This window comes from Rana temporaria, chromosome 8 (genome assembly GCF_905171775.1).
Source record: "Rana temporaria chromosome 8, aRanTem1.1, whole genome shotgun sequence".
Lineage (NCBI taxonomy): Eukaryota > Metazoa > Chordata > Amphibia > Anura > Ranidae > Rana > Rana temporaria.
In genome coordinates this window covers 167,492,723-167,564,655 of record NC_053496.1, presented here as the reverse complement: position 1 = coordinate 167,564,655, position 71,933 = coordinate 167,492,723, and the positions used below count along the sequence as shown (strand labels likewise).

At 45.9% G+C, this 71,933-nt stretch overlaps 3 protein-coding genes across 5 annotated transcripts in view; 1 reads left to right on the top strand and 2 right to left on the bottom strand.

Annotated features, from left to right (window-relative positions):
• Positions 1-323, bottom strand: part of LOC120909866 (gastrula zinc finger protein XlCGF57.1-like) — a 14,031-nt gene extending 13,708 nt beyond the window's left edge. For both annotated transcript variants that reach the window (XM_040321627.1, XM_040321628.1), the window contains exon 1: positions 183-323. The gene's annotated coding sequence lies outside the window, so the exon portion shown is untranslated. The remainder of the gene's footprint in view (positions 1-182) is intronic.
• Positions 324-9,027: 8,704 nt separating this feature from the next.
• On the bottom strand, positions 9,028-31,651 carry LOC120909862 (gastrula zinc finger protein XlCGF26.1-like). Of its 2 annotated transcripts, XM_040321608.1 has the most exons (7): positions 31,479-31,651; positions 26,123-26,220; positions 16,376-16,473; positions 14,984-15,083; positions 14,427-14,522; positions 13,046-13,150; positions 9,028-10,804 (listed from the first exon to the last, which is right to left on the bottom strand). In XM_040321608.1, exons 2-7 carry the CDS (start codon positions 26,175-26,177, stop codon positions 9,300-9,302), a joined length of 1,959 nt encoding a protein of 652 aa, XP_040177542.1. In that variant the 5' UTR covers positions 26,178-26,220; positions 31,479-31,651; the 3' UTR covers positions 9,028-9,299. The 2 variants fall into 2 exon arrangements, with proteins under 2 accessions (XP_040177542.1, XP_040177543.1); XM_040321609.1 differs by lacking the exons at positions 14,984-15,083; positions 16,376-16,473 and having other exon boundaries at positions 31,479-31,650.
• Positions 31,652-40,200: 8,549 nt separating this feature from the next.
• On the top strand, positions 40,201-60,808 carry LOC120909861 (gastrula zinc finger protein XlCGF26.1-like). Its single transcript, XM_040321607.1, has 7 exons — positions 40,201-40,308; positions 40,390-40,492; positions 44,115-44,219; positions 44,304-44,386; positions 46,029-46,137; positions 57,300-57,386; positions 59,157-60,808. Exons 2-7 carry the CDS (start codon positions 40,432-40,434, stop codon positions 60,671-60,673), a joined length of 1,962 nt encoding a protein of 653 aa, XP_040177541.1. The 5' UTR covers positions 40,201-40,308; positions 40,390-40,431; the 3' UTR covers positions 60,674-60,808.
• Positions 60,809-71,933: the final 11,125 nt, after the last annotated feature.

The window sequence follows — 71,933 nt, the reverse complement described above, 5'->3', positions numbered from 1 at the left end:
GCCACCCCTTATATAGGGTATACCCCTAAATCATCCACATTCTGCCCCAGCAGAGTCCCCCATCTAATGGTCTACACACAGAGGACTTGCAGGAAGATGATGATTTGGTGACATGATCCCCCCCATCCAGTCCACACAGAGTGCTGGGACCCCCTTCTCTTATAATAATAAAACATTATTACCTCCTCCTCACTGGGTATACACTCTCCTTTCTCACATCCACCAGAAGCTGATACAAAACCGGAAGAGAACAAGTCTCCTCACTTCCCACTTGGGCTGCAACAAAATGGCCGCCGCCCGACCTCCCACAGACTCTTCCTTCGCTCTGCGCACCCGTCACCATAGTAACCAGACGCAGCTTAGGAGACAGGAGACGAGGGATCCCCCTATAAGGAAATCCCCGCCCACCGGTCTGTGTACTCAGAGCAACCGCTAGAGGACAAAACTCTGCCCAAATTATGTCCCCCTACATTTTGTCTGAAGAGAGGCTGTTTTCAGCTATAATGCTCATGAACAGGCTTGAGATCATTTTTATGAATTTTAACAAAATATATAATTTCACAATAATATTATTCATTGTGTTTTATCTAATTGTAGTTTTTCTTTTTTTTTGCTATTGACATTAAACAGAAAAAGCTGAGTGAAGATAGTGGCCATTTTCTTGTAGCTTTGAGTGTGAAGAGTTTAAATAGTTCAAGAAACTTCCTGTTATGCTTTGGAGGCTGAAGATTGTCAGAGGAGGAGGAGGTAATAATGTCTTCTTATTATGAGAGAGGGGGGTCCCAGCACTCTGTGTGGATTGGATGGGGGGATCATGTCACCTCCACACATCATCATCTACCTGCTGTCCTCTGATGTGTAGAACATTAGATGGGGGGCTCTGCTGGGCTGGGGATGTCTATACCCCATCATTGGTATCAGTGGGAGGAATAGTCACACCTCGCTTGCTGAGATGGGAATGAGGGACGCCTATCAGCAAAAGTATGTAGGCATGGGACACACCCCTTGCCACGCCCCCTTAATGGAGACTTGTACAAAAAAAAAAAGATTTGTTCAACCCAAAAGTGCTTTTTTTTTTACCTCTACTATTTTTTTATATTGGCTTTTGGAGATTACAAATGCAGCACTTTTTGATAGATAAAAAGTGCATTTTATATACAACTATATAGATCAGACCAAAACGAGGGACAAATGAGGAGGTATCAGGGACAGAGGGACTTTGCTCCAAATCAGGGGCAATCCCTTGACATCAGGGACAGTTGGGAGCTATGGGAATAGTGCCCCATCATTGGTGTCAGTGGGGGCAATTGTGCCCCATCATTGGTGTCAGTGGGGGCAATTGTGCCCCACCATTGGTGTCAGTGGGAGGAATAGTTCCCCATCATTTGTGTCATTGGGAGGAATAGTGTCCCATCATTTGGTGTCAGTGGGAGGAATAGTGTCCCATCATTTGTTGTCAGTGGGAGGAATAGTGTCCCATCATTTGTTGTCAGTGGGAGGAATAGTGTCCCATCATTTGGTGTCAGTGGGAGGAATAGTGTCCCATCATTTGTGTCAGTGGGAGGAATTGTGCCCCATCATTTGTGTCAGTGGGAGGAATAGTGTCCCATCATTTGTTGTCAGTGGGAGGAATTGTGCCCCATCATTTGTGTCAGTGGGAGGAATAGTGTCCCATCATTTGTTGTCAGTGGGAGGAATTGTGCCCCATCATTTGTGTCAGTGGGAGGAATAGTGTCCCATCATTTGTTGTCAGTGGGAGGAATTGTGCCCCATCATTTGTGTCAGTGGGAGGAATTGTGCCCCATCATTTGTTGTCAGTGGGAGGAATAGTGTCCCATCATTTGTTGTCAGTGGGAGGAATAGTGCCCCATCCTCTGATATAAAGACACAGAAACAATTACCTAGATTCATAGACGCCGCCGCAACTTTAAGGCGGCGTAGCGTATTTACGCTACGCTGCCTTAAGTCAGAGAGGCAAGTACTGTATTCACAAAGTACTTGCCACATGACTTACGGCGGCGTAGCGTAAATGCGGCCGGCGTTAGCGCGCCTAATTCAAATGAGGATGGGGGGCGTGTTTTATGTTAATTACTCGTGACCCAACGTGATTAAAGTTTTTTTACGAACGGCGCATGCGCCGTCCGTGTACATATCCCAGTGTGCATTGCGCCAAAGTACGCCGCAAGGACGTCATTGGTTTCGACGTGAACGTAAATTACGTCCCGCCCCATTCACGAACCACTTACGCAAACGACGTAAAATTTTCAAATTTCGACGCAGGAACGACGGCCATACTTAACATTGACTACACCTCCTGGGGGCAGCTTTATCTTTACGCGGCGTATCTCTTACGGAAACAACGTATATCTTTACTGCGACGGGCAAGTGTACGTTTGTGAATCGGCGTATCTAGTCATTTACATATTCTACGCCGAACTCAACGGAAGCGCCACCTAGCGGCCAGCCTAAAAATTACACTTTAAGATACGACGGCGTAGGAGACTTACGCCGCTCGTATCTTAGCCTAATTTAAGCGTATCTGGTTTCCAGAATACGCTTAAATTAACGCCGGCGTAGATTCAGAGTTACGGCGGCGTATCTACTGATACGCCGGCGTAACTCTCTATGCATCTGGCTAAATATATTCAGTCAGTGTGTGTTTCCCGCAGATGGATCCAGTAAGAGAAATCCCTACGCCGGGAAAAGCCTAACGTAAACGGCGTATCTGTATTGCGTCGGCCGGGCGTACGTTCGTGAATTTGCGTATCTAGCGGATTTACATATTTCTAGGCGTAAATCAGTGTACACGCCCCTATCGGCCAGCGCAAATATGCAGTTAAGATCCGACGGCGTAAGGGATTTACACCTGTCGGATCTAAAACAAATCTATGCGTAACTGATTCTAAGAATCAGGCGCATAGATACGACGGCTCAGACTCAGAGATACGACGGCGTATCTGGAGATACGCCGTCGTATCTCTTTTGAGAATCTGGGCCAATATTGCTTTTTCATGTACACCACTGCTGTAATCCTTCCTTACTCAAATCAGCTCCTAATAACTCCCCTCCCACCGAGAACACTGGAAGAGACAGAGGTGCCATATTGAACTTCCAGTGACCAGTATGAGAGAGTGAGAGCGAAAAGTCCAAATTTAACACACCTGAGACCTTGTAACACGAATGAGTCACATGACACCAGGGAGGGAAAATGGCTAATTGCGCCCAATTTGGTGATGTTCACTTTGGTGATGTTCACATTGAGCCTAAGCCATGTGTTCTTTAACCACTTAAGGACCGGACCAATATGCTGCTAAATGACCCAAGGGGGTTTTTACAATTCGGCACTGCGTCGCTTTAACAGACAATTGCGCAGTCGTGCGACGTGGCTCCCAAACAAAATTGGCGTCCTTTTTTCCCCACAAATAGAGCTTTCTTTTGGTGGTATTTGATCACCTCTGCTGTTTTTATTTTTTGCGCTATAAACAAAAATAGAGCGAAAATTTTGAAAAAAAAAACAATATTTTTTACTTTTTGCTATAATAAATATCCCCCTAAAATATATAAAAAAAACATTTTTTCCTCAGTTTAGGCCGATACGCATTCTTCTACCTATTTTTGGTAGAAAAAAATCGCAATAAGCGTTTATCGGTTGGTTTGCGCAAAATTTCTAGCGTTTACAAAATAGGGGATAGTTTTATTGCATTTTTATTAATTTTTTTTTTTACTACTAATGGCGGCAAACAGCGTTTTTTTTTGTTTTTTTTCGTGACTGCGACATTATGGCGGACACTTCGGACAGTTTTGACACATTTTTGGGACCATTGTCATTTTCACAGCATTTAAAATGCATTGTTTACTGTGAAAATGACAATTGCAGTTTGGGAGTTAACCACAAGGGGGCGCTGAAGGGGTTATGTGTGACCTAATATGTGTTTCTAACTGTAGGGGGGGGTGTGGCTGTAGGTGTGACGTCATCGATTGTGTATCCCTATAAAAGGGAACACACGATCGATGATGCCGCTACAGTGAAGAACGGGGAAGCTGAGTTTACACACAGCTCTCCCCGTTCTTCAGATCCGGGGACCGATCGCAGGACTCTAGCGGCGATCGGGTCCGCGGGTCCCGGAGCTTCGGACTGGGTCGCGGGTGCACGCCTACGACTGGGTACTAGCACAGCACGTACCTGTACGTGCATGTGCCCAGTCGTGCCATTCTGCCAACGTAAATGTGCAGGAGGCGGTCCTTAAGTGGTTAAGATTCGCCTTAGAATACATTTCAAGGTGAATTTATACAACAAAAATCGCAGAGCTTTTTAGCCTGTGAAACTACATGTACATTTGTTCTGTGCGAATGTGGGAAACGTTTTTTAATGTCAGGTATTTTTTCTCCAGGTCCGATGTTATTTTGTCATTAGGAATAGAGTGAATCGGGAAAATACCACATTATGGCCACTAGATAGAGCCAACAATCATAGTAATCAGGTATTTATTTACTATACACCAGCACAGCATCTAGAGGCCATATTGTGATAACCTCTGGAAGGTTTTACCCCCTTCATGACCAGCAGAAGCCTGAACATGAAGAAGAACTTCATCTTTCAGCATGACAACGACCCAAAGCATACATCCAAATCAACAAAGGAATGGCTTCCCCAGAAGAAGACTAAAGCCTCGTACACACAATCAGTCCATCCGATGAGAATGGTCTGAAGGACCGTTCTCATCGGTTAACCGATGAAGCTGACTGATGGTCCGTCGCGCCCACACACCATCGGTTAAATAACCGATCGTGTCAGAAGGCGGTGACGTAAAACACAACGACGTGCTGAAAAAAGTGGCAAGTGAATCATAATTCATGTATTACATGAGATGGGACATCACTGATAGTTCGTATTGCAGGATTTTGAGATACTGCAGGATGTTGGTTAATTATGACCCCAACCAGTCAATAGTGACTCATCTCTCTGTGAAGACTGTTAATATGTTAAATAAGGCTAGCTTTTGAAAGGCCTTTAATTGTGTGATAACACTGTCTACAGCCTATTGATGCTCAGAGGTGTGAATAGGTGTCAAGCTGCATGCGGAGACGAAACGTCTGCCTAGGGAACTCAGTGTGTGAAGGTGGTTTGTTTGTTATGCTGTTAATTAAGGAATGTGCAGACATGATAATTATAGGCCGGTGCCGACCTGTCTAGAATGTTTAAGTAATTAGCCTTAGTGTGTGATTAGGGGGGTGGAGATCTCATTGTCCCTTTGAATACTGTCACATAACCATGTATATAAGACTGAGAAGAAACCATTAAAATTGTCTTCATTTGAAACCAGAGAACACGGAGAAAGTCTCGTTATTCTGGGAAATGGGAGGCCTGCTGGTTTGTCTGTGTGTCAGATAAGCTGTCGTGACTGGGATGGAAGGTTGTAAACGGTGGTGACCGTTACACATGCGTTGACTTGATTCTGAGCATGCGTGGATTTTTAACCGATGGTCGTGCCTACTAACGATCGGTTTTGACCTATCGGTTAGGAATCCATCGGTTAAATTCACACTGGAGCAGTTGTTTGAGGGCGGATTAGGCACTATTTTTAATGCTATAGCGCCTGCAATACGCCCTCAGTGTGAAAGGGGTCTAAGGGAGAACTACAGGTTGTTTTTGACCTGTTTATGTAATATAGATGTCTGACACCTATGGATAGCAAGAACCAGTGAATATGACTTCCCAAAGCAAATGCTGTCTTTTCTTACGATCTCTTATCTCAATACCTTTCTTGCATCAACTCCCGATGAAGTGGACAGGGGCTCACATAACACGTACAGTCATAGGATGTCATGTATCTTTTATTGCAAACATCATTATGTATACAAATGCCAGGATCTTATGAACGGATATTGCTACCATGTGTATCAGCTCATTGTAATGTGTCTACATATTGTATCAGAAATCTGTCATGTACTTCTAGGACGATGGAATGTCCAATTACAAATACTTTTAATAAATCTGAAATCTTGTGTACCATATCCTCTTTTTGCATTTATATTTAGAGATGGAGGCATTTCTCTCTTGGTGCTTCAGACCACAACAATGTTTGTTTATATACACACTTGCATTACCATCTAAGCTTTTGCCCACAGCACTTGGGTGAGAATGATGCTGCCATTCAGATGCTGAGTGCCCAAAATCTCACAAGACTCTCCTGCACTGTCTTGGGCATCATTTCTTGAGATTTCGGGTACTCAGCATTCCCTGGGGGCATCATCCCAAGCAGTATAGTATAAGGCAGGGGTAAGGCAAGTATATTTAGTGATCACAATGACTTACCTGTTAAAGTGGAATTTCAAGCTAAAGTAATCTTAAAGCGGAACCTAACCCATTGATTTAACAGTTAAAAAAAAGTTACATTCCCACCACTTGACAGAAATGTAACAGTCACATCATTAACCACTTAAGCCCCGGACCTTTAGGCAGCTAAAAGGCCTAGGCCAGGTTTTGCGATTCGGCACTGCGTCGCTTTAACAGACAATTGCGCGGTCGTGCGACGTGGCTCCCAAACAAAATTGACGTCCTTTTTTTCCCACAAATAGAGCTTTCTTTTGGTGGTATTTGATCACCTCTGCGGTTTTTATTTGTTGCGCTATAAACAAAAATAGAGCGACAGTTTTGAAAACAATGCAATATTTTTTACTTTTTCCTATAATAAATATCCCCCAAAAATATATAAAAAAAAATTTTTTTCCTGAGTTTAGGCCGATACGTATTCTTCTACCTATTTTTGGTAAAAAAATATCGCAATAAGCGTTTATCGGTTGGTTTGCGCAAAATTTATAGCGTTTACAAAAAAGCAGTTACATTCCTGGCATGCTGGGAATGCTAACTGTCACATTGGTTGTGCTCTCAACCAAACTGTCAAACCATCCAATGGCTGGTGTCATAACTGATCACATGTGCAGCATCATGGCAGTTGAAGATTAAACAGAGGCCAAGACGCGCCTCCTTTCCCTGTCGAAGCCATTTTTGAGGTGAAACGCAGCGTTGGATTGAAGCAATTATCAGACACAGCCACTACGTAGCAGGTCGGTAATTACCGAATGCTACAAAGAGTTTCTGTCTCGGACAGATATTTTATATCCTCTTTTTAATTTGTTGTTTCTATGGAAATGTGGTTGCTGAACCCTTGATGTCCACCACAACATTTTTTAATAAAGAGGTTTCTATGAACTTGTCAAAACTTAATACGCTATGAAGCCTATTTCTTTCCTCTAATTACATTTGCTGACTATGCCATATCCGGGAGATTTGTAATTGAGTGGAGCTGAGCTGATCGTGAGTGTCCTCTGGAAACCTGTGAAGACGGATCCTCCTCTCCTGCACGCCTCCGGTCATAAGGAATCCTTACCATATGCTTTAATGATCTCTGGTTAGAGATCCAACTTTTGTGGTAAGGAGCCACCTTGCTCACTTTTCAATTATTATTTCCTGTATGCTGAAGTACTACTGTGTGGAAGATTCATCCATATTTTCTGCCAAATGATCCAGTGAATTTACTGTTTGAACCTATGGTCTATGAGAATCGCCAGCTCTGTGATTGAGTTTCAGCTGACACATTGTTTTTCCGCTTAGAAGATTCATTCACTTTGTTTGCCAGTCAACGATTCAGCACTCCTAATTAGACCAGCGGACTATCCTCCTTCCCTTTGAGAACTGTCAGCCTTGTGTTTATTTTACTTTCCAGTTGATACACTGTTTCCTTAAGTGGATAATTTAGTTACCATATCTGCTACACCAGTGACTCAGCGCTCTTATACAGATCAGGGGAATATGTGTTTCATTTCAATTGAGAACTGATAGCCCTGTGTTTTTCTTCTAGTTTGATACTTTGATCAGTTTGTGAAACATTGCTGAATCATTGACTCAGCGCTTTCAGTGGACCATATGATTATTTCATTCAAGAATTTTTCCACCTTATAACTGTCTCCCAGGTTGATACATTGATCTGTGTATGAAAGCTCTTCTAACACACTGTCTGCTGAACCAGTGACACAGCGCTTTCATTTAGATTTAACTGTTAACCCTATGATTGTCTCTCAGGTTGATACATTGGTCTGTGTGTAAAAAGGTTTACTTCACTGTTTGCCAAGCCAATGACATAGTGCCTTCATCCAGATCAGTGTACCACATGTTCATCACAGCTGAAAATTACATCTGAGAATTACTATCCTTCTGACTGATTGCTAGTGGATACAGTGTATCAGTTTGTCCGTTTTTTAAATTTTCAGTTGATATTTCACCTTATGCTCACAAAAATTATTAATTTAATTTTTTTTTGGGGGTTGCGCTATACACTATTTGTCACTTATTATCACTTGTTCTATTACTGTTTATTCCAGCAATACTTAGTCTGCAGCACCCACTCAGAGTTTTTCTCTGTCCCAATACCTACCAAGTTTTCTTTATACATACACACTTATGTTCTTATACATAAATTCACATCCTCTTCACTGAATAAGTTAAAGCCAATTAGCAGGTGTTGCCCTGCCCAACCTAATTATATTCCTTTATTATCACCTTTTCTTGTTCTTTGTTTTATCATAGCACATTTTTCTAGGGAAGCGCAAATTCACCATTGCTTTACAAGACGCGCCTTAGCAGCCGTCAATCAACTCCTCTTTGCTTAGAAACGCCCGTGCTTCACTGTGGCGGCGTCATCGAATGTGTCATCCCTTTTATAGGGAGACACAATCGATGACGTCAGACCTACAGCCACACCCCCCTACAGTTGTAAACACACACTAGGTGAAACATAACTCCTTCAGCGCCCCCTTGTGGTTAACTCCCACTGTTATTTTCACAATAAACAATGCAATTTAAATGCATTTTTTGCTGTGAAAATGACAATGGTCCAAAAAGTGTGTCAAAATTGTCCGAAGTGTCCGCCATAATGTCGCAGTCACGAAAAAAATCGCTGATCGCCGCCATTAGTAGTAAAAATTTTTTTTTTTATAAAAATGCAATAAAACTATCCCTTATTTCAAACTGTTAAATTGATGGGTTTACTTCCGCTTTAAGGATGCTGGAAAGTTCATTTTGAGGGTGAACCTCTGCTTTAACTCCTCCAGCGCCATTTAGATCTCTTGCATTGTTACGATTGGCCTAAGCCAAAGTTGCAAAACATCAAAGTCGCACTGAAGTCATGTTGAAGTTACAGGGCTTTGGGGTTGCAACAGTGTGAACCGAGCCTTAGTTCCAGTGAGGACTTGATAAAGTGCAGTCAAACTTGATCTCTTCGTAAAACCTTTCCCCCCGCTCAGATCACCAAGTCAGGAACACACCTGTGTGAACCATTTGAGATGCAGCAAGGTTTCAGATGAGCAACTTCCCCTCTGTGAATGTTTTGGGATTTTTTGAGTTCCCCCGTATGAACTTTTTTGTGTTTGTTAAGATCTGCTTTAAAGTGAAAACTTTTACCGCACTCCGAGCAGGAAAATGGCTTCACCCCCGAGTGAGCTTTTTCATGTTTAGTAAGATACGATCTGGTAGCAAAGCATTTTCGACATTCGGAACACGAATACGGCTTCTCGCCGCTGTGAGTTCTTTGATGTTCGATCAGACCGGTTTTCCGAGTGAAGCGTTTCCCGCAATCGGAGCACGAATACGGCTTCACGTCTGTGTGAGTTCGCTGATGAACAATAAGACTAGATCTTTCCGTAAAACATTTCCCGCATTCTGAACATGCGTGTGGCTTAACCCCCGAATGAATTCTTTCATGTCTAGTAAGAGATGAATTTAAAAAGAAACTTTCGCCACATACAGAACAGGAGAATGGCTTCACCCCTGTGTGAGTTGTCTCATGTACGGTGAGATAGGACCTTTTAGCAAAACATTTCCCACACTCCGAACATGAAAATGGCTTCACCCCAGTGTGAGTTCTCTGGTGACTAGCAAGATGGGACCTTTTAGCAAAACATTTTCCACATTCTGAGCACGAATAAGGCTTCTCCCCCGTATGAATCATTTGATGGTAGGTAAGATCTCCTTTTTGAGAAAAGGATTTTCCACACTCCGAACAGGAGAACGGCTTCTCTCCCGCATGAGCTCTCTGGTGAAGAAGAAGTAGATGCTTAAAAGAAAAACATTTTCCACATTCCACACATGAATACGGCTTCTCCCCCGTATGAGTGGCCTGGTGAGAGATCAGACGCGACCTGTGCGAAAAACATTTCCCGCATTCCAAACACGAAAAGGGTTTCTCGGCCGAGTGGGTTCTCCGGTGCGCAATAAGGTGTTGCTTCTGAGAAAAACATTTCCCACATTCAGAGCATGAATATGGCTTTTCACCGCTGTGAATTCTCTGATGTTCGATAAGACCAGATCTCCGAGTGAAACATTTCCCACATTCCGGACAGGAATAAGGTTTCACTCCTTTGTGAGTTCTCTGATGTACAAACAGGCTGGATCTGAAGGTAAAACATTTCCCACATTCCGTACAGGAAAATGGCTTCTCTCCGGTATGACTGATCTGATGGGAGATGAGATAACCTCTTTGGGAAAAACATTTCCCACATTGTGAACATGAATATGGTTTAACCACTTTTTGACCTGTCTGCTGTGAAATACGTTTTTCTTTCTGCGCAAAAGATTGTGGAATCTCATTGGGTAAGTCACCTGGCAAGTTCCTTTCAGATACTGAAAGTTGATTTGGGAAAATTAGGTTTTCTCCTGAAGAAACTGATGTAATGTCGTCATCTTGTAAATCACCATCTGGGAAGTTAACAAGATGTTCTTCCATGTTATATCTTCTGTATCTTCCATCTGGAAGGAATAAAAAAAAAAGGATTTTTGTACTCACCGTAAAATCCATTTCTCTGAGTTCATAGACGAACACAGCATCCTTTGACCTTAGGGTTATGCTTCTTCCTACCAGGAGTCTCCTAGTGAAAGCAGATATAACCCTAATGTCAAAGAATGCTGTGTCCGTCTATGAACGAAAGAGAAAATAGGATTTTTGTACTCACCGTAAAATCCATTTCTCTGAGTTCATAGACGGACACAGCATTCTTTGACATTAGGGTTATATCCGCTTTCACTAGGAGACTCCTGGTAGGAAGAAGCATAACCCTAAGGTCAAAGGATGCTGTGTCCGTCTATGAACAAAAGAGAAATTAAGGTAAATAAGAATGATAAAGCCTACTGGTGTTGGTGAAAGACCCACCACTCCCTTCCCAGTTCAAAAAATTATTAAGAGCAATGTGCTTCTATTAGGGTTGTACCGATACTAGTATCGGTATCCGGACCGATTCCGAGTATTTGAGGGAGTACTTGTACTCCCGCAAATGCCCCCGATGCCTCATCCGATACTCGCCCCCCCCGCTGCCGCCGCCACGCCGCATCCCCGCTGCCGCCGCCACTTGGTTAATACGGGCGGGGAACATTACAGCTTTCATTTAAATAGCTGTAGTGTTTCCTGCCGCGCCGCGTATAGACACTCCCCCTTGCTCGGGTGAACTGTCCAATCCCGAGCAAGGGGGAGTGTCTATACGCAGAGCGGCGCGAAACACTACAGCTATTCAAATGAAAGCTGTAATGTTCCCCGCCCGTATTAACCAAGCGGCGGCGCGGCAGCATGTAGGTAAGGGGGACATGGCTGCATATATGGGGGGGGACATGGCTGCATATATGGGGGGGGCATGGCTGCATATATGGGGGGGACATGGCTGCATATATGGGGGGGGGGACATGGCTGCATATATGGGGGGGGGACATGGCTGCATATATGGGGGGGGGACATGGCTGCATATATGGGGGGGACATGGCTGGATATGGGGGGGACATGGCTGCATATATGGGGGGGACATGGCTGCATATATGGGGGGGACATGGCTGCATTTGTGGGGGGACATGGCTGCATTTGAGGACACATTTAAAAAAAAAAGTATCGGTATTCGGTATCGGCGAGTACTTGAAAAAAAGTTTCGGTACTTGTACTCAGTCCTAAAAAAGTGGTATCGGGACAACCCTAGCTTCTATGCCAACAAAATCCATTCTTCTTGCATCGAAACTGCCCCCTCACTAACTGAATGGAGAACCCTGATTAAGGCAGGCAATTGATTATACGGTTTTCTTTCCTGACAAAAATTGATTGATTACTCTATCAACAGAGTCAATATCGATGTGGGAATCCCTCCCTTGGAGCTGTTGTGTTCTCCTGGTGGGAGGAGCGGTCCTTCCCGGGAGAACACAGCAATTATTGATAGTGGTTAGCGAAGGATCAACTTGTGTACAATCAGCTTGTCCATAGATGGGCAAATTGATATAGATGGAGGGCCATGTTAAGTCAGCCATAGATGGTTCGGATCGCAGCCAGATCAGCAGGGACCAGCCGAGATTCGAACCATCTATGCCTGGCTTAACTCAGCCCTCATCTTGCCTACCCCAACAGGGGCTCCCAACAGAAGTTTGATACAATTTGGGGCTCATGGGCTAACTCACCTTTATTACAATAGCGCTTATTATTACAATAGCACTGTATGATATGGATATTTCCCAAATTGTATTGTGCAGCAATCCTTGTTAAAAGATCTTGTATGTACCCAGCAAGAAATATGCAAGATCATGGAGTTGATTTACTAAAACTGGAAAGTGCAAAATTTGGTGCATCTATGCATTGTAGCCAATTGGCTTCCAACTTCAGCTTGTTCCATTAACAAACTTCCATACCGCCGAACGTCATATGACGGCCTCGGATTTTAGTGGCGATATCTGAATGATGCCTGAATTGACATCTAAGGAGATGCATGAAGAAGACTCAATTGATCTCTACAGAGATGCAGAGAAGATTGAATTGAGATCTACGGAGATGCGGAGGAGACTGAATTAACCTCTATGGCATTTAACAGCAAAGTTGAAAAATCCAAACTATGGGTCAGGTTCCTCTTTTTCCAGAGGATCCAGCTTTGCATCTCCTGTACCACAACTTTTCTCCTTTATCAATTCATAAGAGACTGCAGGAAGAATAAGTGACCCTATTCTGCATTTAGTGTTTATATTACTCACTTGTGCTGATCTCTATGTGAACTTCCTCCTCTTTAATCTCCAGATATCCTCTTTCCTCCTCCTCAGCTTTGATATCTCTCTGGGTTTCTCTGGTGTCTCCGGGGTCTGTGAATAAAGAAGAGAGTGAAGCCCCCTGTACTGAGATGTATGAGAGACCCCAGAGAGTGTGGGGGGAGGGGGGAGACTGGTCATGTCTATTGGCTGGTAACACAATATGATATGATCTTTCTAAAAATGTAATGGTTCCCCCTCCTTGATCCCCCAATCACGACATTACCATTGAAATCAACAGAAACTATAGTTCCCTCCCCACATCAACGCTGTATTCTGGCCTAGGCAACAAGGCCCAGGCCTATGGCAGCACGGAAAGAGTTCATGCCGGCTTGCGCTACACTGTTAGTGTAGCGCCTGTCTTTTGGGGCGGACTAGGCTGATTAGTCTAGCGCCCCCATAAAACGGCCGCACTGCTTCCAGTATGTGGGCGGCTGGCATTCCCCAACTGTGGGGGGGGGGGGGGGTGCTGCTTCTAATTTTGACTGTCCTATCAACCTGGACCACAAACCTTCCTCACTGTGCTATATGTTTTGTGCTGCACCATTGGCATGGTTATATCTTCTTAGTTCTCTCCATAAAATTATCAGAAATTTGTGCCTAAAGTAGGACTTTAGACATCAGAAGTAGTCTCCCCACGCAAATATTTCAGGGTGGGTCTTAAACAGAGAGGGGTGTGGCCTCCTTGACAGAAAGGGGTGGGTCATATTTAAATTAGGGGGTGCACAAGTTTAGACAGGCCTAGGGCAGCACAAAACCTAAATACACTACTGCCCCACATGCCAGGGTGCTAGGTGTCACCCTGGCTGATAAAAAGTTCCTTCCCTTTAATCCCTACACGTCTTTCTTCTGTTTTCTCAACTGTGATTTCTTTCTGAGTGGCTCTGGTGTTTTTGGTTCTATGAATAAATATAAAAGTAAAGCTCCCTGTACTGGCATGCATTCTGGACCTCTAAATACAGCGGGGGAAATTCAATAAAGCTGCTGCGACACATTTCTGGTGTTAATCCCTCTTGCTAGGGTATTGTGCCAAATTCATGAAGAATACGCAACACTTTGGTTATGACAGCGACCTGTGGACCAAATTTAGTTCTAAAATGCGCCACTTTTACATTGTGGTGCAATGAATGCATCAAATTAAAAATAAAATACCAACAGTTCATATCTTACCAAAGTGTAGCTAATTAAGACCAACCCTCTTTTGGCATACAGAGAGACTGATTTTGTGAAAGTGTCTCCACATGCAATCTAAAAAGTGTCTCAGCATGCACCAAATTCAAGTGGAATCTTTAAATGTTTTTTTTTTTTGCATGTGGTACTTTTTGCCCACCTGTGTTAATCTCAGTAGAAATGTTCTCCTCTTTAACCTTCACAGGTCCTTCTTCCTCCTCCTCAGCTTTAATGTCCCTCTGAATCTCTCCGGGGTCTGTGAACAGAGATGAGAGTGAAGCCCCCTGTACCGAGATGTATGAGAGACCCCAGAGAGTGTGTGTGGGGGGGGGGGGGGGGGACTGGTCACGTCTCTTGGCTGGTAACACACAATGACATGATGTGAGGAGGAGAGCCGGAGTCTAATAGAGGCTGATGGCTCCTGACTCCCCCACTGGGCACATACTGTCTCCCCATTACTGTCTACTGACAGAGGAGGGGGGAGAAGAAGAGATTGTTGTAGTTACTGAACAAGGAGGATCTGGGGCTCTTCTCTGGATTGAGATTGCATTCACACCTGAGGGACGCAACGCGTTTGGCAATAAAGTAGCTTTTTTTTGGCACCGAGTCAAGTGCGTTTTTGCAGGTTTGGGGTGCCTTTAAAAAATAAGAGATTGTTGTAGTGATTGAACAAGGAGGATCTGGGACTCTTCTCTGGATTTAGCGTTTATTACTCACCTGTATTGATCTCTGAAGGGGTTTCCTCCTCCTTACACCGCTCATCTCCCATCAAATATGGCTCTTCATTTTCCACTTTAATGACAATAAGCTCTTGATCCTAAAATAAAATAACATATTTCATTGGTGTCTGATCAACAAGAATGATCACCTTTAGGCCTGGTTCACACCTATGCAGGTTGGGGTTGATGCATATTCCAGGTGCATTTTTCATTTTTCAATACACGTTTTGATCCATTAACTGGTTGCCGACCAGCCGCCGTCGTTTTACGGCGGCAGGTCGGCTCCCCTGCGCGAGAGCATGTAGCTATACATCGGCTCGCGCGCAGACCACTAGGGGTGCGTGCGCGCCCCCCGCTCTCCCCCGACTCCTGTGTGCGTGCCCGGTGGGCGCGATCGCCGCCGGGCACACGCTATCGCTCGTTACAGAGCGGGGACCGGGAGCTGTGTGTGTATAAACACACAGCTCCCGGTCCTGTCAGGGGGAGAAATGCTGATCTTCTGTTCATGCAATGTATGAACAGAAGATCAGTCATTTCCCCATGTCAGTCCACCCCCCCTACAGTTAGAACACACCCAGGGAACATTATTTAACCCCTTCCCCGCCCCCTAGTGTTAACCCCTTCACTGCCAGTGGCATTTTTATAGTAATCCAATGCATTTTTATAGCACTGATTGCTGTAAAAATGCCAATGGTCCCAAAAATGTGCCAAAAGTGTCCGCCATAATGTCACAGTACCGGAAAAAAAAAATCGCTGATCATTACTAGTAAAAAAAAAATATTAATAAAAATGCCATAAAAATACCCCCTATTTTGTAAACGCTATAACTTTTGCGCAAACCAATTAGAAAACGCTTAATGCGATTTTTTTTTTTTTTTACGAAAAATAGGTAGAAGAATACGTATCGGCCTAAACTGAGGAAAAAACATGTTTTTTTTATATATTTATGGGGAATATTTATTATAGCAAAAATTAAAAAAATATTATATTTTTTCAAAATTGTCGCTCTATTTTTGTTTATAGCGCAAAAAATAAAAACCGCAGAGGTGATCAAATACCACCAAAAGAAAGCTCTATTTGAGGGGAAAAAAGGACGCCAATTTTGTTTGGGAGCCACGTCGCACATCAGTTAAAGCGACGCAGTGCTGAATCGCAAAAAGTGCTCTGGTCTTTGACCAGCAATATGGTCCGGGGGTTAAGTGGTTAAAGTCTTTGGAACCAAAAACACAACCTACTGGTCCCTGTCCTTTCCATAAAATGCACAGATGTGAACATGGCCCATAGGAAACCATGTTAAATGGACTGTAGCGTGTTTCTTCAAACCTTAAAACGCACTAAAACATGCATAGGTGTGAACCAGGCCTTAGTACAGATCCTTAATTCTAGATACCTGATCATCCTCTGGAATCTTGTTATTTTCCAGTTTCAAGTCCCGGGAATACAGAGGACGGGGACATCTCTTTGGTGGGTTCCCATCACTGGATCCATCTGTAGGAAACACACACACTGACTGAATACATTGTTTCTATGTGTTTATCAGATGATGGGGGATCTAGGTGGAGCCTCCGTACTGCTCTCTCCTTTACAATAATGTGCACCACCCTACAGTTTGGGCCCCACTGTTAGCCGGGAATACAGAGGACGGGGACATCTCTCTGGTGGGTTCCCATTACTGGATCCATCTGTAGGAAACACACACTGACTGAATACATTGTTTCTATGTCTTTATATCAGAGAATGTGTTTATTTTTCAGTGTTTTTAAACAGCCAGGCTGTGGTGTTGTGCTGGGCCACTGCCCTTATATTGCCAGTATGTGGCTTGACAGTAGAGCTGCAGGATTCTGGCTAAAATGAGAATCACAATTTTTTTGCTTAGAAAATAGATCATGATTCTCACGGCGTAACATCTTTCACATTAAAACAAAAAAATTGGGCTAACTTTACTGTTTCCTTTTTTTTTTTTTATTAATTGAAATGTATTTTTTCTCCAAAAAAATGCATATGAAAGACCGCTGGGCAAATACAGTGTGACGTAAAATAGTGCAGCAATTGCCATTTTATTCCCTAGGGTCTCTGCTAAAATATACATGTTTGGGGGGTCCAAGTAATTTTCTAGCAAAAAAATATTGGCCCGGATTCAGATACGAGTTACGACGGCGTATCTCCGGATACGCCGTCGTAACTCTGAGTTGCAGCGTCGTATCTATGCGCCTGATTCTTAGAATCAGTTACGCATAGATTTCCCTGAGATCCGACCGGCGTAAGTCTCTTACACCGTCGTATCTTAGGCTGCATATTTACGCTGGCCGATAGGTGGCGCTTCGGTAGATTTACGCGAGGCATATGCAAATTAGGTAGATACGCCCATTCAGAAACGTACGTACGGCGCTTTTCTTTACGTCGTTTACGTAAGGCTTTTTCCAGCGTAAAGTTACCCCTGCTATATGAGGCGTATCCTATGTTAAGTATGAACGTCGGGCCAGCGTCAAATTTTCCGTCGATTACGCAAGTCGTTCGCGAATAGGGATGTACGTAAGTTACGTTCACGTCGAAAGCATTGCCTATTTGCGGCGTAATTTGGAGCATGCGCACTGGGATACGTTCACGGTTGGCGCATGCGCCGTTAGTCAAAAACGTAATTTACGTGGGGTCAGCCTTCATTACCACACAACACGCCCACTGCATGGATAATTTGAATTCCGCGGGCTTACGCCGGACCACATACGCTACGCCGCCTTAACTTAGGGCGCAAGTTCTTTCTTAATCCGGAACTTGCGCCCTAAGTTACGGCGGCGTAATGTATCTGAGATACGTTACGCCCGCCAAAAGATACGAAAATGTATCTGAATCTGGGTCATTGATTTTAACTTAAAGCGGAGGTTCCGCGGTCCATCTTTTTTATTTTTAAGCCCATTCAATGTGGTTTCAAATAACAATTTAGTACTCACTCGTCTGGCTATTAAAATCATCCCCCGTCCGTTTTCGTTTAAAAGAAACACTTATAACTGATCCTTGGATTTGCCATTTTGCTTGTGGGCATACTGAAGCCCACAAGCACAGACTTCAGGGTAGCGGTGTCTCGAGACATTTCGCTGGACGGTGCTGCGCTTTGTCTCCTAGGAAGCATGACACTTTGCTCCCAGGAGACATTGCGGAGACCTCCCAGCATACATAGCGCCGCCAGGGAAAGCAAAGTATACGCCTACTCCCGCGGGAGGAAAACCCGGAAGTCCTAATGCAGACAGCTGATTCAAGGTAATTAGAGCCGCAGAAAAAAAAAAAAGGTTAGGCATATGTGTATGTAAATGTTGCAAGGATGTGGATAAAGTAATGTTAAAAAAAGAGATTTTTAATACAGCTTACCTGTAAAATCTTTTTCTTGGAGTACATCACGGGACACAGAGCAGCATATTCATTACTATGTGGGTTATATGGAGTACCTTCAGGTGATGGACACTGGCAATCTCAAACAGGAAGTGCCCCTCCCTATATAACCCCCTCCCATAGGAGGAGTACCTCAGTTTTGTAGCAAGCAGTATGCCTCCCAAAATGGTCCCCATAAGAGGGGTGGGAGCTCTGTGTCCCGTGATGTACTCCAAGAAAAAGATTTTACAGGTAAGCTGTATTAAAAATCTCTTTTTCTTTCTCGTACATCACGGGACACAGAGCAGCATATTCATTACTATATGGGATGTCCCAAAGCAATGCTTACAATGAGGGGAGGGAGAACATCTCCAAGACAAAAGGATTTAATTTAGAGATATACTCAAATCATAATAAATCCAACTTAGTTGAGAAAAATAAATTTAAATTTTAAATTTAACTCAAAAAGGGGAGCCCCCGGAATCCGAGGGTCTCAAACTGCAGCCTGCAGCACTGCCTGCCCAAAGGCTGTATCAGTATTCCTTCTTACGTCCAACTGGTAGAACTTTGTAAACGTGTGGACAGAAGACCAGGTTGCCGCCTTGCAAACTTGAGCCATAGAGATCTGGTGGTGTGCTGCCCAGGAGGCGCCCATGGCCCTAGTAGAATGAGCCTTTAATGATAACGGAGGAGGCAACCCCTTCAAGCCGTAGGCCTGAGTGATTAACTGCCTAATCCACCTTGAGATGGTGGATTTTGCAGCTGCCTGCCCCTTCTTGGGCCCATCCGGTAAAATGAACAACACATCTGTTTTCCGGATCTTCTCTGTAGCTTTAAGATAGGCCTTCATGGCCCTGACAATATCCAAGGTATGCAGCAACCCTTCCTTTCTGGAAGTAGGTTTAGGAAAGAAGGATGGTAATACCAAATCCTGGTTTAGATGAAAACTGGATATAACCTTCGGTAGGAAGGAAGGATGAGGGCGGAGAACGACCTTGTCCTTATGTAAAATAAGATATGGTTCCTTACAGGATAAGGCTGCCAGTTCCGATACTCTTCTGGCGGAAACTATGGCGACCAAAAATACTAACTTCCTTGTCAGTAAAACCAAAGGAATTTCAGCCAACGGCTCAAAAGGTTGTTTCTGTAAACTTGACAGAACAAGATTTAAATCCCACGGACAAAGCGGGGATTTAACTGGAGGATTAATACGTAAGACCCCTTGAAGGAAGGTCTTAACTAGCGAGTGGGTGGCCAGCGGCCGCTGAAACCATACTGACAAAGCTGAAATCTGTCCTTTGATTGTGCTTAATGCCAGTCCTTTATCCACTCCTAGCTGGAGAAAACTTAATACTCTATCGATGGTAAACTTGCGAGAAAGCCATAGCTTGGACTCACACCAGCCTACATAGGCCTTCCAGACCCTGTAGTAAATCACCCTAGAGACCGGTTTCCTGGCTCTGATTAGGGTAGAGATTACTTTCTGAGACAGACCTCTACCCCTGAGAATCAGGGATTCAGCTTCCAGGCCGTCAAATTTAGATGCCGTAAGGCAGGGTGGAGGATCGGACCTTGCGATAGCAGGTCTGGCCGTAGAGGAAGAGTCCAAGGGTCTCCCACTACCATCTTTAGGATTAGTGAATACCATGCCCTTCTGGGCCATGCTGGAGCTACCAGGATGACTGGTATGTGCTCCACCCTGATCCTGCGCAGCAGGCGGGGTAGTAACTGGAGCGGGGGAAAAGCATAAAGAAGTTTGAACTGATGCCAAGGGCAAACCAGCGCATCGGTTCCGCAGGCCATCGGATCCCTTGAGCGGGATATGAACCTGTCTAGCTTTTTGTTGAGTCTCGATGCCATGACATCCACGTCCGGCACTCCCCATCTTTGGCAGAGTGCTTGAAAGATTTGTGGATGTAGAGACCATTCCCCCGGCAACAGAGTCTGGCGACTTAAGAAGTCCGCCTGAAGGTTGTCCACTCCTGGAATGAATATTGCCGATATGCAGGGCACATGAGCCTCTGCCCATAGGAGAATCAAGCTCACCTCTCTCTGAGCGGCTTGACTCTTGGTTCCCCCTTGGTGATTTATGTATGCCACGGCCGTGGCATTGTCTGATTGAATTCTCACCGGGAACCCCTGCAATTTGGACGTCCAAGCCCTGAGGGCTAGTCGAGCAGCTCTGAGCTCCAAGATGTTGATGGGCAACTGCCTCTCTGGCTTTGCCCAAGTACCCTGGCGAGTGCAACCATCCAAAATTGCTCCCCAGCCCGTCAGGCTGGCGTCTGTGGTTACTATCTTTCAAGCCACTGGGCTGAAAGACTTCCCCTTCACTAGATTCTGAGGGTCTAACCACCAACACAGACTTTGTCGGACTCTTGATGAGAGCGGCAAAGGGATATCCAAGGCCTGTGGCCTCCTGCTCCATGCTGACAGGATGGCTGCCTGCAGGATGCGAGTGTGGCTCTGGGCGTACGGTACCGCCTCGAATGTGGCCACCATCTTGCCTAGTAACCGCATACATAGGCGAATAGTCGGTTCCTTTTTGCTTAGAACCAGTAGGATTAATTCCTTCACGGCTTTGACTTTCATCAGAGGTAGAAACACCCTTTGTTGTTCTGTGTCTAACCTCATGCCGAGATATTCCAACTGCCTTGTGGGCTGGAATGCAGACTTTTCTCGATTTAGGACCCAGCCGAACCTCTCGAGGTATTGGACCGTGAGGGCCACTGCTCGTTCCAAGCCAGGAGACGAGTGATCTATGACTAGGAGGTCGTCCAGGTACGCTAGGATCGTGACCCCTTGGATCCTTAGCTTGGCTAGGATTGGGGCTAGGACCTTCGTGAACACCCGAGGGGCCGTAGCCTACCCAAAGGGAAGCGCCACGAATTGGAAATGACGCGAAGCCACCATAAAGCGTAGATATCTTTGATGTGGCTGATAAATTGGAACATGAAGGTAGGCATCCTTTATGTCTATGGACGCCATGAAGTCGTCCTTTTGGAGTGTGGCAGCTGCTGACCGCACGGATTCCATCCGAAATGAGCGGACCTTTAGGTATGCATTTACCATCTTTAGGTCCAAAATTGGCCTGACATCTCCGTTGGACTTTGGGATGATGAATAGGTTGGAGTAGAAACCCAGCCCTTGTTCTAGGACTGGTACCTCTACTATTACTTCCTGGGAGAGTAGATGATTTAATGCCGTCATTAATGCGGCTCCCTTCTCCGGATCGTTTGGAATCCTTGACTCCTGGAAATGAGGAGGAGGAAACCTTAGGAAGTCTAATTTGTAGCCCGTGGCCACGGAAGACCGTACCCACTCGTCGGGAATGCTGGCTTCCCAAACCTCTGAAAAGAGTCGCAGCCTTCCCCCCACCTTCGTGGGTGGGGGCGCCCCTTCATAAGGGCTTGGGGGCTGGTTTTGCTGGTTTGCGAAACCACTGCTTCTTGCCTCTAGCAGCCTGTCCCTGCGATTTGCTGCTGAGGCTAAAGTTTGTTCTCGCAGGAGGCCGTCGATACTGTTTGGCATTAGAGGGCCCCTGCCCAGGGGAGTACTGTCGTTTAAACGCAGGCCCCTGAAACTTCTTCTTGGTTGGCAAAAGAGTACTTTTTCCGCTTGAAATGGTCTGAATGTATTTATCCAGGTCTTCTCCGAAGAGTCGTCCTCCATGGAAGGGGAACCCTACCAGGAGCTTCTTGCATGGGGGCTCGGCCTCCCAGCTCTTTAACCATAAGAGTCTTCTCATATGGATAAGGGATAACGATAAACGTGACGCTTGCTGGATAGAATCCTTAATCGCATCTACCGTAAAGCGTATGGCCCTAGGGACATCCGAAAATTCCTCTGCCTGCTGGGCAGGAATAAGTTTAAGCATCTGCTTAGTTTGATCCGATAATGCTTGTGCAACCCCAATCGCAGCCACAGCTGGCTGCACTACTGCCCCTGCAGTAGTGAAGGAGTTTTTAAGTAGTGCTTCCAAGCGTTTATCAACCGGATCCTTGAACACCTGTATGTTTTCTACAGGGCATGTTAAAGATTTGTTAACACATGAGATGGCTGCGTCCACCGCAGGGGTAGCCCATCTCTTGGAAAATTTATTTTCCATAGGATATAAGGCAGAGAATCTTTTAGGTGGTAAAAAGATTCTATCTGGCTTGCTCCAATCTTGGAACAAAACTTCCTCTAGCAGAGGATGGATCGGAAAAACTGCGTTGTTTTGAGGCGCCCTTAGTGAGCCCAAAGCTGGAACAGTCGATACTTGGAGATCTGGTACTGGCAAGTTGAACGCACTATGGACCAAGTCCGTTAAGGCTTGAACCCACCAGCTCTCCCTTTGGGAGACCGCTCCAGACTCCCCTGTATCCGGATCCTCGATCCCCGAACCTACTTGGTCCTTGTCCAAGAGGTCGTCCAATTCCCCTGTGGAAAGGACCTCCTCTTCTGAGGGTCCACGCTCGGGCGACGGAGATCTATTCCGTTTTCTGCCCCGCATAGCCATGGCTATCATTTTTTCCATTCTTTTTTCCATCTCCTTTAATGAGGTGGACAATACCTCGTCCGTGACCACCCTAGGGTTGGACTGACCCGAGTCAGCTCCAGCCCCAGATCCCGATGGCCCCAAGGCTCCCTCTCGGGAAAGCAGCGGCATAACTTTGTCCGAGACCTCAGACTCTCTGGGGGAATCCCCACCTCTTGTACCCTCTGACCCGGATGCCATGGTACAATACCGAGGTACGCCCGCTAACTTATCGGTGTTTTGGATCTATAACAATTATCGCCCAAAAACCTGTTTGGGGGATAAAAATGCCTTTTCTCCCTTTAATGGATCCTTTTTTTTTTTTTTTTTTTTTTTCAAACCCAAGAAAGAAAAAACATTCTGTCCCCCTTAGTAGTATTGCCAAGAAGAACTACTGAGATAGAAAAGAACAGCCTATTTCTAGGCTGAAGACAGTCTTATGAAGACTGTAATATCTTTTTTGGCCACTGTGTGTCCTCGGCGCCCCGTGCTGCCGCTCTGGTCTCTTCCTCCTCAGTTCCAGCATAGACTGAGCTGATGGAACGAAAGGAAGGGCCGCCCCTTCCTTAAACCAACTGACCCGCCCTTCCCCCCTCAGCTAACGGCGCGAAATTGCGCCTATAACACGGGGACGCGCGCGCGCGCCCGCCGACGGGGGGGGTGGGGGGAAGGGAGCCCACGAGGAGGCCAGCGTTTGCCTGTCATCCAGGCTAAGGAGGAAGAACCATGCAGCGTCGCCTGGAGGCTTGCAGGTAAGCAGAGCTCTCTGAACACACACATACACACACAGCCCCACTCAATGCTTTTCAATACTACCAGGGAGGTCACCTCTTATGGGGAAAACACATAGAGCCATCCTATCATTAAGATATGTGACTTACTTTGCCAGATGCAGCGCATAACTTTAGGCATGTCCCCTGTGACCCCCCAGAAAAACCTGCTAAGAACCAAGTTCCGCAAGTTTCCTCTCACTTACCTGCTCCATGCCGCAGGACTTTGCCAAGCAAGAGGCCCAATCTTCCCCCATCTCCGTGGGGCTGTCTAGACCTTCAGGCCCTGGGTTCCTATGAAGGATCCACTGTCCTGGGCCCATATAGCACTCTGGCAACAGAAACATTAGGCCCCCAAAGGTTTCTAAGTTCTGGGCCCAGGGTCCAGCTCTCTAAAAAGAAAAGCATTATGGGCTATACCCCAAGGGTTTGGGGTCCGGTTACTGACCACTTTAGCGCTGAGGCCTTTGGACAGAACCGGTTAGCTCACCTAATCCCAAGGATGCGGAGGCAAGCTAAACCATGACCAACACCTAAGACACTGGCGTAAAAACTGAGGTACTCCTCCTATGGGAGGGGGTTATATAGGGAGGGGCATTTCCTGTTTGAGATTGCCAGTGTCCATCACCTGAAGGTACTCCATATAACCCATATAGTAATGAATATGCCGCTCTGTGTCCCGTGATGTACGATAAAGAAATTAGGGTGAACCTCCGCTTTAACCACTTAGGACCCGGACCTTTATGCAGGTAAAGGACATGGCCAGTTTTGCGATTCGGCACTGCGTCGCTTTAACTGACAATTGCGCGGTCGTGCGACGTGGCTCCCAAACAAAATTGGCGTCCTTTTTTTCCCACAAATAGAGCTTTCTATTAGTGGTATTTGATCACCTCTGCGGTTTTTATTTTTTGCGCTATAAACAAAAATAGAGCCACAATTTTGAAAAAAAAAATCAATATTTTTAACTTTTTGCTGTAATAAATATCCCCAAAAAATATATAATTTTTTTTTTCCTCAGTTTAGGCCGATACGTATTCTTCTACATATTTTTGGTAAAACAAATCACAATAAGCGATTAACGATTGGTTTGCGCAAAATTTATAGCGTTTACAAAATAGGGGATAGTTTTATGGCATTTTTATTAATTTTTTTTTTTTACTACTAATGGCGGCGATCAGCGATTTTTTTTCGTGACTGCGACATTATGGCGGACACATCGGACAATTTTGACACATTTTTGGGACCATTGTCATTTTCACAGCAAAAAATGCATTGTTTACTGTGAAAATGACAATTGCAGTTTAGGAGTTAACCACTAGGGGGCGCTGTAGGGATTATGTGTGACCTCGAATGTGTTTCCAACTGTAGGGGGCGGGGCTGGACGTGTGACCTCATTGATCGTGTTTCCATGTATCAGGGAACACGCGATCAATGAAGCTGCCACTGTGAAGAACGGGGAAGGTTTGTTTACACACAGCTCTCCCTGTTCTTCAGCTCCTGTGACCGATCGCGGGACACGGAGCTTCGGACCGGGTCGTGGGCGCACACGCGACCCACGGCTGGGCACTAAAAGGGGACGTACAGGTACGTGCCTGTGCCATTCTGCTGACGTAAATGTGCAGGAGGCCTTAAGTGGTTAAGAAACAAATGTCAGAAAAAGATTTGGACTTTAAGTGGTTAAACTTCCTGCATTTTCCCCAGGTTCACACTCACGATTTCACTCTCGCTGGCAGTCCCGATTTCAGAGACATCTGTGCAGGTTTTTGCACAGATGTCAATGTAAATTGCGGCCCCGAAATCGCCAAAAGTAGTACAGGAACTACTTTTTGAAATCGGTGTAGCGCCGCAGATGCGGCGGCGCACCGATTAGGACGATGCCATTGCCGGCAAATGCCGCCGATTTGAGATGTGATTTGACATGTGAAATCGCATCTGAAATCGTACCCAGTGTGAACCTGGCCTTACACACAGAAGTTTGCTCTAAGAAGGAAATGATTTACAATGTTTCATCTTGTTACAAACTTGGCAGACTGCCCAGATTTTTTCTTTACACACACAGAAGTTTATCCCTTTGATCTTAGAAGGAAGCATTAGTTACAATGTTTCCTGTTGAGAACTTGGCAGACTGATATTTTCTTTTCACAGCTGAGTGAGCAGATAAATAGCTGGATTCAGGTAGTTGAGCCTAACGTTAGGCAGGCGTAGTGTATCGTATTTATGCTACGCCGCCGTAAGTCATAGAGGCAAGTGCTGTATTCACAAAGCACTTGCGTCCTAAGTTACGGCGGCGTAGCGTAAATGTGCCGGCCTAAGCGCGCCTTATTCAAATTGTGAAGAGGTGGGCGTGTTTTATGCTAATGAATCGTGACCTGACGTGATTGACGTTTTTTTTACGAACGGCGCATGCTGGGATCGGATCTCAAAGGTTGGAGATCCACTAATCTATATTCTTCTCCTTTTTCCCTTCAAGAAATGAAAGTCTTACCAGGTGAGGTACGGGGTGTCTGGTTTTCCATCATGATGCCCCTGTGCAGGTCCATGTCTTTCAATTGTTCCTGCTCATCTTGCTTGCAATACAATCCTTAGAAAACAATATACATTATATTATTATTATTGGAAAAATTATAGTAAATACCTAAAAGCCGGGCACACTGGACTCCTGACAGAGTCAGACCCTGCTAAAAAGGACTCCTGATGGTGTCAGATGCTGCTGACGAAACGTGTCGGGTCGTACAATACGTGGCACGTCACTTCCCCTAGTTGGAATGCAGGTGGAGCGCAAACGGCGTCCCTGTGTGGTTTTGAATTGGGCCTATTATTTTTATGGCAACTCCACACTATAGAATAAAAGTCTTTTAAATACTACACTATGAGGAGCTCCTCCTTCTTGTTCCTTTGACATATGGCCGTTCGTTGGGGAGTCTATTGTGTCGGGACCAGTCCTTCACCAGACGATACATTTCCATCGGTAGCCACGCTCAATTTGACTACCCATAATAGGTGTCAAGTAGGTCTGGTGAGTAGATTATTTTGCCTGGTGGTGGTGAAAGATGACACCCATTTTACCCAGTCCCTAAGGAATATTGGGCCAGATTCACGTAGAATCGCGGCGGCGTAACGTATCGTAGATACGTTACACCGCCGCAAGTTTTCATCGCAAGTGCCGGATTCACAAAGCACTTGCGATGAAAACTACGCTGGCAGCCTCCGGCGCAAGGCGGGCCAATTCAAATGGGCGTGTGCCATTTAAATTAGGCGCGCTCCCGCGCCGGACCTAAAGCGCATGCTCCGTTTCCGTGCTTTGCGCGCCGTGACGTCATTTTTTCGAACGGCGACGCGCGTAGCGTACTTCCATATTCCCGGACGTGTTACGCAAACAACGTTAAATTTTAAATTTCGACGCGGGAACGACGGCCATACTTTAGACAGCAATACGTTTGCTGACTAAAGTTAGGGCACCTAAAACGACGACTAACTTTGCGACGGGAACGCGAAAATCTGTCGGGGATCCGCCGTAACTCCTAATTTGCATACCCGACGCTGGTTTACGACACGAACTCCCCCCAGCGGCGGCCGCGGTACTGCATCCTAAGATCCGACAGTGTAAAACTATTACACCTGTCGGATCTTAGGGATATCTATGCGTAACTGATTCTATGAATCAGTCGCATAGATAGAAACAGAGATACGACGGCGTATCAGGAGAAACGCCGTCGTATCCCTTTTGTGAATCTGGCCCATTATCACTCACTTGGATTGAAGAATTGGTGGTGGTTTATGGACATTTTAACCACTTCAATACCGGGCCTATTCTGGCACTTCTTCTCCTTCATGTACAAATCATCATTCTTTTGCTAGAAAATTACTCAGAACCCCCAAACATTATATATGTTTTTTTTTTAGCAGACACCCTAGGGAATAAAACTACGGTCATTGCAACATTTTAGCTTGCACGGTATTTGCGCAATAATTTTTCAAACGCCTTTTTTTTGGAAAAAAATGATTTCAAAAATAACAAAACAGTAAAGTTGGCTCAATTTTTTTGTAAAATATGAAAGATTATGTTACACCGAGTAAATAGATACCTATCATGTCACGCTCTAAAATTGCGCACTCTCATGGAATGGCGCAAAAAATTTGGTACTTAAGCCCCGGACCATATTGCTGCCTAAAGACCCAAGGGGTTTTTACAGTTCGGGACTGCATCGCTTTAACAGACAATTGCGCGGTCGTGCGACGTGGCTCCCAAACAAAATTGGCGTCTTTTTTTCCCCACAAATAGAGCTTTCTTTTGGTGGTATTTGATCACCTCTGCGGTTTTAATTTTTTGCGCTATAAACAAAAATAGAGCGACAATTTTGAAAAAAAATGCAATATTTTTTACTTTTTGCTATAATAAATATCCCCCAAAAACATATATACATTTTTTTTCCTCAGTTTAGGCCGATACGTATTCTTCTACCTATTTTTGGTAAAAAAAACGCAATAACCGTTTATCGGTTGGTTTGCGCAAAATTTATAGCGTTTACAAAATAGGGGATAGTTTTTTTGCATTTTTTTTTTTTTTTACTACTAATGGCGGCGATCAGCGATTTTTTTCGTGACTGCGACATTATGGCGGACACTTCGGACAATTTTGACACATTTTTGGGACCATTGTCATTTTCACAGCAAAAAATGCATTTAAATTGCATTCTTTATTGTGAAAATGACAGTTGCAGTTTGGGAGTTAAACACTGGGGGCGCTGTAACATTTAGGGATCACTGTGTGTGTGTTTACTAGTGTAGGGGGGTGTGGCTGTAGGAATGACGTCATCGATCGAGTCTCCCTAAAAAAGGGATGACACGATCGATGCAGCCGCCACAGTGAAGCACGGGGAAGCCGTGTTTACATACGGCTCTCCCCGTTCTTCAGCTCCGGGGAGCGATCGCGACGGAGCGGCTAAAAACAAATAGCCGCGCCGTCGTCCCGGATCGCTCCCCGAGCGGACCCGACCTCCGCATGTACGGGGGGGGGTCCCGATCGGACCCCCCCACCCACGTCTAGCAGAGGACGTACAGGTACGTACATGTGCCTGTCCGTGCCATTCTGCTGACGTATATCTACATGAGGAGGTCGGGAAGTGGTTAAAAATCTCCATAGGCGACGCTTTGAAAATTTTCACAGATTACCAGTTTAGATTTAGAGAGGAGATCTTGTGCGAGAATTGTTGCTGGCACTCTAACGCATGCGGCGATACCTCACATGTGTGGTTTGAACGGCGTTTACATATGTGGGCGGGACTTGTGTGTGCGTTCGCTTCTGCGCGCGAGCTACCGGGGACAGGGCATTTACATTTTTATTTTTTATTATTTTTATTTATACTACTGCATAGTTTTATCACACATCAGGGGCACTGATGGTTATGCTTTTGATTTCTATGTTTTGAGAGTTTGTTATGGACACGCATTGTAGTAGGTCACACTGCTGTTTGGAGAGCTTATCACATTCTTTATTTCATTTATTTTTATTTTACTTATTTTTTTTTTTTACACTTTAGATCTTTTTTTTTTTTTTTTTTTAACACATTTATTCCTATTACAATGAATGTAAACATCCCTTGTAAAAGGAAATGTGTGTGACAGGTCCTCTTTATGGAGAGATGTGGGGTCACATTGAGGAACCTCCTATTCTTTACAGCAGGGCTCGACAAATCCCGGGCGCCAGGTCGCCATGGCGACTAGAAATAGGGTCCTGGCGACTTGGCTTGGAAGGGGGGCAAAAAAAAAAATTTTTTTTTTTTTTGTGAGCTGGTGCCATCTGGTGGTGAGCCGTTGGTATTACAAGTTATTACCACCAGATGTGTAAGCTGGCGCCATCTGGTGGCGGCCATTGGTATTACAAGTTAAACAGCTATTCTAATGTAATTTTTCACTATTTTCACTGCCATCTTCTTCCCTCTAATTAGAACCCCCAAACATTATATATATTTTTTATCCTAACACCCTGGAGAATAAAATGGCGATCATTGCAATACTTTCTGTCATGCCGTATTTGCGCAGCGGTCTTACAAGCGCACTTTTTTGGGGGAAAAATTACACTTTTTTAAATTAAAAAATAAGACAACAGTAAAGTTATCCCCATTTTTTTTAACCACTTCCCGACCGCCGCATGTAAATGTACGTCCACAGTATGGCACATGGGCGTTCATGTACGTCTTTGCCTTCTAGCGGGTGGGGGGTCCGATCGGGACCCCCCCCCTCCCGCTACATGCGGCGGTCGGGTTCCCTCAGGGAGCGATCCGGGACGACGGCGCAGCTATTTGTTTATAGCCACTCCGTCGCGATCGCTCCCCGGAGCTGAAGAACGGGGAGGGCCGTGTGTAAAACGGCTTCCCCGTGCTTCACTGTGGCGGCGCATCGATCGTGTCATCCCCTTTATAGGGGAGACACAATCGATGACGTCAGACCTACAGCCACACCCCCCTACAGTTGTAAACACACACTAGGTGAACCCTAACTCCTACAGCGCCCCCTGTGGTTAACTCCCAAACTGCAACTGTCATTTTCACAATAAAGAATGCAATTTAAATGCATTTTTTGCTGTGAAAATGACAATGGTCCCAAAAATGTGTCAAAATTGTCCGAAGTGTCCGCCATAATGTCGCAGTCACGAAAAAAATCGCTGATCGCCGCCATTAGTAGTAAAAAAAAAAAATTAATAAAAATGCAATAAAACTATCCCCTATTTTGTAAACGCTATAAATTTTGCGCAAACCAATCGATAAACGCTTATTGCGATTTTTTTTTACTAAAAATAGGTCGAAAAAAACGTATCGGCCTAAACTGAGGGAAAAAAATATTTTTTTATATGTTTTTGGGGGATATTTATTATAACAAAAAGTAAAAAATATTGAATTTTTTTCAAAATTGTCGCTTTATTTTTGTTTATAGCGCAAAAAATAAAAACCGCAGAGGTGATCAAATACCACCAAAAGAAAGCTCTATTTGTGGGGAAAAAAGGACGCCAATTTTGTTTGGGGGCCACGTCGCACGACCGCGCAATTGTCTGTTAAAGCGACGCAGTCCCGAACTGTAAAAACACCTTGGGTCTTTAGGCAGCATTTTGGTCCGGGGCTTAAGTGGTTAATATTATGAAAGATAATATTACGCCGAGTAAATTGATACCCAACATGTCACGCTTCAAAATTGCGTCCGCTCGTGGAATGCCGACAAACTTTTACCCTTTAAAATCTTCATAGGCGACGTTTAAAAAAACTCTACAGGTTGCATGTTTTGAGTTACAGAGGAGGTCTAGGGCTAGAATTATTGCTCTCGCTCTACCAATTGCGGGCGATACCTCACATGTGTGGTTTGAACACCGTTTACATATGCGGGCGCTGCTCACGTATGTGTTCGCTTCTGCGCGCGAGCTCGTCGGGACAGGGTGCGTTTTCTGGCTCCTAACTTTTTTAGCTGGCTCCTAGATTCCAAGCAAATTTGTCAACCCTGCTTTACAGCCACGGAAGCTGCCATCTTGGCCTATTGTTTGATCCGCAGTCTCCATGGTGCTGCACGTGCAATCAGCTCGGGCGTGTTCGGGGTTCCCAGTCCCAAACCACATGCGCCCGATGCCGCCAGGAAGCCGACACTGCACACCCACTGAGACATTTTCCGATCTGTGCAGCGCCTCCCTGCCTGTGATTAGCCGCGGTGTGCGGTGTCGGCGTCCTGGCGGGATCGGGCACGCGTGGTTGGGGACTAGGAACCCGAACATGCCCGAGCCCATTCCTACTTTTAACAAAGGCCAATTGATAGAACCCTTTATCTGTCCCTAATCTGATAATAAGAAAACATTATTACCTCCTCCTCCTCACTGGACAGCCAGCCTTCAGCCTCACACCCCCCACCAACAGCTACTAGGAAACAGTAGAAAATCCTGTCAGGTTGCTCAACAAAATGGTCGCCAACCTCCCCCTGACTCTTCCCTTCACCCTGCGCACGCGCGCGTCTCCATAGCAACCAGGCATAGCTACCGAGGGACCAGCAGAGCGGAGAGCGAAGCTGCCTTACAAGGAAAACCCCGCCCACCGGGCTGCTGTTCTCAGAGCAACCGCTAGAGAACCATCCCGCACTAGTCACGTTCGCCCGTCGGCCATTTTCTTGAAGGGCAGATTAAAAACCGGAAGTGAGACAACGCCAACGAGTATTACCAAAATATTGCCAAGAAATAATGTTATGATTACATTTTCTGTAGCCGTTGAACTCTTCACTTGTTTTTTGACGAACTAACTAGAGAGAGCCAATAGTATGGATCAGGCAGACATTTTGCTGTAGCCTGCCTGAGGAGTTTGGAGTTGGCTCTTGCAGTTCAGGAACTAGGGGGGGGCTGGAGAATGGATGTCTAGTGAGGAGAAGGTAATAATGTCTTCTTATTATGAGAGAAGGGGGTCCCAGCACTCTGTGTGGACTGGATGGGGGAATCATATCACCTTCATAAATCATCATCTCCCTGCAAGTCCTCTGATGTGGAGAACATTAAAAGGGGGGGCAGAACAGAAGAATAATATGACAAATTTCATGCACATAAGGCATAGCTTCCAACTGTCCCTGAATTGGAACCTTGTCCCTCTGTCCTCCTCATTTGTCCCTCATTTTGGTCTAATCTATACACTCACTTTATTAGGTACACCTTGCTAGTACCGGGATGGACCCCCTTTGTCTTCAGAACTGCCTTTAAGGGTTATTAAAGGGGTTTTCCAGCCATTTTTTACGTTTATTAAAAGTCAGCAGCTAAAAAAAGTGTAGCTGCTGGCTTTTAATAAACAGACACTTACCTGCTCCACGGCTCCAGCGACGCGCCGGCCGGGGCTCCGCTCCTTGCCCCCCCCCTCGCCGGCCGGCGTCTTCATTCCTAGTGTGGGCACCCGGCAGTGACAGCTTTCGGCTTCACGGCCGGGCAACCACTGCGCATGCGCGAGCGGCACTGCGCATGCGCGAGCGGAGCGGGCCGTCCGATTGCACAGGCGCTCGCCTACAGGGAGGGGCTGTGAAAAGGCGATTAAGCTTAGGCTGCATTCACACCTGAGCGTCGGTCGTTCGGTCGTTTTTTCTGGCGTTTTGTCGCGCGTATTTGCGCGTTTGCATACAGCGTCGTGCGACGTTTTTGTACTTTGGCGTTTTTTATTTTAGCCAATAGGAAAAATGATCATCTTTTCATCACTTGTTGCTATGTTGGTAGATTTTTTTAATCTTCTGCATGGGCGACAAGTTCTATTGATTAAAGCGACGAAACGCCCGTAGCAAACGCCCGTTGTCGCGCGATACGCTCAATTCGCGCGTTTCCCATTACTTTCTATGGGAAAAAAAACGCTCAAATACGCCCAAACCGCACGATACGCGCGACAAAAAAAGGTCTGGGACTTGTTTGAGCTTCGCGCGACAGGCGTTTGGGCGTTCAGGTGTGAACAGTCACCATAGGGAATAATGTTAATTCTCCCCTCTGGCGTTTGTGAGCAGTGCGCTTCAGGCGTAAAAACGCCTAGGTGTGAATGGGGCCTTAATCGCCTTACCAGCCCCTCGGCGGAAGGAGAAAGTGGGACAGGATGTCCCCTTCTCCTGAAGCCCCCCCCCCCCCCAAAAAAAAATACATGCCAAATGTGGCATGTAAGGGGGCGAGGAGTGGGTTAAGCGGAAGTTCAATTTTTAGGTGGAACTCCTCTTTAACCACTTCATTACTGGGCACTTAAACCCCCTTCGTGGCCAGACCAATTTTCAGCTTTCAGTGCTGACGCATTTTGAATGACAATTGCGCGGTCACACAACGCTGTACCCAAATTATATTTTTATAATTTTTTTCCCACAGATAGAGCTTTCTTTTGGTGGTATTTGATCATCTCTGCGATTTTATTTTTTTGCGCTATAAACAAAAAAAGACAGAAAATTTTGAAAAAAAACACAATATTTTTTATTTTTTGTTATAATATTATATCAATAAAAAAAAAAAAAGGAAATTCCCTCGGTTTAGGCCGATACGTATTCTTCTACATATTTTTGTTAAAAAAAAATCGCAATAAGCGTATATTGATTGGTTTGCGCAAAAGTTATAGCGCCTACAAAATAGGGGATAGATTTATGATTTTTTTTTTTTTACTAGTAATGGCGGCGATCTGCGATTTTTTTTTTTTGTCAGGCCTGCGATATTGCGGCGGACGTATCGGACACTTTTGACACCATTTTGGGACCATTCACATTTATACAGCGATCAGTGCTATAAAAATGCACTAATTACTGTATAAATGTGACTGGCAGGGAAGGGGTTAACACTAGGGGGTAAAAGGAAGGGGTTAAATGTATTCCCTGGGTGTGTTCTAACTGTGTGGGGGAAGGGGGTGACTGGGGGAGGTGACCGATGCTGTGTCTTTATGTACAAGGTACACAGATCGGTCTCCTCTCCTCTGACAGGACGTGGAGCTCTGTGTTTACACACAGAGCTCCACGTCCCTGCTGTCACCGCCGATCCCGGGTAGCTGGCAGACATTGCGGCTGCCAGGCACGCGCATCGGTTCCCCAGCGATGCACCGGGCACAGTGTTTCCCCGCTGCGCGCCCCCAGCGGCACGCACGGGGAATGTAAACAACAGGACGTCCACCCGGCACTTGAGAGCCGCGCTGTGGATGTCTTTTGTCTACAGCGCGGATCTCAAGTGGTTAAACCCTTGTTTTTTTTGTTTTGTTTTTAAATTACAAACATATCATACTTACCTCCACTGTACAGTTTGTTTTGAACACAGTTGCTTGGATCCTCCTCTTCTGGGGTCCCTCAACGGCGCTCGTGGCTACTCCCCGCACCAGGAAACCACCCAGGAGAAGCGCTTTTCTTGGGGGCCCCTGTGCAGGCGAGCTCCTGAGTCCAGCATTTGCGTCCATAGACACAGAATGCCAGGCTCTCCTTCATTGATGTACGCTGATGAAGCAGCACCGATTTTCTGCATTGATGGGCACCGATAAGGCGGCACTTGTGGGCACTGGTGGGCACTGTGGGGTGGCACTGGTGGGCACTAATAGGTGGCATTGATAGGTGGCACTGATGGGTGGCAGTGATGTGCACTGATGGGTGGCAATAATGGGCACTGATAAGTACTGGTATGTTACACTGATAGGAAGCATTACTAGGTGGCACTGATTGGCACCACTGCTGGGCATTGATATGTGGCACTTGTGGGCATTGATAGGTGGCACTGTAGGCACTGGCAGGTGGGCACAGATGAGGCAGAATTGCCTCCTCCTCTTTGGGACTCTATGGACATTACCCATGATTAAGTCACGTGGCAAGTGACAATACGCGTGGGGGAGGAGCCTGCCATACGAGACCTGTCAGAAGTTCCCGAGTGAGGATCTCTACAGTTTGTTACTGAGCGGCTTTCACAAAGAGGGGGGAAATCGTGAGTGTATCAGCGCACAGCGCCTCTGATTCAGCTTTGGAGCTTTGCAGCATTACACTATTGTGTGTTTCTTTCTCTCCCTCATATATTTCACATCCTGCCGTGATTTGTGTTGAGTGGATCTGAAGTAACTGCATTGCATATTATTCAACAAGGCTGTGTGGTATCATCACACTGAAGCGGGTCTGAATCCATTTGTAGTGCCATCCTAGGCTGTGTTGGTTTGATTGCACTGACATTCACTTTCTGCTGATTAAACACGCACTGTTAACCCTTCAGAGCAATATCCATTCAACTATAGGGACGGTTATTGGAAACCTTATGCAGTCGATGCTATTTTGATTTTATCACATTTGTTTGCGGTGATAACAATACCGAGTTCACTCATCAGTATTCGCAATTTTTGTTTGTTTTTTATCACATTTGGCATCTGATCTTTTGTAGTTTGGAAATGTGGTCACCCTATCAGGGCCTGGTGGTTGAGAATCACTGTTTTAGACAATTGTTCACTTCCATCATTGGTGGTTTGGAGGAGGCCCTTTTCTATTCCACCATGACTGTACCCCTGTGCACAAAGCAAGCTGTATAAAGAGTATAGTGTGGAGGAACTCAAGTTGCCCACACGTAGCCCTGACCTCAATCCTAATGAACACCTTTGGGGTAATTGGAACACAGATTGTCAACCAGGACTTCTCATTTAACCACTTCCCGACCGCCGCATGTACATTTACGTCGGCAGAATGGCACGTACAGGCACATTGGCGTACCTGTACGTCCCTGCCTAGACGTGGGTCGGGGGTCCTATCGGGACCCCCCCCCCCCCCCCCGCTACATGCGGCAGTCGGATTCCCGCAGAGAGCGATCCGGGACGACGGCGCGGCTATTCGTTTATAGCCGCTCCGTCGCGATCGCTCCCCGGAGCTGAAGAACGGGAAGAGCCGTATGTAAACACGGCTTCCCCGTGCTTCACTATGGCGGCTGCATCGATCGAGTGATCCCTTTTATAGGGAGACTCGATCGATGACGTCAGACCTACAGCCACACCCCCCTACAGTTGTAAACACACACTAGGTGAACCCTAACTCCTACAGCGCCCCCTGTGGTTAACTCCCAAACTGCAACTGTCATTTTCACAATAAACAATGCAATTTAAATGCATTTTTTGCTGTGAAAATGACAATGGTCCCAAAAATGTGTCAAAATTGTCCGAAGTGTCCGCCATAATGTCGCAGTCACGAAAAAAATCGCTGATCGCCGCCATTAGTAGTAAAAAAAAATAATAAATAAAAATGCAAAAAAACTATCCCCTATTTTGTAAACGCTATAAATTTTGTGCAAACCAATCGATAAACGCTTATTGCGATTTTTTTTTACCAAAAATAAGTAGAAGAATACGTATCGGCCTAAACTGAGGGAACATTTTTTTTTATATATGTTTTTGGGGGATATTTATTATAGCAAAAAGTAAAAAATATTGAATTTTTTTCAAAATTGTCGCTCTACTTTTGTTTATAGCGCAACAAATAAAAATCGCAGAGGTGATCAAATACCACCAAAAGAAAGCTCTATTTGTGGGGGAAAAAGGACGCCAATTTTGTTTGGGAGCCACGTCGCACGACCACGCAATTGTCTGTTAAAGCGACGCAGTGCCGAATCGCAAAACCTGGCCTGGGCATTTTATTTAAGTGGTTAAGCTGCAAAAAAAGCTCAGAAAAGTGGCTGTAAAAACGTCCATGGAAATGAAGCCTAAATGCTCCATAATTGTAGTAACTTTAAACAAAAATATTTCCCTCACTAAGGCCCCTTTAACACGATAGATCCGCCTGTCCGTTTTTCAGGCGTATCCGAGCGGGCCACCCATTAACTTGTATGGGCAGGCAGATATCAGCGGAGATGTGTCTGCTGACACCCGCCTGCCATCTGATCCAACAAGATCCGCTGAAAACAGACAGATGGCAATACGTTCGCCATCCGTCCATCGCATCGGATGAAAACTAGGGTTGTCCCGATACCACTTTTTTAGGACTGAGTACAAGTACCGATACTTTTTTTTCAAGTACTCGCCGATACCGAATACCGATACTTTTTTTTAAATGTGTCCCCAAATGCAGCCATGTCCCCCCACATATGCAGCCATGTTCCACCACATATGCAGCCATGTTCCCCACATATGCAGCCATGTCCTTAAACATATCCAGCCATGTCCCCAAACATATTGCAGCCATGTCCCCAAACATATTGCAGCCATGTCCCCAAACATATTGCAGCCATGTCCTCCATATATGCAGCCATGTCCCCCACATATGCAGCCATGTCCCCCACATATGCAGCCATGTCCCCCATATATGCAGCCATGTCCCCCACATATGCAGCCATGTCCCCCACATATGCAGCCATGTCTCCCACATATGCAGCCATGTCTCCCACATATGCAGCCATGTCCCCAAACATATGCAGCCATGTCCCCAAACATATTGCAGCCATGTCCCCAAACATATTGCAGCCATGTCCCCAAACATATTGCAGCCATGTCCTCCATATATGCAGCCATGTCCCCAAACATATGCAGCCATGTCCCCCATATATGCAGCCATGTCCCCCACATATGCAGCCATGTCCCCCACATATGCAGCCATGTCTCCCACATATGCAGCCATGTCTCCCACATATGCAGCCATGTCCCCAAACATATGCAGCCATGTCCCCAAACATATTGCAGCCATGTCCCCAAACATATTGCAGCCATGTCCCCAAACATATTGCAGCCATGTCCCCCGTACCTAAATGATGCTGCCGCCACGTTAATCACCGCGCGGGGAACATTACAGTCAGCTTTCGTTTGAATAAGCTGTTTTCCCTGCCGCGCTGTGTATAGAGATGGTCCCCCTTGCTCGCGATTGGACAGATCCGTCCAATCCCGAGCAAGGGGGAGTGTCTATGCGCGGCGGGGAAAACAGCTATTCAAACGAAAGCTGACTCTAATGTTCCCCGCGCGGTGATTTACGCAGCGGCGGCGGCGGTGGGGGGGGGGGGCAAGTATTCTATTTAGGCATCGGGGGTATTTGGGGGAGTACAAATAATCGGTATCGGGACAACCCTAATAAAAACGGACATATTGTCTGTTTTCATCCGATCTTCCCATAGAGATCAGCAAGGCTCTGACAGGTCCGTCACTGCACAGTGAGCAAAGATGGACCTGTCATCTGCCGGGTCATCGGGGATTGGATCGACTTCCCGCTGAGCGGATCTGCCCCATGTGAAAAGGACCTAAAGGTTGAATAGAACAATATGTAAGCAACATGGCCAACTTTATTTTTGTTTCAGATTCGCCTTTTATGTTTGTCATTATAATGTTGATTTATTACTTGGAAAGCAAGAGGAGTGGGAGTATATGAAAGGACTCAAGGATCTCTACAAGGACGTCATGATGGAGAAGCGGCCGCCCCTCACATCTCCGGGTAAGAGGAGACTTTCATTTCTTGTATTGAGGATCCACCTAGAGTAGGGGTGTCAAACTCAATTTCATCGTGGGCCACATCAGCATTATGATTGCCCTCAAAAGGGCCGGTTGTATCTGTAAGATTAGATGTCCAGCGCATCCCACCATCAGAAGTTGAGTTCCCCACTCTCCCTTACATCACAGTGCACCTACTCTTTCCTTATGCTGCTGCTGGGAAGAAGCTGGATGCATTGCTTGAAAGCAGAACGTAAGGGTCTGGAGGAGGGCTGGAGCTCTCCTGCAACTGCATGAAAGGTGCTAGGGCCACATGAAATGGCCTGGAGGGCCGGATTTGGCCCGCGGGCCATGTGTTTGACACCTGTGACCTAGATCCACACATCCTCTGATATAAAGACATAGAAACAATGGGCTAGATTCAGATAGCCCGCCGTAAGTTTGTGCGGGCGTAGCGTATCTCAGATACGCTAAGCCGCCGTAACTTAGTGAGGCTGGGGCTGGATTCACAAATAACCTGCACCCTAAGTTACAGCGGCGTAGCGTACATCTGCCGGCGTAAGCACGCCGAATTCAAATTCTGAAGAGGTGGGCGTGTTTTATGTAAATAAAACATGACCCCCACGTAAATGACGTCTCTAACGAACGGCGCATGTGCCGTCAGTGAACGTATCCCAGTGCGCATGCTCCTAATCACGTCACAAATAGTCAATGCTTTCGACGTGAATGTAATTTACGCAAAGCCCTATTCGCGAACGACTTACGCAAACGACGCAAAATTCGACGCTGTCCCGACGTCCATACTTAAAGGGGTGGTTCACCCTAAAAACTACTTTTTCTTATTCCACTGCCCCCCCACATTACAATCCGATTAAGGCTCTTATTATTTTTTTCATGCTGTACATACCTTTGTACAGCATATTCACCCGTGTATCCGGGTTGCGAGTCCCGCGGGAGTGGGCGTTACTCACATGCTGGTGATTGACGTTTTGCCCAAAAACGAGCTCCCCCCTGTCGCGTAAGCTGCGTCACGGTTGGCGAAAGGAGCCGAACGGCGAGTCGGCGCTATACTGCGCATGCGCATCGCCGTTCGGCTCCCTTCGCCAATCGCTTACGCGACGGGGGAGAGCTCGTTTTTGGGCAAAACGTCAATCACACACATGTGAGGCACGCCCACTCCCGCGGGACTCGCAACCCGGATGCACGGGTGAATATGCTGTACTAAGGTATGTACAGCATGAAAAAAATAATAATAGCCTTAATCGTATTGTAATGTGGGGGGGCAGTGGAATAATAAAAAGTAGTTTTTAGGGTGAACCACCGCTTTAACATTGGCTATGCCTCATATACGCCGGAAAAAGCCTTACGCAAACGACGTAAAAAAATCCGCGGGGCGCACGTACGTTTCTGAATCGGCGTATCCAGCTCATTTGCATATTCTACGCTGAAATCGACGGAAGCGCCACCTAGCGGCCAGCGTAAATATGCACCCTAAGATACGACGGCGTAGGAGACTTACGCCGCTAGTATCTTAGCCTAATTAAAGGGTATCTGGTTTCCAGAATACGCTTACATTTACGACGGCGTAGATTCAGAGTTACGACGGCGTATCTACTGATACGCCGGCCGTAACTGTCTCTGAATCCAGCTCAATGTATTCAGTCAGTGTGTGTTTCCTACAGATGGATCCAGTAGTGAGAACCCACCAGAGAGATGTCCCCGTCCTCTGTATTCCCGGGACTCCACACAGGAACATCAGGAGATCCCTCAGGATGATCAACTATATCAAACTGAGGTTTGTAGGTAAAACTAATAATTGTATGTTACATCATAATTCAGACGTTATTATAGATATTCTGTATTGTTGTTTATCTAGAACGAGGAACTGATTGTTATTAAAGTTGAAGACGAAGATGAGATGTTTGTCAGTGGCGATGAGCTGTGTAAAGAGGAGGAAATCCCTGCAGAGATCAGCACAGGTGAGAAACAAAAACAAAATCCAGAGAAGAGCATTCTTATAGATCTCCGGCGGCGTAACGTATGTCCTTTACGTTACTCCGCCGCAAGTTTAACTGGCAAGTGCCTGATTCCCAAACCACTTACCTGTAAACTTGCGGCGGCGTAGCGTAAAGTCCACCCGCGCAAGCACTCCTAATTCAAATGATCCTGGTAGGGGGCGTGGATCATTTAAATTAGGCGCGCTCCCGCGCCGATCGTAAGGCGCATGCTCCGTCGGGCAAATTACCCGACGTGCATTGCGCTAAATGACATCTCACGGACGTCATTTGTTTTGACGGTAACGTAAATGGCGTCCATCGCCATTCACGGACGACTTACGCAAACGACGTTAAATTTTCAAATTTCGACGCGGGAACGACGGCCATACTTAACATTGAGTACGCCACCTAGGGGGCATGTTTATATTTACGCCGCGTATCGCTTACGGAAACGACGTAAAATCACTACGACGGGCAAGCGTACGTTTGAGAATCGGCGTGACTAGTCATTTGCATATTCTACGCTGACCGCAAAGGAAACGCCACCTAGCGGTCAGCGTAGATATTGCAGCCTAAGATACAACGGCGCAGGCCGTCGTATCTTAGGCATGTTTAAGTGTATCTCAGTTTGAGAATACACTTAAACATAGGACGGCCTTAGAATCGGACTTACGTCGGCGTATCTGCTGATACGCCGGCGTAAATTCTTTGAGAATATGGCCCTCAGTCACTACAACAATCTCTTCTTCTCCCCCCTCCTGTCAGTAGAAGACAGTATATGGGGGAATTAAAAAATCTTCCTGCACCATTATAATGGCGCAGGAAACTGGTGCTAGTAGTACATGCCATATTAACTAAGCAAATATACCTATTTCAGGTCTATCTGTAACACCTGTGCCAGTTTCTGTTTCATAATGAAATAGAAACTGGCACAGGGTCTGAACTTCATTAAAGTGGAGGTTTACCCAAAAGTGAACCTCTACTTTTCGGAACCCTCCCCCCCCTCTGGTGTCACATTTGGCACCTTTCACGGGGGAGGGGGTACAGATACCTGTATAATACAAGTATTTGCACCACTTCCGGGTATAGACCGGGAGTCCCGCCCCTTCGCGTCAACCCCCCCTCCCTCGTTGTGTTCTGGGAAACACACGGCTCCCAGAACACAGCGGGGACCAGTGAGGATGGCGCAGCACGACTCACGCATGCGCAGTAGGGAACCGGGCAGTGAAGCCGCAGCAATTCACTTTCGATTCCCTCACCGAGGATGGCGGCGGGGAAGTCGAGAGCTGATCGGTTGCTCTCCCTCGGCTGCCGACATCGCGGGCGACCTGGACAGGTAAGCTGCTGCAGTATTTGTAGCTGCTGGCTTTTAAAAAAAAAAATTCAGGTGAACCCCCGCTTTAAAGCGGGAGTTTACCCGAAAAACAATTTTTAACATTAGATTGAGGCTCGTTTTGTGAAGGGGAATCGGGTGTTTTTTTTTAAATCGAAGCAGTACTTACCGTTTTAGGCCCCGTACTCACGACCAAACATGTCTGCTGAAACTGGTCCGCAGACCAGTTTCAGCAGACATGTTTGGCCGTGTGTTGGCCCGAGCGGACCATTTTTGGACGGATCGGACAGGTTTCCAGCGGACAACTGTTTCCCGGACTTGTTTTAAAACAGTCCGCTGGAAACCTGTCCGCCCGGACATGTACGGTCGTCTGTACAGACCTACCGTACATGTCCTGCCGCCCGCATCCCTCGCATGCGTCGAATGACTTCGACGCATGCGTGGAAGCATTTTTAAGGCGACCCGCCCACGTCGCCGCGTCATTGTCGCGGCGACACCGCGTCATCGACGCGGCGACACCGCGGACACGCCCCGCGTAATGTTTACGCGCGGGCTTCTGTTCGATGGTGTGTATAGCCATCGAACAGAAGTCCCCGGGCAGTCCCCGGCCAGACATGTCCGATGGAAACGGTCTGCAGACCGTTTTCATCGGACATGTCCTGCCGTGAGTACAAGGCCTCAGAGAACGATCTTCTCCGCCGCTTCCGGGTATGGTCTTCGGGACTGGGCGTTCCTATTTGATTGACAGGCTTCCGACGGTCGCATACAGCGCGTCACGAGTAGCCGAAAGAAGCCGAACGTCGCTGCGGCTCTATACGGCGCCTGCGCACCGACGTTCGGCTACTTTCGAAAAACCTTGACGCGTTGTATGCGACCGTCGGAAGCCTGTCAATCAAATAGGAACGCCCAGTCCCGCAGCCCATACCCGGAAGCGGCGGAGAAGATCGCTCTCTAAAACGGTAAGTACTGCTTCGATTTAAAAAAAACACCCGATTACCCTTCACAAAATGAGCCTCAATCTAATGTTAAACATTTGGTTTTTGGGTGAACCTCCACTTTAAGGGATTGTGGGAGTTTTTAGTATAGAAAACTGCCGCAGATCTCTACCAGATCAGACCTGGCTTACAGGGTGTAAACTATCAGTTCATATGCCTCTCTGCCCATGTGGTGTTTACCCTGCACAAGCAGAGCCTGCAGTTTTAACTACCTTTATCTTATCAATCTTATCTTAACAGGGTGGCTGGGGGGGGGAGCGGGAAGAGTGATTGGATCATGGAGCATGAACTGCTCTCTGTGTTGTGTCTGTCATAGGCACAGAATATAACATGGAATAGATCACAGCTATTTAACAAAGGGGCACAAATTAGGAGCAAGATCTGCCTCATTTTCTCAGTTTATAAGAGCTGTGTAGGCATAAATAGGTGGATTCAGATAGACTTAGGCTGGCGTATCAGTAGATACGCCAGCCTAAGTCTGAATCTGCGTTGACGCTAATTTAAGCGTATTCTGGTAACCAGATACGCTTAAATTAGGTTCAGATACAAGCGGCGTAAGTGTCTTACACCGTCGTATCCTAAAGTGTACTTTTTAGGCTGACCGCTAGGTGGCGCTTCCATTGCGGTCGGCCTAGAATATGTAAATGAGTAGATACGCCGATTCACGAACGTACGCTTGCCCGACGCAGTAAAGATACGCCGTTTACGTAACGCACTTTCAGGCCTAAAGTTATTCCATCAAACAGCTGGAATAGTAATGTTAAGTATGACCGTCGTTCCCGCGTTGAAATTTGAAAATTTTACGTTGTTTGCGTAAGTCGTCCGTGAATAGGGCTAGACGTAATTTACGTCCACGTTGAAACCAATAGGACCGTGCGGCGTACTTTGCCGCAATGCACACTGGGATATGTACACTGACGGCGCATGCGCCGTTCGTAAAATACGTCAATCACGTCAGGTCACCCCCTATTAGCATAAAACACGCCCCCTCAGCCGAATTTGAATTATGCGCGCTTACGCCCGCCCGATTTACGCTACGCCGCCGTAACTTAGCAGGCAAGTACTTTGTGAATCATGTACTTGCCTCGCTAACTTACGGGGGCGTAGTGTAAATGCCATACGCTACGCCGCCGCAACTATGCGCCTGCCTACCTGAATCCACCTATAAGACTGCACCACTCTTTCTTAAGTCCCCCAAATGTCCCCAATATCAGGGGTGATCAGACTCTATTACACTTCCACACTCCTCAGTAAGAAGTTTGTCTTTTGTTTTCAGAACCCGAAAACTTTACAACTCCACAGAGAACTGTCAAACCTGAGGAGCAAGAAATAAAACGTGTGAAGGTTAAAGAGGAGGAAATTCCCGTAGAGATCAGCACAGGTGAGAAACAGACTAATGCAGAATTGTATTTATTGTCCATGTTCAAACAATTTAATGTTCATTAAATATGGGTGCATCCTATAGGAGGCTACAGTAAGAGAAGTCCCCGTCCTCTGTATTCCCGGGACTCCACACAGGAACATTACAAGATCCTTCAGAATGATCAGGTAGATGGCAAGTAACTGTGTGTCATATAAATCTTGGGCTAGATTCAGAAAGAATTTACGCCGTCGTATCTATTGATACACCGCGTAAATTCAAAGCTGCGCCGGCGTATCTTCTTTCTGTATTCAGAAAGCAAGATACGCCGAAATTAGGCTAAGATCCGACTGGCGTAAGTCTCTTAGGCCGTCGTATCTTAGGGTGCATACTTACGCTGGCCGCTAGGTGGCGCTGCCGTCGATTTCAGCGTAGAATATGCAAATGAGCTGGATCCACCGATTCAGAAACGTACGTGCGCCCGGCGTTTTTTTTTTTACGTAGTTTGCAAAAGGCTTTTTTTGGCGTAACGTTACTCCTGCTCTATGAGGCATAGCCAATGTTAAGTATTGACGTTGTTCCCGCGTCAAATTTTACGTTGTTTGCGTAAGTCGTTCGAGAATAGGGCTTTGTGTAAATTACGTTCACATCGAAAGCATTGACTATTTGCAACGTGATAAGGAGCATGCACACTGGGATACGTTCACGGCCGGCGCATGCGCCGTTCGTGAGAAACGTCATTTACGTGGGGTCATGTTTATTTACATAAAACACGCCCACCTCTTGACAATTTGAATTCGGCGCGCTTACGCCGACAGATGTACGCTACGCCGCCGTAACTTAGGGCGCAGGTTCTTTAGGACAGGGTTCGACAAAACCCGGGCGCCAGGTCGCAATTGCGACTAGAATTAACGACCTGGCGCCTGGGGCGGCACAGCTGGGGTATCCTGTGTCTCCATGCGCCCCCACCTCCCCCGCCGCGAGATCGCGTTGGGCCGCGCCGGCCGGTAATTGAGGCCTTCTTCAGGCTTATGGTTCCTTCTGTGATCTGTGGTGGCTGTTGGTATGACAAGACAACCAGCAATACTAATGGAGCTTCCCCTGTCTGTTTTCACTGCCCTCTCCTTCCCTCTAATTAGAACCCCCAAACATTATATATATTTTTTATTCTAACACCATAGAGAATAAAATGGCGGTCGTTGCAATACTTTCTGTCACACCGTATTTGCGGAGCGATCTTACAAGCGCACTTTTTGGGAAAAAATACACTTTTTTAAATTAAAAAATAAGACACCAGTAACGTTAGCCCAATTCTTTTTCATATCGTGAAAGAATGTTACGCCGAGTAAATTGGTACCCAACATGTCACGCTTCAAAATTGCGTCCGCTCGTGGAATGGCGACAAACTTTTACCCTTTAAATCTCGATAGGCGACGTTTAAAAAAATCTACAGGTTGCATGTTTTGAGTTACAGAGGAGGTCTAGGGCTAGAATTATTGCTCTCGCTCTACCAATCGCGTCGATACCTCACATTTGTGGTTTGAACACCGCTTTCATATGCGGGCGCTACTCACGTATGCGTTTGCTTCTGTGCGCAAGCTCGGGGAGATGGGGCGCGTTCCTGGCTCCTAACTTTTTTAGCTGGCTCCTAGATTCCAAGCAAATTTGTCAAGCCCTGCTTTAGGAATCCAGCCCCAGCCTCACTAAGTTACGGCGGCGTAGCGTATCTGAGATACGCTACGCCCGCACAAACTTACGGCGGGCTTTCTGAATCTAGCCCCTTGTGTCCAAGAAATGTAACAACATTCTTATAATTTGTTGCTTATGTAGGAGAAAGACCTTAGCAACTATAGAACAGAAGACATGGAGGAAATAGGGACAAATGAGAGGGATGATGAACTGCGCAGAGAGGATGAAGTTCCTCCAGAGATCAACAAAGGTGAGTAGAATCTAGAAAAGAGTTTTCATTTTTCGTTGTTTTGTCGCTACCACACTATTCTCTTCCTCCTCTCCTCCCCTATCAGTAGACAGGGTAAACAGTATGGAGAGGGTAATTAAAGCGGTGTTCCGGGGCCAAATTTTTTTTATTGATTCTAGCATTATTACTAATTAAATACATTAACGATTATACAAAGTTCATTATGTATTTATTAAAAATATAAATTACTTACTCAATATATTCTCCCTCCTGTTGTGGCCGTTGCCATCATGATTGTGGGCATGTGAAGCCCAATCAATATCTCTTCCTGGTTTTCTTTAGAGAGGTGCATGCTAAGTAACCAGCATGCACCTCTCGATCTTGCGCATGTGCGATTCACCGGCGGCCATAGTCTCTAAAGTTGCCATAACAATGGGCGGCGACGGAGTAAGGTCCCGTAATGGCAACATAAACACATCTCCGCGCGGTGATCCGCCCTACATCGCGTAATTTCCTGTCAGGAATTACTGCGCCTGCACACCGCCGTTCGGCTCCTTTCGGCAATCGTGACACAGCTTACACGACGGGGGGGGGAGCTCGTTTTTGGTCATCACGTCAATCACCAGCAAGTTAGGAACGCCCATTCCCGCGGGACTCGCAACCCGGAAGCCACGGGTGAATTAGCTGTACCAAGGTATGTACAGCATCAAAAAAAACATAATAGGCATAATTGTATTGTAATGTGGGGGGCCAATGTAATACTAGAAAGTCGTTTTTAGGGTGAACCTCCCCTTTAAATGAATTGAAAAAGAGCTTACAATCACACCAGGTTGATTTCAGTAACAAAGCGAAAATGGAGAAGACCTTAGTCTAATTAACAACCAGGTGCAAGCCCCTTTGTCAATTTGGAGAGATTTGCGTGACCCCACCCCTTGCCCCCCAAAACAGGTCTAATGGCTTTGTTATTATGGTGTATGCCTTTGACACCAGTATAAAGGTGCAGGAAGCTTTGTTGATTCCATGGTATGTAACCAGTGTGGGAACCAAGAAAAACTTGCAGTGCCGCTCTAAACTCTCCTCACCTCTGTGACCAAGCTCCAGGGAGCAGGACGAAACATGTTAGGAGGGTTTGGCTGGAGTGACGCAGGCTGAGGTCATTTTCATGTACATACTAATGCACTGGGTTGGTCATCGGCGTCCTTTCTTTTTGATATTAGTTGGGAAACCAAGAGTTATAAAGCTCTCTTATGTCCTGTACACACGATCGGTTCATCCGATGAAAACGGTCTGATGGATTTTCTCATCAGATATCCGATGAAGCTGACTTTCATCAGTCTTGCCTACACACCGTTAGGTGGATTCAGAAAGAGTTAGGCCGGCGTATCAGTAGATACGCCGACCTAACTCGGAATCTGCGCCGTCCTAAGTTTAAGTGTATTCTCAAACAGAGATAGACTTAAACCTGTCTAAGATACGACAGCCTGCGCCGTCGTATCTTAGGGTGCAATATTTAGGCTGGCCGCTAGGTGGCGCTTCCGTTGAGTTTGGCGTAGAATATGTAAATGCATAGATACGCCGATTCACGAACGTACGTCGCAGTAAAGATACGCCGTTTACGTAAGGCATTTTCAGGCGTAAAGTTATTCCATCAAATAGCTGGACTAGTAATGTTTAGTATGGCCGTTGTTCCCGCGTCGAAATTTGAAAATTTTACATTGTTTGCATAAGTCGTTCGTGAATAGGGCTGGACGTAATTTACGTCCACGTCGAAACCAATACGTCCTTGCGGCGTACTTTGCCGCAATGCACACTGGGATATGTAAACGGACGGCACATGCGCCGTTCGTAAAAAACGTCAATCACGTCAGGTCCCCCCCCATTAACATAAAACATGCCCCCCTCAGCCTAATTTAAATTAGGCGCGCTTACGCCGGCCACATTTCCGCTACGCCGCCGTAAGTTAAGAGGCAAGTACTTTGTGAATACAGTACTTGCCTATCTAACTTAAGGCGGCGTAGCGTAAATACGATACGCTACGCCGCCTTAAAGATGCGGCGGTCTTTCTGAATCCACCTACATGAGTTAAAAAAACGATCGTGTCAGAACACGGTGACGTAAAACACAACAACGTGCTGGAAAAAATTAGGTTCAATGCTTCCGAGCATGCGTCGACTTGATTATGAGCATGCGTTGATTTTTAACCGATGGATTTCCCCACAGACAATCGTTTTTTTCTATAGTTTTTTTAACCATCAGATAATTTTAAAACAGGTTCTAAGTTTTTTTTCACCAATGGGAAAAAAAACGATGGGGCCCACACACGATCGGTTCGTCTGATGAAAACGTTCCATCAGACCGTTTTCATCAGATGAACCGATCGTGTGTATGCGGCATTAGACTCTCTTTCTTTTTTTTTTTTTTTTTTTTTTTTTTACAATTCTTTATTTTATATATGTTTTCTACATACAAGTCAACAGCCCCGGTCTCCTCTCTTGTATATACCCACGGTCTTCTTTTACCTTCCTCAGAGAGGTGTCCTGTGCCTCCAAGATTATTAATCCCCCTCCCTACCCTCCCCCCCCCCCTTCCCACAACTAAAATAAAAAAAAAAAAAAAAAAAAAAAAAAAAAAAAAAAAAAAAAAAAAGAAAAGAAAAAAAAAAAAAAAAAATTCGGCCGTAGTCTCTCCCCTCTTCCCCCCCTATCCGCTCCGCTCCCTGTATTCCCTATATGGAGTCCATACCCTCCAGTAGGTCTCCTCTCGTTCCTGTATTCCCATTGTGAGGTTCTCCATCATCTGTATCTCATTTATTCTACTTATCCATTGCGATTTAGTTGGGGACGAGGTGTTCTTCCATAAGATTGGTATACAGGCCTTCGCAGCTGTTATCAAATGGCGTATTAGGGATTGTTTATATTTTTCCATTGTTATGGGAATGTCGAGTAACAAGAACGCTGCGGGTCTGTGTCCCAGGTCAATCCCGGTAATTTCCAGGACCGTCTCCGAGACCATCTCCCAGAATTCTCTTATCACCCGACAGTCCCAAAATATGTGTACCATAGTGCCCTCTTCCTTCTGGCATCTCCAACAAACTTTGGACGTATTAGGGAAGAGCCGGTTTAATATTGATGGTGTCCTATACCACCTTGTCAGGACTTTGTACCCCCCCTCCTGGTACCTAGATGCAATTGAGGCCTTATGTGTGAATGCAAAAATCTTATTTTTCTGTGTCTCAGTAAACTTGATGCCCAAATCCTTTTCCCATGCCTGCATAAAGACGAGCTCTTGTGGGGCGTTGACTTCAGTCAATATATTATACATATAAGACAGCGTATGTCTCATTGGTTCTTTTTTTAAACAGATTTCCTCAAATTTGGAGAGGCTTCCTATCTCTGCCTCCCGGATCTTCAGAGAGCCTAGAAACGTTCTTAATTGATTTCGTCTCCAACTGTCTATATCTTCTCCGTATGCCATCTCTAAATCTTCACTCTGCATTACATGGTTTTCTCTCATGAAGTGTATCAGCCTACTGGCTCCCTTCCGTCTTAAGTTTTTAAACTGTCGGTCTCTGATACCTGGCTCAAAGCTCGGGTTTCCCAGAATAGGTGTCATAGGGCCAATACACTTTACCAGATTCAATTTCATACCTATCCTTCTGATAACTCTAAGTGTGGCCTTTATCATGGGATGTTTCTTTGCAGACTGAGATATCTTATTCATATCCAGCCACGCCATTCCTTCTATGGGGATATTGCTAACTTCTTGTTCCAGGTTTACCCAGGGTTTGTTTGTCTGGTGTAAGCACCAGTCCACAACTCGTACCAGGTGAGAAGCCTCATAATACCCCATAGGGTCGGGTAGGCCCACTCCTCCTTTTTCTTTGGATAAGATCAGTATGTTCCTCCGAACTCTGGCCGGTTTTCCTGCCCATATGAACTTCGTAAATTTAGAGCTTAAATCTTTCAGGAATCCCCTCGAGAGTGTTATTGGGAGGGTCTGAAATAAATAGAGTAGTCTAGGCATAATGTTCATTTTAACTATGTTTATTCGGCCAAACCATGAAAAGATTTCTTTGTCCCACCTTAGTAGATCTAGTTTTATTTGTTTTAATAAGGGTAGAAAATTTAGTTCATAAAGCCTACCCAAGTTTCTTGGTATTTTTGTCCCTAAATATTCTACATGGGATTCCGTCCATCTAAAAGGGAAATTACTGGCTAGTTGTTGCCGCATTCCACTGTCCACCTCAACTCCCATTGCTTCTGATTTGTTATAATTAACTTTAAAATTGGAAATTTTTCCGTATCTTTTAATTTCAGCTAATAAGCATGGAAGCGATGTTATCGGGGATGTTAATGTGAACAGTAGATCATCGGCATATGCTGCCACCTTATAATCCACCTCCCCTACCCGGATCCCCCGTATATCATTATTTGCTCTTATAATTCTTAAAAAAGGCTCCAACGAGAGAACAAATATGATTGGGGATAGCGGGCAACCCTGCCGGGTACCATTATGAATAGGGAAGGGGTCTGATTTTTTCCCATTTACTCTAACTCTTGCCGATGGGCAGGAGTATAGGCTTGTGACCCAATTCTGTACACCCTTTCCCAAGCCAATATGTGATAACATTGCTTTTAAATACCCCCATTCCACCCTATCGAACGCTTTTTCTGCATCCGCGGATATCAGGACTGCAGGCTTATGGCGTTGTTGGGCGAGGTATATTGTACTTATTACCCTTTGAGTGTTTTCTCTGCCCTCTCTACCCGGGGTAAACCCCACTTGATCAGGATGTATCAATAACGGGATATATGTTAGTATTCTATCGGCCAAAATCTTTGCTAGAATCTTTAAATCAACATCCAGCAAAGATATTGGCCGATAGCTGGAGCACTGGGCAGGGTCTTTCCCTTCCTTGGGGATCACTACAATCTCGGCCAGCAAGGTTTCTGCCGGCATCCTCTGACCATCGCGGATCGAGTTAAATGCCGCTATGTACCTAGGTGCCAGTTTTTCCGCGAAGATCTTATAGTATCGCAGTGTATATCCGTCGGGACCTGGCGCCTTTCCCGCTTTTAGGGCGCCCAGTGCTCCCATAAATTCTTCTACTGTAATCGGGCCGTCTATCTTCTCTGCACTTTCTTTGGGTATCCTTGGCATTTCTGAGGACACTAAGTATTCCTTGATAGCCTCTTCTCTTTCCACAAGGTCTGGTCTTAAACACTGCTTTTCTAAACTATATAGGTTTGAGTAATACTCTCTAAATGCTTCCGCTATTTGTTGTGTAGAGCTCACCATCCCATTCCCCTGTGTTTTAATCTTCTCGATCTGGTTACGGGCTCTCGTGTCTCTGAGTGCATTTGCCAATAGTCTGCTGGGTTTATTCCCATATTCATAATAAGTTCTTTTACACCTATTCAATGTAGCTTTTGCTTTATCCGTTAACATAAGATTTAGTTTTTCCCGCAATCCCGCCAATTTCTCTCCTATCTGGTGCGACTGTAGTTTCTTATGTGCCGTTTCCAGCGATTGGATTTCCCCCAGCAGGCTATCGAGTTTAGCATTCTGAGTACATTTTCTGTGTGCCCCCAATGATATAAGCACTCCTCTCAAATAGCATTTATGTGTCTCCCATAAACTCATAGGCAGTGTTTCATCCAGATCGTTAGTAGAGAAGAAATTATCAAGTTCCTGGGCTATCTGTTTCTCATATTCCGGATCTTTTAAGAGTGTCTCATTGACTCTCCAGTTCCATTCTCGTGGGCCTCTCTCACCCCATTCTATGCTGCAATTGGTTGGCGCGTGGTCAGATATTGTGAAAGATCCTATTTTTGCATCTCGTAGCCTAGAGAGAATGTTCTGGTCTAAAAAAATATAGTCTAACCTTGTGTATGTCTTATGCTTTGTGGAAAAAAAACTATAATCCTTGTCATAGGCATGCATTATCCTCCAGCTATCTATTATCTGTGTATCTTTCAGTAGACGCCTTGCTTTACGTAGTTTTGTATTAGATATATGAGATACTCCCTTTGACACGTCTATTGCTGGATCCAGAGCTATATTTAAATCGCCTCCCAAAATTAGAAATCCTTCCTTGTTTTGTTGTACCACTTCCAAGTATTTTTCCAGTGTAGGTATAGGATCCTCATTGGGTAAATACAAATTCACCAGAGTAACTTTTTGATTCCCTAATTCTCCTTTCACTATTAACATCCTTCCTACGTCGTCCGTAATTACATTTGATTCTTTCCAATTCATTTGTTTTGAGAGCATAATTGCCACCCCATTCGCTTTGGATGTTTGGGAGGCACCATGGTACACTGTCGGATATCTTTGATTGCCTAGTCTTGGCATTTTATCTCTTCTGAAATGTGTCTCTTGTAAAAAGATTACTTGAGCTTTGATTCTACTGAGTTCTGCCATTAATTTAGTGCGTTTTTCTGGGCTGTTCAGGCCCTTGACGTTATATGATGTAAAATTTATTATGTCCATTTTATCGTCTTTCTAGTCTGGTATACCTCACAAAGGGGTCCAGTAGTAAAAAATAAAAACTACGGTGCAAGGGGGAGAGAAAGGGGAGAGAGACAGACCACAACAAACAAAAAAAAAAAAAAAGAGAAAAAAAAAGAAAGAAAGAAACCCCCCTCCCTTTCCCCCGTACCTCGAGAACTAGTCACTCGTCCAAGTGCCCGAGTAATTACCCTTCCGCCCCCCTCTCGTGTCTCCCCTGATATTGGGGGCCAGCCACCGCAGGCGCGGAGGGGACAGCAACAACAAAACAAAAAAAAAAAAGAAAAGGGACCAGAGAAAAAATCCCTATCCCTTTATTTAACGCTTCCGGTTCACCTCCAATTGGAGGAGAAGCGTTTTTAGTGGGGAGAATGTATGTGCAGAAGAGAGCGAGGGTAGCGAGTCCAGAGCTCCCCTGCGTTATCCCACATGCACCCCATTAGTCGTTTCACATTACCCTAGTGTTAACTTTGTCCTATATCCCTTCACCTCCGCTTCAGAATCACCCCCTTATTCCAGGCGTTCTCCCTTGGAGATAGCTCCACTGGGAGATATCTCCCAATCTTTTGGACACCAAAAAAAAAAAAAAGAAGAGGACGAGAGAAGGGAGGGATAGAGGGAGATTCCTGGAAAAAAAAAAAAAAAAAAATGCTATCTTTCCTCCTTTCCTCCCTTCCTCCCCTCCTCTCCCCTCACCCCCACAAAATTGTACCTCACCCCTCCCGACCGTGCCCGGACCTCAATAGCAACCCACTACACTTCTACATATCATCAATAAAAGAAAAAAACAGACTTCTTTCTTTAGCATATTTAGGGTAAGGGGAGACATCTAGCGTATCTGCATCCTCCATCTTGTGCATACAAACTTCTATGCGCATCTCCCCAACATCTACATACATTATACAATTATTCAATAATCCATTCAACTGTTCAATATACAAGCCCTATTTTCTTTTCTTGAACCTCATAAACAGATATCGGGGGTGTGCTTGAAAAAAAAAAAAAAAAAAAAAAGAAGAGAGAAGGGGAATCTTGTTTACCAGCCCCTGGTAGCTAATCTTTTTGAGTTTTTATTTCCATTTCCCACCCTACTCTTGCCCCCCTTGACCCTTTCCCTCCCCCCCTATTCCCCACCTAGTACTTCTATTTCCCCAATAACCACACTTCCATATTCGTGTATTCGTGTATTCGTGTATATAGTGATAAAATTATCATGCCCCTTTAAAAAAAAAAAAACATGGGACCCTGAGAGAAAAAAACAAAAGGTGGGAATACACCCCACTTATCATTGTGACCACGATTGTAGTCAGTTTTAATGTCTGTGATGACTTTACTATATGTGCCCATTATTTGTGACCCCATCTTTACTATTTACCCCCCCCCTCCTTAATGACCCTTATGTCCCCCCTTTTTACCCTCCCTAAAATATCAGGGATCCATCCCCCCTATAAAAAGATACTACCCACATCCCCCCCAAAACTCCCACCCCACTACAAAGAAGAAACACCTCGTGCCCCCCCCTTCCCCCCACCCTTTTATTGGGCCTCAAAGAGGGCATTTTATTCTTCTGCCTATTCTCCCCAATGGGGAAATGTATCTGCAATTTTATTCTCCCTCTCCCTTTCCCTTCCTTCCTCCTTCCTCCTTCCCTCTACTCCCTCCCTTCCCCTCTGCTTAACTACTAATAAAAAAAAAAAAAAAAAAAAAGGTGGAGGGGTGGAGCAATCCTATCTCTCTCATACAGACATTTATTCCTACCCCTCTGTCACTCCTTTATATATATGGTACATAATATGCATAGCCTCCTTATATCGGTCCATAATATATATAACCTCCATATATCAGATACCTCATACCGACAACAAAAAACCACCAAAAAAAAAAAAAAGGAATATATGCAATATATGCAAATATATGCACCATTCGTTGTGCCAGCCTTTGTATAGCTTATGTATATTCTTTGCCTATACACTTCTAGCACAGCCCCCTTATTTTATATATCATTCAGTGTATATTTAACCCATCACTCCACTCCTCCTCCAAAAAAGAAAAATACACGGGAAAAAAAAATAAAATAAAAAAATAAAAAAAAATGAAAAACCCCCGAGACAAAAGGCATTCAAGTCCGGGCCCTCTCCCCATAAACCTATATGAAACCCATATAGGGATGAGATACCAAAAAAAAAAAAAAAAACTGTCCATTTTCCTCTTCCTTTCCTCTTCTTACTCTATGGGGGCTCTGTTCTTATATTTCCTACATGACAATCGTCCCCTTTGTTAGTTTAATATCTGTCCATCATTATGGGTGACTCTAGCCAGTTCGGCACTTCTATGGGCTCAGCACCCAGAAACCGAAATAATTCTTGTAGTTGAGCAGGGGACCTTAAGCTAAAGTTCTGCCCTTCTTTTTTTATAATTACTGCCAAAGGATATCCCCATCGATACGTGGCTTCTTTAAGGCGAATATAGTCCAAGAGAGGTTTTAACAAGCGTCTTCTCCATTTTGTAAGCCTGCAAAGATCTGGATAGACCTGAATGTCCCCACCCTCCCATTTTACCACACCCTCCTTCCAGGCCGCCCGCATAATGTCTTCCTTTACCCTGAAGAAGTGTACTCTACAGACCACATCTCTAGGGCCCCCTTGGGCAGGAAGGCGAAAAGTAGGGACTTTATGAACCCGATCCAGTTCGATTAGTGTATCAGCAGGTCTATTCAAAATTAAATTGAATATGGTCGTGGCCGCCTCTCTCAGGGCTGGGCCTTCCAAGTTTTCAGGAACCCCCTTAATGCGGATATTATTTTGTCTGCTTCTATCCTCAGCCTCCTCACTGTGTAGTTGTAACGCAGCCATCTGTTGGTGCTGTCTCATGAGCTCTTCTTCCATATTCAATAGTCTGCGCTCTAGTTTACTGTTTTGCACTTCTAAGTTTGTTATTTTCTGTTCACCCCTTTCCACACCAGCGCGCACTTCTTCTATCTCCTCTCTTAGTGTATTTATAATAGTTTTAGTTAGAGTCTGTATATCCTCCTTTGTGGGGAGCGCCTGAATAAGTGCTCTAAGCTGCTCCATATCTGATATAGTCTCTTGTACCTTATTCTCCTGGGTTTGTGGGACCTTGTTACTATTCTCCAGGCTTGTCATCCCCTCCCCTATCCTGTTTACCACAACTTCAGTGGGGGGATCTCCCCCCTTAGGCATACCTTTATACAGCATAGAAGATACCGCTGGTGCAGCAGATATTACCTCAATTATAGAGTCCCGTCTACCCTTCACAGCATTTCCTGCAGCTGCCATCCCTGAGGGGTCTTTCGTGCTGCTGCTTCTTTCCCTGGTGTCCTCCAGTGACTGCAGCGTCGCGTCCGTCTGAGCCCTGAGATAGTGGGTAATGTAGGAGTGTGCTGGGGTGCTTGATGCTCGTGAACTCCTTCCGGGTCTTCTTCCACGGCGCGACATGTGCCAGTACTGACCCGCTCTCTGATGTGGAAGCTCCGCTCTTCAGCACCGGCCCCCCCGTACGCCGCCACAGAGCCGCTACAGAGCCTGTTCACCAGAGTAAGTACTAGAGCAGGCACTCTGCAGTAGGCGCTCTGTTTTGCTCCGCTCCCTGCCACTCAACTCAGCTGTCTTGCATACTTCGGTCGTCGGCTGCAGCGCGGCGAAACAGCGTGCAGCCGCACGTCACTGACACGATAGGCGCTCTGAGGTGAAGGTTGTTTCCAATGCTCACTGTCGGTCCTCTATCGGGTGCATGCGGTGATCCCGCTAGGAGCTCCTCACACGCCGCCTCACTCCTCCATGCTCAGGCCACTCCCCCCGGAAACAGAAACCACCAGACTCTCTTTCTTAACTCATATCATTGTGTGTTACCAAACATAAAGGGCCAGATCCACGAAAGAATTACGCCGGCGTATCTCTTGATACGCCGCGTAATTTTTAATTTTGCGCGTCGTATCTTTGTTTTGTATCTACAAAACAAGATACGACGGCATCTCGGATGGATCCGACAGGCGTACGTCTTCGTACGCCGTCGGATCTTAGGTGCAATTTTTCGGCGGCCGCTAAGTGGCGTTTCCGTCGAATTCCGCGTTGAGTATGCAAATTAGTTAGTTACGGCGATCCACGAACGTACGTCCGGCCGGCGCATTTTTTTACGTCGTTTGCGTTCGGGTTTTTTCCGGCGTATAGTTAAACCTGCTATTATGAGGCGTACTCAATGTTAAGTATGGCCGTCGTTCCCGCCTCATATTTTGAATTTTTTACGTCGTTTGTGTAAGTCGTTCGCGAATAGGGATTTGCGTAGAATGACGTCACCGTCTTAAACATTGGCTTGTTCCGGTTTCATTTCGCGCACTGGGATACCCCCACGGACGGCGCAGTTAAAAAAAAAATTTGTTTACGTCGGGTCTCGACGTATTTACATAAAACACGCCCCCATCACAGAGATTTGAATGCCGCGCCATTACGCCGCCAAAGATACGCCACACCGCCGTAACTTACGGCGCAAATTCTTTGAGGATTCGGAAAAAAAAGATAAGTTACGCCGCCGTAACTTATCTTAGATACGCTACGCCCGGCGGATTAATGCGCCGATCTACGTGGATCTGGCCCAAAATGTGGCCAGTCTTCGCCCAACACACACTCTCTGGGGTTTCACTATATTTTTATTCATAGACCCTGAAGACAGCAGAGCCACTAAGAGAGGCGTCAAAGCTAAGAAGAAGGAAGAAGCACATGTGAAGATTAAAGAGATCGGCATAGGTGGGTTATTATATTGAATGCTGACTCCTAGTGTACAGAAAGCCCCCACAAATGCAATTTCCTGCTTGTGTGATTGGTTTATATATTTTACCAGAATTCTGCCTTAAGATAAGATACAAGTCAAATTATAGGCATCCGCTGCAACACAAATCTAGGTTTTAATGGGACTCTACAGGGGTTAAATACTTCTAAAGGGATGCCGACACTGCAGTTTTTTTTCATCAGAACACTAAGGCCCCTTTCACATTGGAGTGGGAGCCGCGGTGGCGGTATAGCGCTGCTAAAAATAGCGGCGCTATACTGCCGGGATTGCCGCGGGAATCGCCCGCTAGCGGTGCGGTATTAACCCCCCGCTAGCCGCCGATAAAGGGTTAATACCGCCCGCAATGCGCCTCTGCAGAGGTGTGAAAATGAATGTTTCCCTATGAGAGCCGTCCTAACTGGTCCGACTTTGAAAATGCTCCCTGTACTACTTTGGTCCGACTTTGATCCTACTTCAGCCCATTGAATATCATTGAAGTCGGATCAAAGTAGGATCCTTGTCCTTACCATCCGACTTTTGACATCCGACATGGTGATAACAGCAGCAGTAAAAGGAATTTATCTCACTCTGGGATTGTTTTGATTGGTCAAAGGACAAGTCAGACTATCACAAAGTCGGATCAAAGTAGTATCCTGTTCATGTCGGAGGGATGTAGGAGCGATGTAGAAGCGATGTAGGACTGATGTCGCAGACAAAGTAGGATGAAAGTCGTATCACTGTCGTGTAGTATCAGTGTGAACCCAGCCTTAAGCCTTGTAAACACGATCGGATTATCGGACGGGAATTGTGTGATGACAGGCTGTTATTGGAAAATCCAACCGTTTATATGCTCCATCGGACAATTGTTGTCGGATTTTCCACCAACAAATGTGGGATAGCATGTTTTAAAATTGTCTGCCAACAAATGTGTTGATGGATTATCTGATCGTGTGTGTACCCAAGTCCGTCGAACAAAACTCCAAAGTACAAACACGCATGCTCAAAAGCAATGCTAACCATTAGGCCCCGTACACACAAGGGGACATGTCCGATGAAAACGGTCCGCGGACCGTTTTTATCGGACATGTCTGCTCGGAGATTTCTGTCTGATGGTTGTACACACCATCAAACAAATCCGCGCGGACACGAAACGCTGTGACGTGGCCGCGACGATGACGCGGCGACGTGCGCGGCCCTGGAAGGTCAATGCTTCAACGCATGCGTCAAATCACTTTGACGCATGCGAGGGCTTTCGGCCGAGCGGACATGTCCGGTGAGTCTGTACAGACGACCAAACATGTCCGACGGACAGGCTTCCAGCGGACATGTTTCTTAGCATGCTAAGAAACATTTGTCCGCTGGAAACCTGTCCGATCCGCCGGAAAATTGTCCGGTCGGCCGTACAGACGACCGAACATGTCCGCGGAAACTGGTCCGACGAACCAGTTTCAGCAGACATGTTCGGTCGTGTGTACGAGGCCTTACACAACATTAGCAGAAGTTGCCCAAAGGGTGGTGCTAAAGCTGAAAAAGCACGTCGTTTTGCGTTTGTTGGCCGACAATTCTTTGCCGTTTGTATGCAATACAAGTTCCTGGCCAACGCCCTTCGGACAAAAGTCGTACGCTTTGTCCGCAGAAAATCCGATCGTGTGTATGAGGCTTTAGAGTCTCTAAAAAACTGTTTTAATATTTTCTCAGAGTCTTGCTTTATTGGTCTCGTCTATCTTAATTCCCTTTATTCCTCCAAGATGGGCGATACAGAAAGTACAACATGGAAGAAAACCATGATATCTCTCCAGATGATGAAATAGAAGATGGCGACATCCCATCCAAACATCCAATCACCCCAAACCTGAATCCTGTACTTCGCAGTACAGATCCATCCATTGATATTGGGGTGCGTTTTTTCTCTCATCGTGAGAACAAGGAGGGTAGTGAATCACACCAGCCGCCAGACCCCATCTCACACCAGCGAGGTCACATAGGCGAGAAGCCACATTCGTGTTCGCAATGCGCTAAATGTTTTAGCTTGAGATCCGGTCTTCTCGAACATCAGAGAACTCACAGAGGAGTGAAACCGTATTTATGTTCTGAATGCGGAAAAACATTTGCAAAAAGGTCGCACCTCACAACACATCAAAGAATTCACTCTGGGGAGAAGCCATTTTCCTGTTCCGAATGTGGTAAAAGTTTTCCTGTTAAATCGTATCTCATCAGACATGAAAAAGTTCATACCGGGGAAAACCCTTATACGTGCTCGGAGTGCGGGAAGTGTTTTTTTCAGAAACAGCATCTGCTTTCACACCAGAGGACTCACTTGGCTGAGAAGCCATTTTTATGCACTGATTGCGGGAAAGGTTTTTCCCAGAGTGACCACCTTCTCTCTCATCAGATAAGTCATTCAGGGGGGAAGCCTTTTTCATGCACAGAGTGCGGGAAGTGTTTTTCCCAAAGGGACCATCTTGTCTTGCATCAGATGAGTCATACAGGAAAGAAGCCGTTTTCATGTTCAGAGTGCGGAAAATCTTTTACGTGGAGACCCAACCTCATTGTACATCAGAGGACTCACACTGGGGTTAAGCCATACTCCTGTTCAGAGTGTGGGAAGTGTTTTTCCCAGAGCAAAAGTCTTGCCTACCATGAGATGACCCATACAGGTGAGAAACCCTATTCGTGTTCGGAGTGTGAGAAGTGTTTCTCTTTTAAACATCTACTCATTAAACACTATAGGGCTCACACAGGAGACAAGCCGTTTTCATGTTTGGAATGTGGAAAGTGTTTCTTCGAGAGGAAACGTCTTATCTCCCATCAGAGAACTCACACCGGGGAGAAGCCTTATTCGTGTCCGGAATGTGGGGACTGTTTTCCTTCTAAACACTCGCTTACAGTTCACCATAGAGCTCACACAGGAGAGAAGCCGTTTTCATGTTCAGAATGTGGTAAATGCTTCACGACAAGATCAACTCTCGCTAAACACTTGGCGGGCCACACGGGGACGAAGCCGTTTTTCTGTCCCCAGTGCGGGAAATGTTTTTCTCGGAGATCCTCGCTCATCACGCATGAAAGACTTCACACGGGGGAAAAGCCATATTCCTGTTCTGAATGTGGGAAATGTTTTACAGATAGATCAAATCTTACTTCCCATCAAAAAATTCACACCGGTGACTTGCCATACTCGTGCACAGACTGTGGGAAAGGTTTTAAAAGGAAGTCGGACCTGGCTTCACATAATAGTCGAATCCACAAGAGAGAACATCTTGGCTAACGGCAGGAGAGGAACTAGCAAATGTGTGTTTCAGATGTGTATTTAGGCCTCATATATACGCTATGGGCCAGATCCACGTACCTCCGCGTAAATATAAGCGGGCGTAGCGTATCTCAGATACACTACGCCGCCGTAACTTAGTGCGGAGGTTCCTTATCCACAAAGAATTTGCGCCGTAAGTTACGGCGGCGTAGTCTAAATGTGTCGGCGTAAGGGCGTGGAATTCAAATGACAAAGATGTGGGCGTGTTTTATGTTAATTCAACTTGACCCCACGTAAATGATGTTTTTTTTTTTAACGGCGCATGCGGCGTCCGTGGGGGTATCCCAGTGCGCATGCTCAAAATCCCGTCGCAAATAGTCAATGCTTTCGACGTGAAAATAATTTACGCAAAGCCCTATTCGCAAACGTTTTACGCAAACGACGGGAAATTCGACACTGGCCCGAAGCCCATACTTAACATTGCGTACGCCTCATAGACCCAGGGGTAACGTTACGCCGAAAAAAGCCTTACGTAAACGACGTAAAAAAATGCGCTTGGCGGACTGTGAGGGCTTACCTTGAGTGGAGTCCATTTTGCAGATTTGTAAGCTCACCCTTGCAGGTACACACAGCCCACGGTAATACAGGTAAGACACTACCTGGGCTGTGAGTCTGTGCACGGGGGCTAGATAGAGATTAGCCCAGGATAGTCAAGTATAGCCGTGGCCCAGGATTCCAGAGAGAGTCAGGTAAGTACTGACGGAAAGTTCAGGGGTTGCAGACAGGAACCAAAGACAAGTCCGGGGCACAAGCCGTGGGTCAAGGAATGGAGAAGGCAGGGAAAGTCCAAAAGTACAAGCCGGGGTCAGAGGACAGGAGACAGCAGCAATCCAGGGTACGTAAGCCAAAGGGTCAGAAGCCGGGGTCAGTCTTGTAGCTGAAGACAATCACAGGAACACAGGAACCGTTGGCACAGACAGGACAATTAGAGTACAATGAACTGACACCTCCCTCATAGTGAGGCAGGGTTTTATACCCTGGTTGATTAGGAAACCTGCCTCAGCTGGACCAGGATAGACAAGTGCAGATTGTAGGGAGATCCAGAGACAGGCAATCAGCACATAGTTCAGAACCAGGCTCCGACAGACAGCAAGAAGAATATCAACTGAGAAGTGGCTCAGAAGCAAAGACCTGGACCAGCAATGGAGAGGTCCTGGGTTCAATTCCACCCAGAGCCAACTGAGGCACGACCACGCCTCGCTGTCCGTTTGGCACGGTAGCGACCGTGACACGGACGTACATTTGAGAATCGGCGTATCTAGCGAATTTGCATACTCTACGCGGAAATCAACGGAAGCGCCACCTAGCGGCCAGTGTAAATATGCACCTAAGATCCGACGGCGTACTAAGATGTACGCCAGTCGGATCTAGCCCCCATTCAGGCGTATCTTGTTTTGTGGATACAAAACAAAGATACGACGGCGCATCGTAGAACTTACGCGGCGTATCAATAGATACGCCGGCGTAAGTTCTTTGTGGATCTGGCCCTGTGTGTTTACCCCCCAGTGCCCGAGGATCCTGATTTTACCTTCCTCTGAGCCAGGGATCCTCAAACTACGGCCCTCCAGCTGTTGCGGAACTACACATCCCATGAGGCATTGTAAAACTCTGACATTCACAGACATGACTAGGCATGATGGGAATTGTAGTTCCTGAACAACTGGAGGGCCAAAGTTTGAGGACCCATGCTCTGAGCCTTACATCACTAAATGACTCAGCAGAAGGGAGGGGCCACGGTGTGCAAAAGGGAGAACAGGCACCTGAACCTCCCAGAAATGTCGAATGCTGTAGAGAGGCTACAGTGGGGGGAAGTAAACATGTGTAGAACGAAAAAATGTGTTGTTTTGATTCAGTATTTACATAAATTTGTTTTAAAAATTTGTTTTGTTTATTCGAATTTTCCAAATTCAAGTCAAATTGCATTTAAATCTAATTTATTCTATTCAAATTTTGGAAGATGGTTATTTTCTTTCTATTCTATTGTTTTTTTTTGTTTTATTCTATTCTGTTTTTTTATGTTCTGTTGTATTCTTTTGAACTATATTCTGTTCTTTTCTATTCAAATTTATTCTATTTGAATTTCGGAAAACAGTTATATTGTTATATTCTTTCTATTGTTTTCTTTTGTTTATGCCAGTCTATTCTTTTCTATTATTTTTTTTTCTATTCTATTTGAATTTAAATTTATTCAAAATTAGAATTTCGCAAGGCATGATCAGAGGTATGCAGATGACACTATGCACTGTCCTGAGTCTTAGTGCCTTGGGAGTCCTGGAGCCATAGTCCGTGACTGACATAGCTGAAGGAGAATACCAAGTGATCCTCAATATGCTGCATAGGTTTACAGACAGGACGGCTCACTTGTCATTGTAGCTGGATGAAGTACCGGTAGGATGCAAAGTTACATATAGCCAGATTCAGGGAGAGATACGCCGGCGTATCAGTAGATACAGCGTCGTAACTCCGAATCTGCGCCGTCGTATATTTAAGCATATTCTCAAATTGAGATACGCTTAAATGTTGCTAAGATACGACCGCCGGCGCCGTCGTATCTTAGCTGTCTGTTTACGCTGGCCGCTAGGGGCGTGTACGCTGATTTACGCCTAGAATGTGTAAATCAGCGAGATACGCCTATTCACGAACCTACGCTTGACCGTCGCAGTAAAGATACGCCGTTTACGTAAGGCGTTTTCAGGCGTAAAGATAAACCACCAAAAAGATGGCGCAGCCAATAAGTATGGACATCGGAACCGCGTCAAATTTTGAAATTTTTACGTCGTTTGCGTAAGTCGTCCGTGAATGGGGCTGGCCATAATTTACGTTCACGTCGAAACCAATGAGTCTTTGCGGCGTAATTTGGAGCATGCGCACTGGGTTACGCATGCGCCGTACGTTCAAAACGTCAATTACGTGGGGTCATGCCTTATTGACATAAAACACGCCCACCTCTTCCCAATTTGAATTAGGCGCGCTGACACCGGCACATTTACGCTACGCCGCCGTAACTTAGGACTCAAGTGCTTTGTGAATACAGCACTTGCCTCTCTAATTCTCTAATTAAATACGATACGCTACGCCGGCTCAAACATACGCCGCCCTACGTGAATCTAGGTAATAGTGCCAGCGGTCTGCAGAGGGGGTTTTACAATAGTACTCCTCTCATGTAATTTATTTAAGTGCCAGATATCAGTACCTGCCATCCGTCAGTGGAAGAAGGTTATATTCTCTCTACGGTATTTATTTTTCTAGTCCATTCTGTTTTAATTTATTCTATAAAAAAATGATTCCATTTGAAATTCAAATTTCAGAAGATAGTTATATTCTCTTTTATTATTGTTTTTTTATTCTATTCTATTCCTTTTATTTTCTTTTCTATTCTATTTTTTTAATTTTTATTTTATTTTCTATTGTATTCTTTTATTTTATTTTCTATTCTATTTTTTCTATTCTGTTCTGTTTTACTCAAATTATATTCTATTATTGTATTATCTATTCTATTCTCTTAGGGCCAGATTCACATAGAACTGCGGCGGCGTAACGTATCGTAGATACGTTACACCTCCAAGTTTTCATCGCAAGTGCCTGATTCACAAAGCACTTGCGATGAAAACTACGCTGGCAGCCTCCGGCGCAAGGCGGGCCAATTCAAATGGGCGTGTGCCATTTAAATTAGGCGCGCTCCCGCGCCGGACCTACTGCGCATGCTCAGTTTCGCAATTCCCGTTGTGCTTTGCGCGCCGTGACGTCGTTTTTTCGAACGGCGACGCGCGTAGCGTACTTCCGTATTCCCGGACGTGTTACGCAAACGACGTTCAATTTTAAATTTCGACGCGGGAACGAAGGCCATACTTTAAACAGCAATACGATTGCTGAGTAAAGTTAGGGCAGGTCAAACGACAACTAACTTTGCGACGGGAAACTAGACTAGCAGCGACGTAGCGAACGCGAAAATCCGTTGGGAATCGCCGTAACTCCTAATTTGCTTACCCGACGCTGGTTTACGACGCGAACTCCCCCCACCGGCGGCCGCGGTACTGCATCCTAAGATCCGACAGTGTAAAACAATTACACCTGTCGGATCTTATGGATATCTATGCGTAACTGATTCTATGAATCAGTCGCATAGATAGAAACAGAGATACGACGGCGTATCAGGAGAAACGCCGTCGTATCTCTTTGGTGAATCTGGCCCCATATATTCTATTAGATTCTTTTATATTCTTTTATTTTCTGTTCTATTTTATTCTCTTCAGAAATTTGAAAACTATTCAAACTCAAACTATTCGAATTTGATTTGAAAGCTATTCTAATTTAAATTCCGTCCAGAATTTTGTTTTGGTATTTTGGATTGGTTTAAATTCGTTACTATTGTCATTCAGAAATTCAAATACAATCCGAATAATAAAATATTTCAATTCGGAACGAAACAAACCGCTCAATTCTAGGGGGAAGGTAGGAGACCCTGGAGTATAATACCATTTCCATACCTCCCAACTTTCTGAGATGGGAATGAGGGACACCTATCAGCAAAAGTATGCAGGCATAGGACACACCCCTTGCCACGCCCCTTAAAGGAGAATTGTAAAAAAAAAAAAATAAGATTGGTTAAACCCACAAGTGCTTTTTTTACCACTACTATTCCTTTATATTGGCTTTTGGAATTTTACAAACACAGCAATTTAGAAATCAGATGAAAGGTTTAGCACTGGGAAACACTTTTTGATAGATAAAAAGTGCATTTTATATACATCTATATAGATCAGACCAAAATGAGGGACAAATGAGGAGAATGAGGGACAGAGGGACATTGCTCCAAATCAGGGACAGTCCCTCGAAATCAGGGACAGTTGGGAGGTATGCATTTCAGTTGCATGCAAGTGGTGTTTTGAGATATGGCCTTTCTCGTGAAGAGCCCACCGCTATAGATGGGAGACATGCCATTTGAGTAAAACGAAAACAAAGCACTTTATAATGGCAGGGTCATATGTTGTGCTTGCATCAGGGCCAGCCAATGGGGAAACAACACAGTCCCACAAGTATTATTCTCTAGGGTCTGGCCAGGCGCATGGGGGATACAGACAGAGCTGATTTATATTAGCATTTTATATTAGCATTGCCACTGAAGAGCAATATGCGGTGGATTGCTTTTCAGTGGGTGGTACTGAACCTTTAAAAAAGGATTAGAAAGGGATAGAAATATCTCCCATATCAAGAGTAGAACTTTAAAGGGTATAATATTGTCACTGAGGTGAGTTAAAAAGTATTTTTATCGAACAAACATAATAAATAATAAAAAAAGCAGATTGCAGTGTGTAATAAAAAACACAGAGCTATAGATAACAATTGATACTTGTTTCCAGCAAATGCATTCATATGGTTGACTTATCCACATCTAAACCATATCACCCATACCCACATCTAAACCATATCACCCATACCCACATCTAAACCATATCACCCATACCCACATCTAAACCATATCACCCATACCCACATCTAAACCATATCACCCATACCCACATCTAAACCATATCACCCATACCCACATCTAAACCATATCACCCATACCCACATCTAAACCATATCACCCATACCCACATCTAAACCATATCACCCATACCCACATCTAAACCATATCACCCATACCCACATCTAAACCATATCACCCATACCCACATCTAAACCATATCACCCATACCCACATCTAATTAACCAGACAGACACCCTAGGGATGTGGGAGATGGAAATGAGCCAACACAAAAGTACCCAAGCCACATGGACAAATCCACCCTTCTAATCCCACCAGACCCGCTACCAACCAGCCAATAGTACTATTTCCCTCCGTCTTATCCAGCGGGCACACCTGGGGACAGCCCAGGGGCCCCAGATGCACATGGGGCCCAATGAGGACCGATCAGATCTAGAGCAAAGCTACTGGCAGTGCTTGGGTAGAAGTGTATACTGCACTGCACACTGATAAAGTCACAGAACGTTTGTTAGAAGTGGTGCAGCATGAGGGTCTGGTATGTTATGGGACATCCCACCCCCCTCCCCACAGGTGCCGTTGGAACAGGCCGCTGAGTGGAGGAGGCAGGTCATCTGCTAAGGTGCTGTTCTCTTGCTTAGAATGACACTGCCTCCCAACCCCCTCCTGTCCTTCCTATTCGTGCACCTCTGTGAGCTGACCCCGCCCCTCCGCGATTTGCCCTGCCCCGCGCAATCAGCGCAATCGCATTATGTTAGGGGTGCTCAGACGCTGGCCCGTGGGCCACATGTGGATATGGCTGGCTATCTCCCCTGCCTTGAGGACAGTAGCAGCCACCATCCATACCCGCCCTGGAAAACAGCAGCACCCGCCAGCTATGCTCACCCTAGAGGACAGCAGCCGCCAGCCATGCCCACCCTAGAGGACAGCAGCAGTAGCCGCTAGCCATACCCGCCCTGGAGGACAGCCACACCTGCCAGCCATACTCACCCTGGAGGACAGCAGCACTCGCCAGCCATACCCGCCCTGGAGGACAGCAGCAGCAGCCGCCAGCCATGCCCACCCTAGAGGACAGCAGCAGCAGCCGCCAACCATGCCCACCCTAGAGGACAGCAGCAGCCACCAGTCATGCCCACACTAGCGGACAGCAGCAGCCGCCAGTCATGCCCACCCTAGAGGACAGCAGCAGCCACTGGCCATGCTCACCCTAGAGTATAGCAGCCGCCAGCCATGCCCACCCTAGAGGATAGCAGACGCCAGCCATGCCCACCCTAGAGGATAGCAGCCGCCAGCCATGCCAAGATTGCTGTCGACAAAGGCAGAACAGGGGGATGCCTTTGTAAACAAGGCATTCCCCTATTCTGTCTAGTGACACTGTCACTGATGGCTGTTTCCCGTTATCGGGGAACAGTCATCAGTGGCGTGTCACGTGTAGCCACGCCCCCTAACAGTAAGAATCGCTCCCTAGTACTGACTTAACCCCTAGTGGTTAACCCCTTCACTTCCAGTGTAATTTTTACAGTAATCAGTGCATTTTTATAGCACCGATCGCTGTAAAAATGACAATGGTCCCAAAAATGTGCCAAAGTGTCCACCATAAAGTCACAGTCACAATAAAAATGGCAAATCGCCACCATTCCTATTAAAAATAAAATATATTAATAAAAATGCCATAACACGGACGGTTTTCCCGACCAAAGCTGTCATGGCAGTTTTCCTGTCAGGAAAACCGACCGTGTGTACACGGGGAAAAGCAACCGAGCAGGTTCTCGGTTTTCCCGGCGGACTTTTGACCGTCGGGGAAAACCGATCGTGTGTACAAGGCATTAGTGTTCAGTCCTAATACTATAGTGATTGTTTGCGCCGATTGTTTTTTTTTTTTTCAATAGTATGCAATGCATCCTAGCACATTATGGCATTACCTTGCAAGCTCCAAAAAAAAAAAAAAACACAGCGATTTACTGTTTCCCCCGAAAATAAGACCTACCCCGAAAATGAGACCTAGCGTTATTTTCCAGGAGGGCTGCAATATAAGCCCTACCCTGAAAATAAGCCCTAGTTAAAATGTTTGTAACATCCTATAATCCACTCTATTGCAGTAGTATATAATGTACAATGTGTGCGTTTCTGTAATATAATTGCGGGGAAGAGAGCTCCGGCAGGTCACAGAAGCGCAGAGCTGCATTATAACAAAGGTATTGGCCACAATTATATTACAGAAACACACACATTATATAATACTGTAATAGAGTGGATTAAAGGGTTTTACAAGCATTTTAACTCTGTTTACACTGGGGATTCCTGTCAGGCAGGGAGAGAGAGGGGGGGGAAAGACAGCACATTACATTGTAAGACCTACCCCGAAAATAAGCCCTACTGTGTCTTTTGTTGCCAAAATTAATATAAGACCCGGGCTTTTTTTCGGGGAAACACGGTACTACTGTTTTAAGGTAAACATCCTTCTGTGCCACAGGATCCTAAAAATTCCTAGTGCCTGTGGTCAGCGAGAGGAAAAATAATACACCACTGTGGTGTCAGTGGAGGAAATAGTGCCCAATTATTATTATCAGTGGCAGGAATAATGTCCAATTATTCCAATTGTTGGGTTTAGGGTTAGGGTTGGGGTTGGGGTTAAGGTTTGCCATTGAAGAATATGGCTAGGACTCAGGAATTGGAACAGGGACCTCCCCCAAAGGTCAGAAGGCGGGTTCCCAGAGGTCAAAGGAATCAGTGGAAGGAATTATGTCACATCAATGGTGCTATTAGAAAGAATTGTGGCTGTCCTACCACGCATACTTTTCTAGCTGCAAATGCTTCCGATCCCCCTACCCAAATTATTCTTTGACCGTATCTCCAGCATGATGTCCACTTTCATCTGGAACACGCGCAAATCTAGATAAGCGCTTAGGACACTGCGGCGCCCGAAGCGAGGGGGAGGCTTGGGGGTCCCGGATGTTAGACAATATTACCGAGCAATAGCTCTGCAGAGGATCCTCAACTGGCGTTTCCATACCCATTCAAAACTCTGGGTACCTCTGGAGAAGAGCCTGGCGGGTCGAAACCTGTCTTATGCACCTTGGTTGTCACGGGAGCATAGGGGACTGTCCGACACGACCTTCCTCTCTGACGTCCCATGTACTGTCTGTTTGGGATAAGACCAATGCCGAGCTAAACTTGGCTCCCCCTGTGTCCCCGTTGGCTCCCCTGGGCGGCTTCCAATGGTTTCCCCCGGGCGAGCAAATGGCCTTCTTTGAGTCGTGGGTCGATGATGGAAACGCTAGCTGTGGGAAACTCATAAAAGACGGTAGACTCCTGAACTATGAAGCTCTCCCAGTTGGACGTCAGGGCTCTCGCATGAACTTTTGGAAGTATAGACAAATACACTACTTCTTTGAGACCCACGGTCGCACGATAAGGGACCCCTCATCCCTCACCCCGTTCAAACGCTTGTTCACCGATGACACCCCCACTCCCCACATGGTGTCAGAACTATACCGACTTCTTGGCTTGGCCGCAAACTAAACCCGCCTACATTCGACGGTGGGAAAATGATCTAGGGACAGAGTTCACAGACGCGCAACTGACCCACCTGTACCACCTAACTCACTCGTCCTCTATTGACTCAAGAACGCAGGAAACAAACTTTAAAATCTTATCCCTTTGGTATAGGGTCCCAGTGGACTTGGCCCAAATTTACCCCTCTGCGTCTGCGTTGTGCTGGCGCGGTTGCGGACTCAGGGGTACACTGGTACACATATGGTGGGACTGCCCCCTAATTAAACCTTTCTGGGAAGACGTACGTGAACAAATCAAGGCAGTGACCGGGGTGGAGGTTCCTTTGTCCCCGATGCATTTCCTGCTGCATCTCCCCCCGATCCCCCTCCAACACTATAAGAAAAATGTGCTGCCTCACCTGCTTAACGCGGCAAGGCGCCTACTTCCGATCCACTGGAAATCATCCAGAATCCCTACTCGAGAGGAGTGGATCGCTGGGGTGAATGCAGTCAGGGAAGCCGAGGACTGGATAGCGACCTGTCGTGACACTAGAGACCGGTTCAACAGCATATGGGCTCCCTGGTCGTATTACACTTCTGACCCTACCTTTGTCCCGTCCAGCCTAGATACCGCTTTACTAGAACTATCAGATCCCTCCCTTAAGGCCCGCAGGCTGATGAACACCTAGGAGATAACATTGTTTCCCTATAGTTGGCCGCACACATGGGTATGGGACACCTGATTGGATTGACCTTGGCGTACCGTGCTCAGCGTGGAGAAGTTTTCCTTTGCCTTCACCATGGCTGTTGGACGTGTCTTGTATGTGTTATATGTAAAATTGTCAATAAACTTGATTATACAGAAAGAATTGTGGCCATTGCTGGTGTCAGTGAGTAGAATCTGGCATCATTGGAAGGAATTATGGCCCATTATTGGTGTCGATGTATGGAATTATGTCTCATTGCTGGTGTCAGTGGGAGTAATATTGCCCTGTTGTGTCATTGAAAGGCCACATTTGGCCCATGGGCTACAGGTTGAGGACCACTGTATTTACCTTATAATAATTTTTTGATTGTGGATTTGTTAAGGATTGAGGTCAGTGGTTGGTTCTGAACCAGAAGATGGGTCACTTCATGTTCTGTCAGGACCTGGATCACCTGTAGGTGGCACTGTGTTTGTAGTTCCAGTGTGCACTAGTGGGCGCCTACCAGCAGATCCCAAGTAGTCAGCTCTATCTGGTGGACTTCACACTTGTGCATTAATATCAGGGCAGGACTTAGGGTGGTGGGGGCCCCTGGGCTTAATAATCAAAGGGGCCCCCTGGAGCAGAGAAACGGGGGGGGGGGGGGTTGTTAGCACCGACCAATCATAGTTGTTGAGGGGGAGGGTGGGGGGCTGGAATGGATCTGCCGACGGGCTTCTTCTTACCTCTTCCCAGGGCTGTCTTCAGTAATTTTGAGGCCCCTTACACAGCTGCAGTGAAGGGGCCCCCTGGAGCATCAAAGTTGTTGAGGGGGGAGTGGATTGCCATGAAATTACGGGAGGGGGATTGCTGCAAAATTGAGGGAGGGGGTTGCAGCGTTTGCCGCAAAATTGCGGGAGGGGGTTGCCGCGATTGCCCCGAAATTGCGGGAGGGGATTGCAGTGAAATTGCGGGAGGGGGTTTGCCGTGATTGAGTCTGGGGCCCCCTACTGGGCGGGGCCCATGGGCTTGAGCCCAGTCAAGCCCAATGGCAAGTCTGGCCCTGATTACTATTTACTGTACATTGGGTGCAACCTTCTTATCTCTGTTTTTTAATGCGTGTTATGCGTTTCCTCAGGCTGGTTTCACACATGTCCCTCTGCGGTTTGCAGTCCAGAGTGCGTTTCCGTTTACTGGTTCAGATGAAAATTTCTGCCTTAATTCGCACGTGGTGCAGATTTTCAAATCTGCACCGCGGCTTCCCTGGACACGTGTGAACCGGCTCCATTGAGAGCTGGTCACATTCAAAATGTATGCAAATTGGATGCAGTTAAAAATGTATCCAAATCGTATATATGTGAACCCAACCTTACTCATTCAATGTAAGGAAGAATATAGTCCATGATCAAATTGATATGTGCGTTTTTTATGATGTATACAATAACCACCGACACAGCTTAGTTTGTTTCAGTATATTTTATTTTCACAGCGTTTTTATAAGTCTTTTGCACACTAGTTTATTATTGATGTCATGTAACAAATATTTAAGTCCTAAT

Bases quoted from the DNA above. Each gene is read 5' to 3' on its own strand.
- LOC120909862 (XM_040321608.1), bottom strand. From the start codon at position 26,177: ATGGACCTGCACAGGGGCATCATGATGGAAAACCAGACACCCCGTACC. The intron at 14,523-14,983 runs GTGAGTAATAAA...CTCTGTTCACAG, and splicing joins CCCTTCAGAGATCAATACAG to ACCCCGGAGAGATTCAGAGG. The intron at 13,151-14,426 runs GTGGGCAAAAAG...CTTTATTCACAG, and splicing joins TTCTACTGAGATTAACACAG to ACCCCGGAGACACCAGAGAA.
- LOC120909861 (XM_040321607.1), top strand. From the start codon at position 40,432: ATGTTTGTCAGTGGCGATGAGCTGTGTAAAGAGGAGGAAATCCCTGCA. The intron at 46,138-57,299 runs GTGAGTAGAATC...TTTTATTCATAG, and splicing joins TCCTCCAGAGATCAACAAAG to ACCCTGAAGACAGCAGAGCC. The intron at 57,387-59,156 runs GTGGGTTATTAT...TATTCCTCCAAG, and splicing joins GATTAAAGAGATCGGCATAG to ATGGGCGATACAGAAAGTAC.